At 41.5% G+C, this 60948-nt stretch overlaps 7 protein-coding genes across 7 annotated transcripts; 5 read left to right on the top strand and 2 right to left on the bottom strand.

The window, feature by feature from the left end:
- Positions 1-6830: 6830 nt before the first annotated feature.
- On the top strand, positions 6831-9612 carry LOC106719443 (transmembrane protein 147). Its single transcript, XM_014513783.2, has 4 exons — positions 6831-7070; positions 7150-7288; positions 7915-8037; positions 9194-9612. Exons 1-4 carry the CDS (start codon positions 6994-6996, stop codon positions 9539-9541), a joined length of 687 nt encoding a protein of 228 aa, XP_014369269.1. The 5' UTR covers positions 6831-6993; the 3' UTR covers positions 9542-9612.
- A 1709-nt stretch (positions 9613-11321) lies between these two features.
- Positions 11322-15142, top strand: LOC123720927. The gene is made up of 6 exons (XM_045678679.1): positions 11322-12005; positions 12214-12392; positions 13305-13383; positions 14362-14515; positions 14631-14820; positions 14917-15142. Exons 1-6 carry the CDS (start codon positions 11688-11690, stop codon positions 15140-15142), a joined length of 1146 nt encoding a protein of 381 aa, XP_045534635.1. The 5' UTR covers positions 11322-11687.
- On the top strand, positions 14985-16141 carry LOC106719371. The gene is made up of 2 exons (XM_045678678.1): positions 14985-15777; positions 15892-16141. Exons 1-2 carry the CDS (start codon positions 15629-15631, stop codon positions 16139-16141), a joined length of 399 nt encoding a protein of 132 aa, XP_045534634.1. The 5' UTR covers positions 14985-15628.
- Positions 16142-18861: 2720 nt separating this feature from the next.
- On the top strand, positions 18862-41427 carry LOC106719372. The gene is made up of 7 exons (XM_014513708.2): positions 18862-19631; positions 19927-19993; positions 28598-28648; positions 34240-34334; positions 38368-38571; positions 38724-38912; positions 41333-41427. Exons 1-7 carry the CDS (start codon positions 19566-19568, stop codon positions 41408-41410), a joined length of 750 nt encoding a protein of 249 aa, XP_014369194.2. The 5' UTR covers positions 18862-19565; the 3' UTR covers positions 41411-41427.
- An 8400-nt stretch (positions 41428-49827) lies between these two features.
- Positions 49828-55915, bottom strand: LOC106719373 (protein lethal(2)denticleless). Its single transcript, XM_014513709.2, has 4 exons — positions 55802-55915; positions 55543-55721; positions 51970-52081; positions 49828-51894 (listed from the first exon to the last, which is right to left on the bottom strand). Exons 1-4 carry the CDS (start codon positions 55842-55844, stop codon positions 50192-50194), a joined length of 2037 nt encoding a protein of 678 aa, XP_014369195.2. The 5' UTR covers positions 55845-55915; the 3' UTR covers positions 49828-50191.
- Positions 52459-54064, bottom strand: LOC106719524 (arrestin domain-containing protein 17-like). Its single transcript, XM_014513880.2, has one exon. It carries the CDS (start codon positions 53608-53610, stop codon positions 52603-52605), a length of 1008 nt encoding a protein of 335 aa, XP_014369366.2. The 5' UTR covers positions 53611-54064; the 3' UTR covers positions 52459-52602.
- Positions 55916-56424: 509 nt separating the features above from the next.
- On the top strand, positions 56425-59075 carry LOC106719421 (transcriptional regulator ATRX homolog). The gene is made up of 2 exons (XM_014513759.2): positions 56425-56561; positions 56913-59075. The coding sequence occupies exon 2, from the start codon at positions 56917-56919 to the stop codon at positions 58672-58674; it is 1758 nt and encodes a 585-aa protein (XP_014369245.2). The 5' UTR covers positions 56425-56561; positions 56913-56916; the 3' UTR covers positions 58675-59075.
- The last annotated feature ends 1873 nt before the right edge of the window (positions 59076-60948 follow it).

Below are 60948 nucleotides of genomic sequence, written 5' to 3'. Positions count from 1 at the left end.
TGTGCGCGCAACAACTAGTATCCATTTACAACGCGCCCTCGCGTCCGCGGCACAAATCGACACACACCTCCGCAAATCGTAATCCTCTTAGAAAACATTTCCAATTTAAAAAGAATTTCGTCTTTTATCCCTCCGAGTGGAGCATGCGTAAAAAATAAAAGGAAAACTCTACGACACGCGAATATATGTCCGTATACAGGCCGCCGCCGCCGGGCGCCCTCGCCGCCGCCGCTCTCCCTGAGAAAGCATCTATTGAACCTCCACTCAGACCGTGTTAGCTATCTATTTAGTATAAAAAGGGTCGAGAATTTCTTAAGATCCTTTTTTATCCGGAGGTGGGCAGCCACCCTCTGCCGCCGAGCCGCCCCGCGCCCCACACCCCACGCCCTATCAGTACATAATAAAACATTCCACGTCCTCGTACATGCTAAGCCTACCCGTCCCGCCCGTCGACTTATCGCGGGCGCGATCCCTCAACTTAGGCAAATTGTGGTCGCCTCAATTAATGCATTGTTTGATTATAACATACATTATTTACAAGGCAATCTTACAAATTACCTCTAATTCATTTGTGCTTTCATTATTTTCCTAAGCATTTTTTTTAACATAAGCTTTTTCGATTCAACATATTTTACGATTATTTCTAGAACGTCTAAACGGATCTTGCTAAAATTTGGAATACATATATGTAGAACATAGTCTGGTAAAACATGTAGGCATAAATAAAGCTTTTTTTACTTCAGCGTGGACGGAGTCACGGGCGACAGCTAGTGATACTCTAAAGTCGAAGTCTCCTTCCTTCAGTTAAAGTAGAAGAAATAATGTACAATTAAGTATATACATTATACAAGTTTTGTTTATCTGTAAGTGAAATTACATGTTACCTGAAACCTATTGTAATAGTATCTAAAAGTGATGTATGAACACATGTACTTTTGTTGATGAACCAAATAAATAAATTAAAAAAAAATAAAAATAAAGTACAAGTAAGTTAACAATTATTAACAATTGTTCATCGTTCAAAAATTATTGTTTCAAAGTTTCTTGATTTTTGATTCAGTTCTCTGTTTGACTGCATCATATAATTATTGAAAAGCACTTAATCTTTTACATACTAACAACTTTCAAACAAAACATAGGCGATTAAATTTATTTAAAAAACTAGTTGTAGGGATGTTACTTGATTGTGCGGTGTTTTCATTACTTTTAAGGGAACAAGGGTCGTTTGATTGGCGAGTGGAAAGCGCGTGCCCCCGCACAGAGATCAGCTCGAATATTGAGAGGGCGAGGGAGATGGAGCCGAGCTAAAATCGGATCACACGTACGGGCGCGGCTGCGGCTCGGCGCGGCGGGCGCGGGCCTGCACTCGCGTTATTCACTGAAATCAACTTATCCAGGCAAATTCAATTTCAATAGCCCTAAGTAAACTTTTATCGGTATCAATTCCCGCTGTGATCGCTAACGGCAATTCGAAGTTGTATCGTTTCTACCGACTACTTGACGTAGTCATTTTGCATATTTATAGAAATCGGAAGTTAATTATTATTTTTACTTCATTGCGCTAATTATATGAAGTTATTACACTTTTAAATCTCCGTTGAGAGTTATTTATAAAAGCTCGCAGTTTGCTGCAAATCGAAAAAAAAAAACCAACTAGGACGATTGATTGGTATGGCGATCGGCCCAACGGGAACCACCCATAAAAGGCTGTAAAGTGACTGAAAATTATGCATATATAGGTACTTGAATATACATTTTGCTCCAGAGTTCATCTCAAATTTAGATTTGGAATAAGGACTTCGGCAAACAGTTTAAGACGTGAGCCTAGCACATTTGTGACAATCGCTTTCGTATCGTCATTGTTAATTGTGTCAAAATTAGTATGAGATTTTTGGTATACTTTACGCCCAATAACAGTACAGGGGCGCAGCACAAATTTAAACACAAATTTGGTCGATAATGATACGATGGTGATTGTCGCAAATGTTCGTGCTAGGCCCACTGATGTATACATATACATTGATGTATATAGATCGGTACACACAAAATTCATTTTCATCTGCGTGTAAAAGAACGGATTTGGCAAAATTCTAAGACATATCTCAATAGCCGAATAAGATATAGAAAAAATAGCAATCCTCGTAAGTCCGGGTCGTCTGGGGAACGGTTAACCCACGTTACCCGCCGCCATTCCCGGCGGACGATTGCGAATTTCCACAAAGAAAATAGCAATCAAAATTTGATTTACCGCCACCCGCGGCCATACATCAAACCACTCTAATCCGTGAAGAGAGAGAAAGCCTAAATCTAAGGGGATACGGCGGCGCTGTCGAATTGAAAATCCTAGTGGCACGAGCCGCCTTTAATATTTATGGTCGAATAAAACTACACGCGATACTATGAATAAATACGGAGCGTGGTACTTTGCCCGGCTCGGCTGACGCCCGCCGGGCAAATAGTCACTTCTTGTCTAGTCCTTCCTTTGCGTACGATATTCATATTTATTTGATATACTGTTCTTCCACAGCAATGTAGACGAAAAATAAGTAAAGTAAATTAATGAATTAAGTAAAGAAAATCATTAATTTTATTTATAAGAAATATTATTACCTACAGAAACTACAAGTTAGAGGTGAGCCACCCTCGGCTCCTCGCCCCCTCTCCCGACACGGCGGCAACTATCATTGCAAAATATGTATTATAAGGCCGGCCGCCACTCAATATTCAGTGGCATATAAAACCGAATTGGACTTTTTGATCAACCACCAAATATTCAGTGAGGCCGCCGTCTTACCTATAAATATATAATGAATTTCGACAGCAGGGAGCTTCGCTATCGGCTCGCAGCCACCGGCACACTACACTGGCAGTCGCACTTACATTTTTTTACTTAGCATTTCGACATTATTGTCTTTCGTTGCTAATTATTTGATATATTTTGTAGATCCTTTGGTGGTGGATCCATAGGTCCTCATGATGAAGTCCATGTTCATATTGCACTTAAGCCGTAGCATCAAGTTATTTCAAAAGTATCAAATCAAATGAGAAACGATTTATATCGTTGATCAAAGACAATGTAAAGACGAATGTTCACTGTTGATTAAAAACTTCACACGACAAATGATATCGGTGATATTGAAACAGTACTACTGTTTATTATATCTGTTAAACTGACTATAAGTATCAAATCTAATCAAAATATTAAATCTATTAATTTTCTAGGAAGTATGTATGTTAAGAATATATGGCAATACAATGATTTCTAGTAATAAACAAAACTGTAATCTCCCTACGAATTCGAATAGCAACTTTGCATCGTGATCGATCGGCGGAGGGTCGGTCAGGGAGGTCCGTGAGGAATGTGACATTAGGGAGTTTGCATGGGGTCACCGTAAGCCGTTTCCGATAAGACCGGCGCGCGGCGGCGGCGTCTCGGACGCGCGCTGCACGCGCCCTGAATAATGCATCGCCGCCTCCCACACCCCAAATTGAAATCATTTTTCTATAACTTCGTAATGACTGCCAGCTCTGCGAAATCTAACGCCAATCCTACTTCTTAAAAAACAACACGTAATCTACTTCCAAATCAATTTAGTTGTGTATTATTTACAAAATATGTATTAATCGGAAAATAGTACACAATTTATAGTATATAAGAAAGGAAATCAAGATCCGGATGGCAGACTTGATTTGATGAGCGAGCAATTGGCGAAGAAGTTATTGGGTGTGTTGTAGTATGGACTCGTCACTCGTAGTCAATGGTAAAGTGTGTTGCTATATATTTAATTCTTTAAGATTCGTTTTATATCAATTTCGTATCATAATGGGTAGCATTAGTAGTTAGTTAGTACCCGTATAATTCCAACTTGATAGGGATATGTGTATTAAGAAATTAATAATATTATGTAAATTCCTGGATTAATAAAATTGATATATCGTTGAAATGTTACTAAAATCTTACAAACTGGTATTGTTTAGTTGTAAGTTTACGATCGGGGCGGGAATTTGTACTGTAATCGTGTCGAGCGGCCGGCACCTGCACCGCCCGCAATCGATTAGGGCGCGCAAAAAGCCCTCACGCCGTCGCCAGATTGAGATCTCTTCTGGGCGCGCGTCTCCACATGATAAATAATGGCTCCCTACTTTTTACACGTCGAGGGTGTCACGCAAAAAAATGAATAAGGAAATTTACCTAATGGCTGCGATTCTTTATAGTCCATCTCCTTTGTCAGAGAACAATACTCTAATGGAGGGATGACGTGCGTCCTCGACGTCGCGGACTCGTCCCATTGTCTCGGCTTTCATATGCTACGTTGTAATGCAATGTGCTTTTCACATAGGGCATAGTCACTAGGTAATCTTATCTATACTTCATGGTGGGTTCTAGTACTACAACTGTACCTGTAACTGTTCCTCTTTGCAATATTGAGGTCAAAGGTTGCAGCGGTTGCGCATGTATGGTTTACCTACCGTGAACTTTTTCTTAAGAAACACATGTTAAAGAGTACTACAAGACGACTATATTGCGTTTTTGTATATAAACTAGCTGTCGCCCGCGTAAAAAACGTAAAAAGTGAAAAGCCTATGTGTTCTTCCAGACTATGTTCTACATCGGTGACAAATTTCATCAAGAACCGTCGAGCTGTTCCGGAGATACCTTCAAACAAACATCCATCTATCCACCTGAACTTTCGCATTTATATTACCAGTATTGGTAAGATATTAGTAAGATAAGATATGTTCGGCGGTAAGGACCCTTCAATCGATTTGACTTTTATTTAGTAAATTGCATAGCACTTTTATTTTAAAAACAAAGTTATTTTTTCATTGCTATTCTTCCACGACATAGAAAAATCTTGAAGAACACATAGGGTACTTATGTTTTTTTTTTAAATCAGCGCGAACGTAGTAGTCGCTAGTATATCATAAAAATCTAAATTAAATTTGCAAATTAAAAGTTTTTATTATTTGCAAATTCTGGAGTAGATCAAAGACTATTAAACCGATTTAATGGTTTTTCAAGTAAGTTACCGATTTTCGAATTGTATATAGGTATAATTAAAGCCAGTATGGATTGTTTTATGTGTATTGTCTACAAATTATTATTGCAACTTTACAAACAATTTCATCACAATCCAAATTCTACAATGCTTATTTAATTAAACAACAACAACAAAACTCACACCCATAACCCAGAGGGGTAGGCAGAAACATATTTACAAAATTATTTAATTAATAAACTTAATTTTTTAATATAATAAAAAATACAAAATGCAGTCTTCAAAATACTTTAAAACAAAGTCAGGATAAAACAATGGATATAAATATATTTTTTACCTCCAGAACTGTGTCTAAATTTATCATATTATTTCATTATAAAGCCATGACAATACATTATTAAGCTGTTTACAATCTGAAAATAAAACAAAAGTTCCTTATAACTGACAAATTCTCGTACTCACCGATAGGATAACATCCAACAAATTGCAATCGAATTTTGCTCCGACATCACTTATGCACCATTTAAATTTTTGCACAATGTACAAAAAGATTTGTGACACCATTATCCAAAATAATCCATCTGTTAGCAACATTTGTTTGAATAAAACAGACAGGTTACTGCAGTGAAATAGCAAAGGGCACTGCCGCAGTCGGAGATGTTGGCTCCCACCGAGCAGAGAACGGGCTTTCTCCGGACGAATAAAATCAAAAACTCACAGCAACCTGCCCTGCTATTGGATAACAAACCCCATACCCTTTTGCGCCTGTGCTAAAAAACGAAAGGGTTAGAAAAGTCACCCTTTTTTTAAACACCCCAATGTTTTGCATCCCTTTCTTTGACTTGAAGACCCTTTTAAAAACATGTTAACCATGTTTATGACAAAATATTTTTAATATAGCAGGATATAAATAAAACCACACTTTTTCTTATTTTATTTTACTACGAAATCATTCAATTAAAAGTAGTAAAGAACTTTAATTACCAGTCTATTCTAATTGTTGTAAAAATTAATTGCTTTGTATAATTTACATAAACTTATCACCACAGTTGTTTAAGGTAATGTTGACAATTTGTGATTAAGGGTATTAATTAGGTATTAAAGATTTCTTGTCTATCAGACTTACAGAATTACATGTTAGGAATGGTTATGTTCACATAAACATAACAATATCTCATGAATGTTAAATATTTGACACCTGTTAATTCTATTTATATTGAACGATATAAACAACTAATACAATTATAAATATAAATTTATACTCAATTAAGATTAAGAAACTAATGAATAATAAATTCTCCCGCGCTAAATTGACATTCATTTGTATTTGATGGATATGTCAAAACAAATATCAAAAATGTTCCGTTATACGCATTTCAATTGTACGGCAAATTCATTTTACTTTAGTAAACTAATATTTTAATGTTACAAAAAAAAAATTAAGCTAAAAAGCTATAAATCTTAAATCAACACAATCATAATTAGATTAAGCAAAATGAACCTTTTTCGAACCGAACTAGATTATTTAAGACGCTAATCGAAAAAACTCAAAGTTTTTTACATTGATTGACAACATAAATCGGTACATATTCCTCGTGAGTTCTAAATAATTTGCAAATTTCCATTCCAATTATTTTTTGTTCCCGCAATTTCTTCTCAAATATTTGAAGTTGAAAGAATCTGTTAAGCCGAAATAGTATTTTTTATCTGCAGCATAATGTCTTGACTGTCTGACTTTCTACGAAAGCGAAAGACTAGGCGGTATGGTCGAAAGACAATAACCTGCGCCATGGGCGAAAAGAAAAAAAAACTAAATTGACAGTATGACAGTGCTTATCAACCAACCATCAAGTGGCTGCCGATGTGAATTGTATAATTACTTTTAACTAACGTGAAGCCTTTAATAATCAATGTCAGATTCATAAATTAGATTAGTACTTAATACTACACATTAGTTTTAAATTTGGTTGTACAATAGCAAGAAACAGCCATTATGACACTTTATCATTTTGGAAACTGTCTCGCATTGGTGTATGCCCCATATCATATGGCTTACAAGTTTTCGGGAATGTAAGTTCTTATTAATTAAGTTAATGTTTGGAAATGTACTATAATATCAGAACTTATAAAAGATGTGATTTTATTTCAGATCAGAATATGCTACGTTTTCAAAATGTGTATATGCTGGGGGTTTGTACATATTCACACAATTGTGTAAAATGTTACTGCTCGCCACATTCTTTCCAGATTCTGATAGTCAAGTGAATGGAGAATACGATGTTTTTCTTGTAAGTATAAAGATTACACTCTCACTCATTATATAGCACATAGATCTTATTGTTTGCCATAGGATGATATACATATTATGATGATGAGGAGGTATCCATTATCTGAACATGAGGAAAGAATTGATTCACTGAACAAATACAGATAAAATATGTTGATTAATTTAATATTAGTACTTTGAAAAAAAAAGAATAAATATGTTGTTTTTACTAACAGCCCATTGTACCAAATTTGAAACTATTGTTGAAGATCCAAACTCCTATAATAATCAACCGTTTTGTATGAAAATAGCTTCATGCACTTTTGCCACACATTAATGTTAACATTTTTCTTAGGAAATCACAAATATTTATTATGCTAGAACCTAAAACTAAAAGCATTAAAAAATTTAATATAAAAACCAAAATGTATCATTAAAAGTAGTCACTAGGCAAGGTTCCGAAGATACTGGCAGCTTTCTCCCGTTGAATAGCTAGACTAATTCTTTGTCCGAGGTAGCTGCCAGCTCTTCGGTGTTGTGTCCTGTGATGTTAACAATGTTAAATTTAACATTCAAGTCACAAAACTATTACTCTGGGTACAAGATTATGATTTCACATATTAATATAATGATAAACATTTTTTTCAGGAGATCCTCAAAGCTACAGTAGACTTTGCAGACTTGATAGGGCTGTATTTTGCTCTGAACTCAGTGCCCGGCAAAGGTCATGCAAAGATCCTGACGGCTGCAATTGGTTGGGCGAGTGCAGAGGTGAGATATAATTATGCTTTCACATATACAAATGTACAACACTTCACATGCAATATATGTACTAGTTGTAGAAAAAAATAAACTTCTATAATTAGTAGTAGTGATGCAACGGATGTCTGTTTCCGTTTCCGCAAGTGCGGAAGTTCCGCGTGCTTTTCAACATCCGTTTCTGCTTCTGTTTCCGCAACTTTTATAACGGAGATAAAACGGAACTTTACGACGGCTGAGAGATCCAAATGCGCGGCGCGAGACGCGTAGTTCGTGCGCGGCCTTTCGGCACTTGTCTCATTTGTTTGTTTACGTACTTTTTCGTGAATTTAAGCGCGTAATATTTTCTGCTGCTGTTTGAAACAATCAGTTTCTCTTGCTGGAGTAAACTGTCTAGTTGTTGTCCATATAAAATTTGACAACTGGCAAAATGTGACTATTTCACACTTACGAGTTATTAAATGTACTTTTGAATAAGTGATAACCATGTTATATATCATCATCATTATATAGTTAGAAATATATTTGTCGTTTGTCAACACGAGTGGTTTGGCGAACTTTAATTTGTAAAGAGTGTAATTTTGTTTCCTGAAAAAAAAAAAAAAAACGCGTATTTTAACTTATTGCAGCGCAGTAAAAATACATACATTGAAGGCTAAAGGACACCGATATCCAATTCCTTAATAAATTAAAAACGAATACAAACTGTTTTTACCGAAAAAAATATTTTTGTAAATATGTTTTTTATTATTATTTACACTTCTGTTTCCGCATCCGTTTCCGTTTCCGTTTCTGCTAAAATTTATTTTTGACATCTGTTTCCGTTTCTGGTTCCGGTAAGACACTTCCGTTGCATCACTAATTAGTAGTTAAGAATTGGGATTGTCTGTGAAATGTAAACATACTGGACGAGCCATATCTTCAACAAATAAAAACTAGAGTAAATATCCCTACCCACCCTTTTCTTAAAGGAAAGTATAGGAACTACGAGTAAGTGTATTTGAAGGAGGAGAGGACACATTGTAAAGGGTAATATATCTTCATTCTGTGCAACCCCTCCTCTGTCAATTAAAGGTAGGCAACGCATCTGCTAATGCAGATGTCAGTGAACTATGGAGGCCGAATACTTGTTTAATTTATAATTAAGAGTGTTGGTGTTTTGTGCGAGGCGGTGGTGAGCCGCAGCTTGCTGCTGTGGGTGGGCGCTCGGGGCGCGGAGTTCGACTGGCGCTACGTGCGGTCGTGTGCGGAGGCGAACGTGGCGCTGCTGCAGCACGCGGCGAGCGCGGCGCTGGTGTGGTTGTGGTCCCGCAGCGACTTGCCGCGGGCGCAGGCCCCGCTGGTGCTGTGGCTGCTGGCGCTGACGCCGTACCGGCCGCTGCTGGAGGACGCCGTGGCGGCCGTGCTGTCGCTGAGCGCGTGGTCCCTGCTGGCGGTGCGCGCGCTGCACGCCTCCGCCCTCGCACTCACTGCCTTGGCTATGTACGCTATTTTGTCGCAACAAATCGGTATATAAATTATATACATGAGAAATGTAGTGTATGGAACTCTTATTTATGTATTTGAATGCATGTGATAAAATTTGTATTTGCATTTAAATTATATGTTTCATTACGAATCACCCTCATAGAAATACTTCTATATTGCTTCATAATTTATATGTCTTGGATAAATTTGCTTTACTTTTTAAAAAACAGGAGGCCAACAAAGAGTGGTTTAATTTTTTATTGTTGTTATTTTTCGAACTTCGACATTTATCAAACCATTGTCTTTTTTTTGGAATGTGAACATTCGCAATATGGTATATTTGTTTAAGTGACATTGAATTGAACCTTTCATTCTGAACATATACTGCTGCTATAGAGGGCTCCTTGAATTTGTATGTCATTGAATTTAAACGATCTTGTATATAGCTTATGGTGACAAATATACCTCTGCTTACACTAAAGCCACCCTTACACTATACCTACTAAAGCTTCCGGGTTTAGAATAAAGTTAGGTAAATGGGGGCGCAATGTGAGCACTCGCTGCTCCACACCAAGGACTTAGGAATACAGTCGCTGTGAGGTGATGGGTGCCACAAAAAGGTGAAATTATAACCGTATGAATTAACAGTTCTACAAGACAGAGACTATATTCTGTGTTTAGGCCATAACAAGCATATCTGGTCCAAGAGAGAGGCGCTGCTATCTCGGGTAGTTCTATCAGAAAAAATTTATAACCTAATTGAACATAGCATGGTCTAAAATAAAAAAAACAGGACGTGACAGTTTCAGTACGAAAAGGACCTCGTGACACTATTTCACATTGATAGAATGGCGCTAGTGAGCTAGCATAATTTAGTTTGACTTATGCCCACCAGTGGACTGAGCACGAATTTTTGTAACTGGCCATCGTATCGTTATCGACAAAATTTTGTGCGGCGCCTATCGGACGAATGCACCAAAAATCTCATTCTGACATAATTGATCTAACTTTGACATAATTGACGATACGTAGTCACATATATTCGTGATCGGCCCACAGGTCAGATTTAGTTTGACAATTCAATTTCTTTTATAATGGCGGTCCTTTTTGATTTCGCCTAAATCCAGTTTATAAAGCTTCAAATTCAGGTTGCAACTTATGCAAATCAAATGCTTGGACTTGCAATACGGAAGACTTTCGAAAGAAGTTAGGAAATTTTTTCTCACTAGTAACCCTTTTACCTTGTAGGCGCGCGTACCCGCGTACCCTCTGTCAATGTCCAAAAACTACATTAAAATCCTTGAACCAGTGAGAGAGGCGTTGCTATCGCAGTTGGTTTTGTCTACATCTGTGTCAAATTTCACCAAGATCCGTTCAGCCGTTCTAGAGTTACCTTCTAACAAACATCCATCCATTTAATCTTTCGCATTTATAAAATAAGTGGGATATATTAAAAACCTACTGAGACATAGATAATGACATAAAAGAAAAAAAATGAAAGTGCTTGAAAGTAACAAACAGTACAAAGAGTTTCTTGTCTTTGAAAAGAGGGCGCTAGTGAGGTATCCTAATTTAGTTTTACCTAAGCCCATCGGTTCAAATAGCCTTATGGTTCTTGTGTATCCGGCTCTGTCTATAGGTGTCTTGTTATTATATCATTTTTATGCCTATGTAGATTTTACATATTTTCTGACAGAATTAACCGCGATTAAGTTGGAAATCGTTTTATTACAGGTTAACTTAATCACACGTCACTATTCTTTGGCCATAAAAATTGACATTTTTAATCTTTATTTTTCTGTATTGTTTTTGAAGTATTTACCTATTTATTTTTTTCGACAAGGTCAGATTTAGCTTAGTTTCGTTCATATTCTAGTTAATGTTATTATTGTCATATGGTTACAACATTACATACATGAATCTCTTTATCCATTGTAAGCGATACAACCGACAAATTTACATTTACTTATTTGGAATTCTGAAGCGCCAGTGTTCGTGAAATTCTTTTCAATTTAGCTTGATATTTTATTGAGTGGCGGAATTTCAGGATTACGAATTATTTGTTATTGAAATAACAATATTACGAGTTTTCCTGTTTATGCTGATAACCATATCGTTCTGTATAGTTTGATAAAATTTAATGTTCAGTTATGGCAGTAAACTGTTCATGCTAACTGAGAACGTAAAAAGTCGGTATGTTGTTCGTACTGTATTTAGTGTGCATTCTTTTAATTTGCGTGAATGCTGAACATACAGTAAGATGCAACAACGAAACAAATCCAAGTATCAATTCTGTAACTTTGGTGCCTTCTCCCGACCATGTTGGAGGTCGATACGTGATGGAGTGGTGCACGGCAGCAGGCGCGAACATAACTGCCTGGGAGTTCTACATCAATTACAATATATCGATGAATCCCAATCAATGTAAACATTATAATTTTATACACGATTCAAAGTTTGCGTATCACTCTCACTTGGAGGAAAATACTAATATAAATTTAAATTGTTCTCATGTAAGTATAAATGATCTGTTGGTTTTTTTCAATGTTTCTTAATTGTATATATACAAGAGGCCTATCATTAAGCAGTTAATTTCTTTTACACCCTCAATGTATAGTACCTTATAATAACCAAATGTAATAATAATTGATTTGTTTTCACATGCTATGAAATAGTTTTTTGGTGTAATTTTGTCATAATTAATTGTAAATTAATTCACAGGTCTGCTTTTCAACATCAATTGATCTAATATTTAAAGCATGCTACCATATTAAGAATCAAGTAATTAAAGGAAGGGTCAAAATGCAGAGCTATGATCAGTTGATTTACATAACAAATAATTTCACAAACAGTACTGTTCTGAAAAATAGCGCACCCGCAGCCACATCATACAATTCTGAGTGAGTATTGAATGATATTTGTTATTTGTTGTCCAATTAGGAACTGTACATTTGTAGAACATCATTTTTGGACCTCAACTCTAGTGTTATTAAAAATCAACTCTTATTAGCCTGTGAATATTTGAAAATAAGTTGATCGCATAATAGATTTTTTTATTTTATCAATGTAAATAAACCACTTAGTCAACAATTATTTAGAGCAGAGGTCACTAAACTTCTTTTGATCATAGACTTCCATGTAATTTATTGAAATCTCCATCAAACTCATAAAGGTTCTTTCCTAAGAAAGAAGATTTGCATATTAACATTAAATAAAATATTAAAGACTGTGCTTTTACATTTATTTTATGATTTTAAACATTTATTAAAGTTAGTTATGATATTTGATGTCTATTTGATTGTCTCCATTTTGTGCTTTAAATTTTACAGTTTTAATTATTGAAATTAAAAATAATAAAACATACTCAATTAGATATTTGTGACTTGTATATTAAGAACTGTTTTTTCTTTGAACTCAATTCACCCTCTGGCTCTGATCGACCACTGATTTTGTCAAATAGCCCTCCGGGTGTATAGACCACTTTGGCAACCTGAGATTTAAACAGTCAGGTAGCAAATTTCAAAGTATATGTAATGATTCAAACTTTTGGAAGACTTTATCATTAACTAATATAGAAAATGGCTATAACATTCACATACATTTATCCAGTGTCGGCACCGACAAATTTCGAGCCCATCGGGGCCATGTCAAACTAGTCGGTGCCGACACTGGATAAATGTATGTGAATGTTTTAGCCATTTTCTATATTAGTATATGTGCTGAATACAAATTCACATTCTAATTACTTTATAATACAAAATGTGATTGTATTAGAAGAACATTGTAATAATTTGTTTGTTCATATATTGCAGTGAGTATGTGTCGGTGCAGTGGTTCACGGGCTCCGTGCCCGCTGCTAAATTCACCATGAACTTGAACAGTGTCACAGAGGTAACAAACACACACTCATTATGTACATCAGTTTAACAATAAGTTTTTCATAAACTGACGTAATTTACATGAATGGAATAGATGTTAAGTGACAATATGTGGCTCGAGTTTATGATGACACTGAATGTAAAAAACTTGCATTGCCATCAGGACTAAAGGGAAGTAGATCTAATTTATGTTACAAGATATGTACAGTTGAACCTGGATAAGTGAGAGTTCAAGGGATCGTCATATTTTTGTGGCTTATAGAAATTTCTCTGTAACCCGAGTTTCCCGCTCCTGGAGATCGTCCGTTGGGATGGTAACAATTACTCTGGTTAGATATTTGCTTATCCAATTTCCAATATTACATTCTTACATATGAAATTGACGTTTTGTAGTACCGGCCACCTTAATCTGTAATATATCCACTTTTTATTAAAAAATTCCAAGGTCAATTTATTTATTTGATTTTTTTCCTCAATAATTTTTTTGGCGTCGCGTCGCTATCTCGTATAGTGGGAAATTTGAAATAACGCGTTGTTTATAAGTACGAGTTTTATCGTTGCATCAGTGCTGCAGAAATAACTCAAGGTATTAACCGTGTGTCGGGAGATGGTGTCTCAAAAGAAAACACGTTCAGGAAATTGCGACCTTCAGATCGAGTCCCGAGTATGGCCGGATGCCAAATAACATAATGCAGCTAAACTATAGGAGATGCCATTGGTATGTCTGCGACATCTGCCGTACTCCCCGCAACTTCTTATAGAAAAAAAAATCATCTTTGATGTGGCTGTCGGAACAGCTTCAGATAGTGTAATGATTCTTGTAGTTATGTTTTTTTTTAGTAAATTGATCAATGATTTACCTATAAGATGATAAAACGTAAAAAAACCGACTTTATATTATTTTCATTCAAAAGGTTAATTTGATATGTAAGAAAGTAATATAAACAAAGTTAGATGAGCGAGGTAATAGTAGTGATGACACGTGTGTCAGAGCGGTGCTGACGTGACACAGAACTGCACCAGTGCGGTGTACACGGTGACGTGTCTGCTGCGCGTGCCGCCCGGCTCATACTCCCTCATGTTCACGCACGAGGAGCCCTGGACATACGGCCGCATCGCCGTAGACAAGATCAGCAAAGATTTCAGTGAGTCGCTTCACAACAAACAGCTTTGTTGTATGGACAAATTTGTAGCTTCTTTTTTTAAAATTGATTCTTTACTTCGAAACAATATGAATACAAACGTCGCCGATGATTGCAGACCGCACGGCGGCGGAGGCGGAGGTGGAGGTGGGCGTGGGCGCGGGCGTGTGGGGCGTGTGGGGCGCGTGGGGTACGTGGGTCGCGTGCGGCGCGCTGGCGCTGTGCGTGCCGGCCGCGCTGCTGCTGCACCGCGCGTGCGCCCGCTCGCCGCCGCACACAAAGCGCGACGAGGCGGAGGCGGGCGCGGCGCTGGCGGCGGGGGGTGCGGGGGGTGCGGGGGGCGGGGTGCGCGTGCTGCTGCTGTACGCGCGGGACTGCGCCGCGCTGGTGTCGGTGGCGCGCAGACTGGGGGCGCTGCTGCAGGAGGTGGCGGGGGAGGGGGGAGTGTACGACGTGTACGCGGCGGAGGTGAGCGCGCAGGCGGCGCGGGCGCCGGCGGAGTGGCTGCGCGCAGTGCTGTGCCGGGAGGAGGTGCGGGTGGTGGTGCTGCAGACGCCGGCGGCCGCCTGTCTGTACGCGGCGCAGCTGCGCCAGCGCGGGTACACTCTCGCACGTGAGTACGCACTATAGTGTGGGGAGAATTACACGCTCTCACATTACATTATTAACTTCTCAAAAGATAGGTAAAAACTTGATCCGGGACACCGGTAGAGTTAAAACTGTCACTGTCTGTGTATGGGGCGACCGGATAAATTAAACATTTAGTCATTTGAGAAAAATTACGGAACTAATTTCTCGTAATGACAACGACGATTTCTGTGCGCTCAAAGTACGAGTATATTATCGCAGTCGACGTGTAATTTTTGACTTCATGATTACTCGATTTATTTATATGATGAAAGATAATTTATAACCGCAAAGGAAAATGGTAGATCTAAAATACTGGAATTAATTTTAAAGCGACTAGTTCGCTAGATGTATGATGTATGTAAGTGAACGGTGTTGCGATGTCATCGAAGATTGGAGCACCCACGAGTATACTCGTAATAGAAGTAATCAGGCGGTAGCGAAGGGAAGGGGATGGGGAAGGGGAGAGAGATGTGAGCGGTGTGTGCGATGTGCGCAGTTGAGCAGCCGTTGCTGGGCAGGGGCGCTGCGCCGCGGCGGCCGCACTGCGCAGACGCGCTGCTGCAGCTGGCGCTGCGGCTGATGTGCGAGTCTGCGCACGCGCATCGCTTCCCCTACAGAAAGTACTACGTGGCGGAGTGAGTGTACACACTGACTGACATTCATACAACAGCAGCTCTACATAAAACGATGTCACATGACAGAGTGAGAGCAGCTCCTCACCGACACCACGACCAACTATCTCGTTGCAGAATATCAGGTCTGGAGGCCAACGTGGTGCCGCTGGTGACGCCGCAGCGCCGCTACCTGCTGCCCGCCGCCACCGCCCTGCTGCTGCGCGACCTGGCCGCCAGCGCGCCCGGCGCACCCCCCGCACCCCCCGAGCCCCCCGAGCAGAGGCTGGCGGAGCCGCTGGCGCAGTTCTCGCGTGCGGTGGAGGAGCTGCAGGAGTACGTGCGCGAGAACCCCGACTACCTCAACGACGAACTCATCTTCCTCTGACTTGACAGTGTTGAAGTGTACACAGCGATGTCACACGTCACCGTGTCACCGTGTCACCGTGTCACCGTGTCACTGTGTCACTATGGGTATGTTCCGATATGCGCTGCGAGCACTGCACAGTGCTATCTGACTGCCAGTATACTGCCGCAGTACCCTAGGGAAATATATGACGTCATAAATCGCCGCCATATTCTGCTGTGAGCACAGGCGCTGGCGTTTTCGAGGTAAGGTACTCGCAGTACTTTGATCACGTGATCAGTCAAAACCACTCGAGTGCCTAACGTCTTATAAACAAAGCTACAGTTTAATCAGAAAATTTTAAAGTTCTGTAATTAGTTTGGATTAATAAATAAAACAATAAAACTATGGAAGAATTGCAAAAATTAACCTTATTAGACTGTGTTGATAATGAAAAACATATTCTTTTTTATGAAAAAGTACTCACTTTTCTTATATTATAAATTCAATTTACAATTAATATTAATTAAAATATTTTTAATTTGACAGTACTCCAAAACAGTTTTTTTAATGTACTAGAAAACTTGAATACACTCATTTGAATGCTGCGTCAAAAAATGTGGCTGACAGTATACGGGATTGCGTTCCGTTTTAAATCGTAACCAGTATAACTGGCTATAAAGGAACAGCTTCACAGTATACTGAATTGACGTCACACTGTACAGTGGTCGCAGTGCATATCGGAACATACCCTATGTCACTATGTCAGTGCAGTACACGAGTTCACAATTACACTATTTTTTGTAGTTTATGAAAACAGCATTTATTTTTATTGACTTGTAAAGTTTTCAGTTCAGAAAGACTTTGAATGAAGCGGACTTGATCTATGTAAGAGCGAAGTGTACAAGTGTACAAGTGTACAAGTGTACAAGTGTGAATGTGAAGTAAGAACTAACTAACTAACGGTTCAAAACTGTTATAAATATGAAGTAAAAAAACCAGATGACACCGATTGTGCTTTAATGTATGTGCCTTCTTGTTTATATATAAATGTTGTATATAATGTTATATATCTGTAGATGTAAGAATGTATCATCCGCCGAGATATTTATACATTTTATCACTTTAATGTTGTCTTGTTACAACAAGTACATATACACTTTAGTAATTATACATTTTATAGCAAACTAGTTTTTGATAAAGGAACGTTTACATACTTGTTAAGTTATACATATCTTTGTATGTCATCAAGTGGTGTCATTGTGTGTTGTATGCCACTGTCCTACTGTCACATTCAAATTTTAAATTGTTTTTATATTACATTATTGAATTGTGACTATATAATGTTTAGCACAACAATATAGTATTAGAAGACATACTTGTAAATGTTATGAACGTCGCCGCAAGTGGGGGGAGGTAAATGCTCCCCCCCCCTCATAGATAATCTAAAAATCTAAAATAGTTGTGCCTCAAAAATCTCTTGGAATAAAAAAAATGTCTACTGTACGGCGACGCTCACGAATTTTTTGTGAATTTTTTATTGTACGCTTTAGGTTAATTCGAATGTTATAAATTGTTAGCAGCCATTAGAAATGGAAATAAATGTTAGGATTTATTCATTTCGGCGTTCACTGCGAGAGGACGCTCGTTAGCAGTGCGCCGGGCGACCGCCGGGTGGACGCCGGGTGGACGCCGAGTGGACGCCGGGTGGACGCCGCGAGGTATACGCGTGTACATCGCGTGGCATACAATGAGCTCACACTCGCTGTTTGTATTTACTGTTGTACGTATTTCATGTTTTATATTAAATGTTGATTTTGTTGTAACCTGTACATGTCTACTCCTACCACCTTACAGGGTAAACGAGATGGCCTCATCGCAATCTTTCACTTGAAAACGGACAAAGAATAGACCATTTATATGTACTTCCGTATCCTTGTCCCCTCTTCCCATTCCCGCACCTTGACAACGGGTAATGACTGTGACTGTGACAGTTGCAGATGTTGAAGAAAGTTATTTGGATATAAAAGCTTTAAAATAATATCATAACGATATAGTGAAAAAAGTTTTCAAGGTCGCATATTATAATCTCTTGTTCGAATAGAATCAAAATACATAGACTCTTGTTTATTGGCCAATGGTTTCTTTTGAAACTTAACAATATACAAACTATCGAATACAATAAAGTACATGTGAGAAGCGGAGACGCTTGTAGCTCGTTCAGCAGCAGACGAGGTCCTCCAGAAGCTCCACGTGGACGTCCAGTGACAACTAGTCGACACATAAGTCAACGGATGGTTGGTATTGCAAGAGGATGTAAATTTGATAGTATGTCATTAGTGATTAGTACGAAATTGGACCTTTTTTACAAAATGTAAAGATTATTATCTGGTCCTTCGATGCCTCCATGAAACTCAGTCTCTAAAATATTACTCTAACATAGTAAAAAATATATTTGTTTTGCCAAATCAGTCAACTGTTTATGTTTGTTCCCATTTTTATAAACTAAATCTCGATCTGTAAGTTCATTGAAAAATAAAACCTACTAAATAGGAATCATGATTAGAAAGATGTTCAAGACTAATATGACTTATGATCTGTTTAAATCACCTTTATTTGTAAATTCTACGTGAGGTTTGAGAAGCACATAATTTAAAATTATTTAGCATTAAACCTTAAAGGAGTGGAAAAAGATTTTGTTTTTCTTTTCGTTTAAAACAAAGACATATTTAAACTACGATTTGCCAATGTTGGGATCGTTGACGACAACTTGCAACAACACAACACCAAGCTACGAACTTGCAACATGCGCAACTTTTATCAGCGGCACATTATCAGGCGTGCGTTATGTAACCGAGGTGTGCTGCGCCGCCGTCCCTCTCGCACTCGCAGCGAGGCTCGCCCAGAGAGAGCGGGACGTGCGATGTTGCATTAAATTCGATCTTATTCTGTAATGTTTTGTCCAATCGCAGCCGATCTTTGCATGTTCCGGTTCTTTGTCATCAATGGATCGCCGGCCGAGTCTATTTCGAGTGCCACTCGAAAAGCTTTTACTCTATATTTGGGCTATCTCGAGTTCCGCAAATAACTTAAATAGACGTCCACGGATATGATCGTTCTGTGCGTCGACAAATTTCGGTCGAACGAGTAGTATTTGACGAGAACGCTCATAAGCCCTTTCGGCATTAATGGGTGGTGCCCACTTCAGCTGACTGCGTCGTACGCAAGGCTACTCCGACGAGACTAGTAGTAGTGCGGCGTGCGAGGCGAGCGGTCGGCCCTCGGATCGCGCGAGTGATATGCGGATATGCTATTCAGGCTTAAAATGTCTGTGGAACGTTCGCCGTAGGCGTGTTATAGTCCGTATCGCGTAATTTTCGTGGCAGTATCGCGAGTTGAGTGCGTGTCGAGTCGCGCGGCGCTGTGGCGGCCGCGGCGGTCCACCGGAGCGAGCCGAGGCTCAATAATGCTCAAATTTCTGACTCACAAGCTGCGAACACATTCTTTGAATGAGGAGAACGTTTCCGAGAAGGTGGGTGTTGGCGGCGAGCGGCGAGCGGCCGGCTGCGAGCCGCGAAGGTCACGCCGGCAAACCGCCACCAGAAAATGGCCGCCCGCTCCGCGAGAACAAAGGAGCGGAACGATCGCCGGATCTCGGCGCGCTATTCGATCTCGACGCTGTCCGAATTTGCCAAATATAATTTCCAAACTTGTAAAGAAAGCTTAATCGAGATCGATAGCTCGGGGCGATGAGTGCGGCGAAATAAAACCGGCAAGGTGCAGCGGTGATCGGCTCTCGAGTTGAGCTGGTCCGCTTGTTGTTGCAGGTGGAGGAGCGCGACTCCGGCACCGAATCGGACGACGAGGCGGAGCGCGCCGAGTGCGCCGACACCGGTGAGTGCTACTACTGCTTGTTACGCGCTGCGCCCGCCGGCACCCGGCGACCGGCACACACTATCAAATGACACACGAGCTTTTGCAACAATACAAGTCTCTACCGGTACTCTAGTAAAACAAAGCGGTGTCAGCATACACTGGTGCACGCACGATTGCGACTTATTAGAATCTTATTAGCATAGCCGACCCGAAGCGGCGCGGCGGCGGCGGCCCGGCGAAGGCTTGCCTATTGTCGACTTACGATAGTTGTTTATTTTCATCGGAACCGGTCTTTATCCAATATTACGGCTGCGCCTCGGTTATGTATTAAGTTTGTGTTTATTATGAGCCCGTTTCTTTGTTCCTACTGAGTGACCTTGACTCGCGACCTTGACCCTAACGTATCGTGGGTAGCGGCTGGTGGCCGGGCGCGGAATCGGAGGACCGGAACTCGGGACACGCAGAAGAATCTGGAAGCTGTGCGGCCTGTGCTGCTGTACCCAGCCGCAGCACCGTCGTTGTGTTAGCTCTCTTAGCGCATATCTCGTTACATGTGCTGATATGCGCTATATATGTGTGCTAATATGTACTGGCTTGATGTACCTAGTGGTGTTCTGGCTACTTCACTACTTCAGATGTCACCGATGTCGGACACTGGCACACCGGACTTTTTTTTTATTACGCTTACATTAAACTGAATTTTTACTATTATTCACGTTGCATACAATATTGACTAAACTCTTTTGACTTACATACATTTTGATTTTTGATCACTGTCTTCATGTCATTTTTGGTTAGGTAAAAGAACGGCGGAGAGTAATCCCGCCACGTCTGCTCTTTGTTACAGCCAGTCTAGCATATGTGGCCGCTGTAATTTGACTTATTCGAAGAGCAGAGCGGTGAAGGAATTTAGAATATAAAATTTTCAATAAATGTACATTAGTTATAAATAAACAACAAATGCGGTCGACTGCATTTGCAGAGGAGAATACGACACGAATTACATATCCCAGTTCGTCCCACCGCCTGGGCTACACCAGGTCACAATGGAACGGAAATACACATCCACGAAAGAGATCCTAATGACAGACGGCCTGTTTAAATCCAATTACTGGAACTCTTTTATGCCACATTTACATTATTCCAACCCAACGATCGATATCAGCACTACATTATAACTCTAGTGATATGAACCACACTGGAATGCACGCAGTGACCAGTTGTAATCCAGCGGTGATTTCGGTGGCTCGACTGGGATTATGTAAACAGGGCATTATTTTTAGCTACATGTTTTACAATTACATTTACTTAACAATTCTTAGCATTTGCACGTATTGTATGGCGATATCGATAATTGCAGTAACTAGAGGAGATTGGAGGAGCAGAAAAAATATGTTTTAAGTTTTGTCGATTGAGCGTGCACGGTCATCGACCGACGACGCTTGGTAGTGCAATAAATTAAAATGAATTTTCTGCGCTTGTGATAAAGAAATAATGATTAAATAATAGGTTAGTCAATATTTAAAGTGAAAATAAAATAGGTTTGTCATCATTGTTAAGCTCATCTCGTGACTCGTATATTAATCAAAATGTAGATTTGTAACTTAATGTACCTGTTATTTAAACGGCATCGTCAGTGCCTACCATGTGCTACGCTAGGATTTTTTTAAGTGGTTCCACAAACTACATTTAGGCGACGAAGGCGACGTATTTATTGTGAACTTTGGCAATTTTATTTTACTATCTGGATGCCGGATGAATGTTGATAGTACAGTGATTAGCGCAAAGCTGCTCCGCGAGGAGCGGTGCTGAGATGAAATTGAGCCATCGTTATAGCAAACTGGAGGGGGTAACACAATGGTGGCCTTCGTGGAAGGGCGGATATCCTGTGACCCCCTTGAGCGCTTCTGTCGACCGCCAAGGGGTTGCAGAAAGACCCATGTGTGTAAAACTGCGTAAGCGTTTCCTGTAAATGTCGCTGATATTCCTAGTCCTTAGAGAAGTAGGATTTAAATGTTTTTTCAAGTTATGCTGCTAGAGCATATAGCGTTACATTGTGAGAAGGTGTTCACAGGTATAACACTGCTGCGTCGCACTCATCACAGGATGGTCGTTCGCAAGCCCTGTTGAGTGTTTCACCTCGACTCCCCTTCCCACGGCTCAAACTTAAACTCAAGCTTAAATTTGTATGTGGCGCGGAGTCGCTGCGAGATTTGACCTTAGTTTCACGTTCTAACCATATGCCCATCGTTCCTAAACTGATCTACAGTTTTTCGACCGCAATGTGGTTTACAAATAATTTATTCCAGGAGCATATTACGACAGCAACTGTTACGAGCAAATTACACAGGACAACAAAATCAAACTTTTTTTTTGTTGCATGAAGTTTTTCTACTGTTGTTTACTAATTTGGGTGCGCTGATTTCAAATCTATCCTCAGATTTTTTGTAGCAGCTCTAGTTAGTGAGATACAGGTACCGGCTTGAATTTACATAAGTAGTCGGTAGTTTCTATCTATAGCGGTGTAACTTAACTAGTTCCTTTATAAATTTCATTATGTCTTCCTCAAGAAGGACGTGTTTAATAATCCTGATTGTTTTTGTGTTATTTGTGGAGAATATATGTTCCAAAAATTTCGTTTAAATGTGTCGGACTTTGTGAAAAAGGCATACTTCGACTACTTTTGGTTTCCATTGCCGTCAAACGCCAAACCTTGGATACCAAGTTTGGTATGCAAAAGTTGTGTTGAATCTTTGCGACTGTGGGGAAACAAAAAAAGACCCACTTTTAAGTACAAAGCTCCTATGATTTGGCGTGAACCATCCAACCATCATGATGACTGTTATTTCTGTTTAACGAAAATCATAGGAATAAACCACAAAAATTGCTCTAAGTGGATATATCCAAACTTAAAATCTGCCATACGAACAGTCTTGAGTATTAGGGACACATCAACATCACAGTATGCATATAAAACTGGGGTTGATAAAACAGTTAGTAAAGCTCTTAACAAAGATGGCGAATGTTTCAAATACATTGAAAAAGTGTTTCCAAAATTGAGTAGTGAGAAAATCAAAGGTGGTATTTTCGATGGCCCATAAATCAGGAAGTTGATAGATGATAAAAAATTTACTAACCATGTGACAGCTGTCGAGAAATGTGCATGGGAAGAGTTTGCTTGTGTAGTGAGAAATTTTTTGGGCAATAGGAAGTCTGACGGCTACATTCAGCACGTTGAACAGTTGCTGATACACTTCCAGCGGCTTGGATGCAACACGAGTATCAAGCTTCACTACTTTCACAGCCATCTTGACTATTTTCCTGAAGATTTCGGTGACCTGAGCGAGGAACAAGGAGAGCGCTTTCACCAGCATATTCGGAGAGATATCAGGGGTACTGGAATGAACATATGATGACTGATTGTTGTTGGAGCATTCAAAATAGTACTCATAATACATCTCACTCTAGAAAATCCAAAAAAAGGAAATTTTGTTCTGAATAAATATATTTAATGAATTTTTTATACTTAAACTATGTGCATTTTCAATGAAAAACCCTGTCACTTCGTAACTCCAAAACTAGAGCTGCTTCATAAAAACGGCATATATTTTTGAAATCAGCGTGGAAAAACTATTCAGATTCATGTAAAAAATCTCATGCAACAGACATGCTGTAATCCAGTGTTATTTATTTGGGGTTTTATAACAGAACCGACATGATATTCTTATTAATAAAGTTTCATATTGATTCGTTCAAAAACTCAATAAAAATTATGAATATGAAAATATTTAGTGGCGGACGGTAATAAAGATGTGGAGGGCTGCAGTCGGTGCGTGTGGCGTAAACGGGCCCATTGATTCGGAACGGCTTTGTTTATTCAGCTGGCTCGAGACTTGATATTGGGTAGAAAATATTTAAATTTTTTATAAATAAACCACCTAACCTATTATTAAAAGCAGCCTTTATGTATTAATCTTCAATTAACGTTCTTCCTGCGTATGGAACAGGATATTAAAAACTTGAATGCTATGATATAAAATACCGATGATGATAACAGTAATAATGGTGGCAAAATAATGAAACCAAAGACAATAGCACAAAAATAACTTGCAATTCGGCCTAAAGAATATAATGTATTTAATATTATTATCATCGTTAAAATAACAACGCTTTTTTATTTATTTTTTGTATTACTGTTTTTAACTTGAAGTGGCAACACTTTAGATTTACTTATATGAGCACCTCTCTGGATCCTACGGCTGCTAAAGCCCGCTACGTTAACAACACTATGCTAACAAACATAAACCAGTTGATTGGTGTTGCCTGTTTTTGTGTGTTTGCTTGTTTTGTTTGGTGTTCGCTGTTTACGGTTTTCCTACACAAATCAAAGGATGTTCGACAAACGTGGGGATGGTTGGTTGTGTTAGGTGTTTGTCACGTGTTTGATGATTGTGACCGGTTGTAGCAAACACCAAGCGTCTAGAGTGGCCATAAAACATCAAAATGACTGAAATAAGAAATTGCCGAATACAGAAATAATTAGCAAATTATTAAGACTTTAACATGTTGATAGTGTAGGCAGAATGATTTTTACAAAGACTCGCAATGCTTCTTTCTTTTGCAGAAATTAGTAATTGAAATGTACTATTCTTAATTAATCACATTACAAAAGTCTTGCAGTTTTAAAAATAAAACGTATCTTGCATTGGGCAGTAAGGACTGTAAACACGGCAATTAACTATTGGGGCTTATCTCAGCTGACTCCGGCCGCTCGCATCTCGCTTTTAGATAACCTATTCTTATTACTTATTTGGTTCACACGTCACTGTATTGAGTTACATACATATATGATCACATAAACTGATCTAGATTGAATATGGATAGCTAGAAAGGAAGACCGAAAAAGTATGGATAGATTGTGTGAAAGAGGATATGTGTTAGAAATAATTGAATTCAGATATGACAGCCGATGGAGATGTATGGAAGAGTATGTATACTGTGCCGTCCTTCCATTGAGACACGAGCCGGTTGATGATGTCTACACTCTAAAGAGTTACTCTGGTACTGTTCATACCTTAATGTGACAAACAAGTTATACTGAAACTTATGTAAAAACAACCGCATAGAATTTTGTTCATCTTTTAACTATTGACTTTATCGATCTGTAACAAGGGATCAAGATTTTTGAAGAAAAATATTAAAAAGTATGAATTTTGTGCCTGTGCCTGACTGGCCGCTACCATCCGCTGTCGCATAGATTGTAAACCTCTTGTTCTTCGTGATTCTCATTAGAGAAAGCAGTGCATGCACTCGTTTGTTCGGCCTTGGGGAGCGCGGCGCAGCGTCTGCCGGGAACCGCCCCGGGTCTTAGGGCAGCGTAGCGTAAAGCGCGTAGGCACAGTGAGAGCCGTACAGCACACGGTCGCCGCGCGGTCTGGCCGAGGGCCGCTATCTGACGCGCGGCTCACTCGCGAATTTTTCCACAACCGCTACGATAACAGCATTATAACACCAAAACAACTGGCCGGAGTTATTCCGACGCCGATAACAACAATAATAATATACAAGATAACGCGTCACTCATGATTGTAGACCTTGAGTTTCGGTGTACACAAAATTATTAGTAATTTTAACAACAATAAGAAAAAAACAACAGTACCGTGTAGGAATACCCGAAAGAACATCGCAACCCAAAACATATAAATACCGACAAATCTCACAAACTTTGTCGATGACGCTACCAAAACTTTCTCGAAAATTTTCATACTAGGCCTCATAGCTAATCTCGACGTTGTCTTGAACTGAATGTAAAAGTACTTCTGTAATTGCTCACCTATTCACATACATGAGAGATACATCTCAGAGATCTTTGTTTACCTCGGTTCCTCTCTCTCTCTCTCTTTAGTTATTTGAATCAACACCTCATCAAAATCAAAGCTTCGTTTGAGAGCCACACAAAACTTCAAAAATCATCAGCATTTCGGTACTCAAGGAAGCATAGCGATGGGAGCGACGGGACTTGAGCTTCACCAATCGCCTCGGCCATCAATTAAACATCGCGCACCAAAACTGGGCACGTTAATTGGCAGCGGTTTCTAGGAAGCAGCGCACTCGCATACCGATACCGTGGCGACGGCGTTCGCAGTCTCCATTCCGTACATCTTACAAGCGCTCGTTAGGTGACTGTCATCGTTACGTAAAGTTTGCGACAAAACATCCGAATATTGACGAGGCAACCTGGAGCTTGTGAATTGAATTTTTTTGTTTTCAGTGGCCATTCTGTGAATGAAGCCTCTGCCGTCCCGTGTCCCTATATGGTGCGACGCCGACGATCGCAAAAAGCACTCCCGCGCTCCCGCCGCCTCCCGCGCCGCTCCCCATCGACCCTTTCCCGCATAAAAACTGTCCGCGCCATTCTGTAGTAACTGTGATTATGTGAACCCGGAGGATTCTCTGAACTGGTTTTATGTATGTGTGCGCTGTACTCCGAGTCGCCGCGCCTGCTCCTGTCCTGAGTGTCACTTCTCTTCAGCCTTTTATGGTTAATTGAGTAGCTCATACCAGTTTTTGCAGCTAAATTCTTTTTGATTCTTTTCTATTTCATCTTCTCAGACTTTACTAATTTTCTCTTTAATTTTCTAAATCGCTGTTTGTTAAGTTTAATGTTTAATTAACATCGAAGTAGCTGTCGCCCACGTATTGGTGCGCGGATTTCAAAACAAAGATGATGCTCTTCTTCCATGCCAAATTTCATCGAGATCTGTTGTGCCATTGTGAAGATACCTTCTAACAAACATCCATCCATCCATCTAAACTTTCGCATTTATAATATTAGTAAGAAGTAAGATTGTCCAATTATTTATGTAAATAACGACTTGCGGTATAAGAGCAAACCGGCGTGTTCTCCTGGTGGTTTGCTCCGCACCTTGATAACTATTTTGTATTACGATAAGTCCACGCCGGCGCGGGCACACGTTTTCAATATTATTGTTATGTCCTCAATGTTTTTTTGATTACGTCGATTACATATATAGTAATACTACATCTAGGATTTTTTTTAATTTGACGATATTATACCGTAAAAATTTAAGATTGTGCGCAACCCAGGCCGAGGGCTAGTTCAAATAACAATAAATATTTATATATTTAGCAGATGCATTGTTATGACAAACCTTTGTGGATAGTTAGACACATGTTATACAAACACACAGCAATCGGCACAGGAAATAGCCGGCCCCGTTGCCAACACGACGCCTTCATGATGCAAGCCCGCGTCGTTCGCCTCTTGTGCTGTGACCCACATCTCTTTACATATATCATTCGATTTCTGTAAGTCCTTCTTAGATTTTGATACGGTTTCCCTACAATTATCACAATCGCTTCGGTTACTCATTTCTCATTTGACGACAACATAAGCCGGATAAGATCCATACAATTGCGACTGTAAACTCCTGCGCTTCTCGATTACTCACCTTCGCCTCTAAGGATTTGTGACTTACTTCTGCGGACTGTTGACCAAATAATAATGCTTAATTACTTATATTAATTAAGAGTAGTGTCAAAGATCATAGAAATAAAAGTGGGTGCGGAGATAGAGCGCAGGTCGGGTGCGAGCAAAAGCGCGTACGTGGCGCAGGTCGTCGACCCGTCGGCGAATGCTGCGGGAGGGTACGGGGGGAGCCCGGCGACCCGGTCACGGCCTCGCCGGCGTCGCACTCCCGCCAACTTGCACTTTTACATGTTGCCCGCAGCCTGCAGCCCGCAGCCCGCTGTGTCGCGGTGCAAATCTTAGAATCAGTCGCTTTACTTTGATTTGAACGTCTAACGTCACTACACAGCATCATTCGTCGAAAGATATCAAAGACGGAACTGTTCGTTGCAAGTCTGTTGCAGCTCATCTACTAAAAGAGGTAGCTCTCTCTGCATTGCATTTCAATCCGTCTTATAATTTAAGCTAATCTCAGAAGTCAGAAGTTTTTCAAAACTTTTTGAAATATGTACCTTCACTTCCAATTACTAGGGAAGGTAATAAGGTTAGTCGACAGTCACGACGACACTGCGAAATTTGAGTATGACAAGCATTTTATTTATAACGCGATGGACTCGTTGCGTATTGCGCTAGGCCTATATCTAATTTATAGCATCACAAACTGCAATAATATTAAACAAATGAGCGCCTCTGCCGCTGGAGCCGTGTGCAGCAACGGAGCACTTTTTGCCTCGGAGGCGCGGAGTTTACCGGCTGATTGCATTGATAGCGACCGCCATTGTGTCCCCTCGTTCCCACTCAAAGTTCCACCCGCCGCGCCGCCGCGCCGCTTCAAATAAATAGATAATGTGATAATTTGAAAAAATTAAAGTAGGATTAATGGTGTATTATAGCTGTTGCCTCTTGTGCACGTCACGCAAACCAGTTAATTATACGGCTGGGGCGAAAACAATCATCATTTTTATTTAATATCTTTGTTAAGTAAATAGTAGCATCATTATAATGATTGTACTGCTGGACCATGTCGGACCTTCTCCAAGGACTTACATCTTATGCGGTTTTCTAACTAAAAAGAGTTTAAGATTAACTATGTGTTTAAATATTATACTAACATTTGCTATGTTTTGTTGCAGGCGACTTGTGCTCCGACGTGGTGATGAAGTGGAGTGATGTCACCGACCTCAGTGAGTGCCTCTGTCTGCTCTCATCTGCCCTCGTACATTTCATACGTGTCTATATCTTCTTAACAGTTAGAAAGATACCTTTATATTAACCTTAATGGGTATAGATTAAAACTGAATCGACTACACTTACGTAAATTTCTAGTTCGCACCGACTAGTTTCGGGCGTGGGGTACACTTAATGGAATGTTGCGTTACGAGGCGCACGGAGAAAGACGCGGGACGCTACGTGCGAGTACGCGCCGTGTGCTGGCGTACTCACTACAGGAGATGTTGCCCTGGATAGATCTCTGCGATCATAACGTAGATATATTTTTATTCTTTACACAGATAATAAATATTAGCTAGTATGTAGTTATTTTCGTACTCGGGTACTTAAATAGAAAGATATTTCTAATTTGACTATTTCTTTCGCTTCATCTGACGCGAATAAACACAGTGAGACAGGCGGCGACGCACAGTGCGCCCTCAGTAACTTTGCGCGAAGTGTGGCAGCTGGCAGCAGACCACGTCACTCACTCGGCAGAGACACGATGTGACGCTCAGCCGCTCAGCTGATGGATTGTGTCCAAACGCGACGCGACGTAAACTCTATTATGATATAATGTTAAGGGTAAAGGACACGCATTATGCCACATTTGCATTTCCTAAAATGTCCAATATGATTTTTTCATAAATTTATTTTTTAAATAAATAATCTTCAAACGTCCCGTAATTCTGTTCTATTTATTTATAAATAGAGCTATAGCTGAGCAATTTCTATTTTCGTTTCTAAAATTGGGTGAAATTCGCGGGATTTTTTTTTTGTATGAACGGAATCACTATAATATGTAATTAAGTATTCTTTATCCATGTGTCGTTGTTTTGTTTTTTATTTCCATTGAAAAATATTTCAACATTAAAATAATATAAACTAACAATAAATATTATGTGGAATTAAATCTTGTTTCAATCAAGTTTTGACATGTCGGTCGTGGTGCACCGTCTGGGGACAAGCTCCGTCGCGTTGCTCAGATATTCTATTCCGGTCGACACAAATGTATTTGGTTTGCATTCAAAACGATTACAGAGTGTTTGTTAACAACAACTTTCTGCTACAAATATACCTGCAGTTAATTGCAACTGTTAAAGCAATTAAAACCGATAGCGTTGTGTCGGACAACTGCGAGCTGCGTCGTTGTCAGCTTGTACACAACCCCACTTTCAGAGCTCGGAGACTCGAAACCCTTACTCGTGGTAACTAGGTTCAGTGGACTTCACACATACTACGTCTGTCATAGACGCGGTCTCAAAATCTCTTTGGTGCCAACTTATAAAGATAATGTAAAATGAATTTTATGAAAACGTAGTCACGACCATCGATGTTGACAAACAAAGTCAAATTACGAAGAAACAGTTTGTTTATGAGCGTGACTAGTCTTACGGCGCGGCGGTAGGCAGCCGGCAGGCAGATTGCGGCGTTGCCGATGCGCGCGCGCCGAATTTCTGATTACATCATGGCGCAAAAAGCACTTTGCATTGTGTATGGGTAGAGGGAAGGGGAGCGCTGACGATGAGTGAGAGGAGGAGAGGGGTAGGAGGGGAGGAGGCGACCTTGGCCTTGCGCGCGGCCGAGGTGAGTACTGCCCGCCGCGCACTCCTCGCGATCGTACTCGGCCACGTTGTCCGCATCGACAATTACTATTCGATAACTTTTTGGGGAATACGAAATTAAATGGACATGAAACCTTATTAATGAACAATAACAAATAATAAAATATTACGTGCAGAATACAGCATATCATATGTGTTTATGATATAAAATGAACGCCGGCGACGCATGTGAAATGAAACGTCATTTGGTCTCTGCCATAATGCATGAAAATGGCGGCGCGACGTTGAATTGCGTCGGCGCGAACGACAGCCACGTCGAGTGATCGTCTACCAGAGCAACTCACTGAACACCTTTCCTTCCACCGTGATTTCTGTACTGTACCAACAAACTGGTTAATAAACTGATGTAGGAATATGAATGGTTGTGGTCGGGAACAGGTTTGATTTCCTGTTTTTTCGACGCGCCTACGATGCTTTACTTCCATGGGAAGCGACGGTCTTTTCCAATTTCCACTGCTTAACATTTACTATAACCTTTAAAAAGAATTACAGAATCACTGAATACGTGCGGTTCATGAGAGCTGTCACTGCTGATTTCATTATGTTCGTGTGCGACTCATTTACTTAACTATTCAGTACCTTTATGTATAAATAAATATATACTAAGTTGAATGTTGATAACTAAGTAATACATAACGGATCTGATCGGTACTTTATAACGAGTGATATAATAGTAAGGCGTTGTAGGTATACCAGAGAACTGCATTGCCGGCTACATTTCAACTATTAATTGACAGCTAAAAGATTCTTAATAACGTTTTCTTTGAAAGTTCACTTACAAAAATGTTTTAGATTGTTAAAAAAATATGTTTTTGTGTATGTCCATCAGATGCTAATACGTGTTGTGGCTTCAGTGAGATGTAACGCTCCACGACTACGTGGGCGACAGTAACAACAAGTCCGCGTGGGCGAGGCAGCGATTGAAACTTGTGTGTCTATGTAAATATAGTGAACAAGCGTAACGCAGGCGTGGCGGTTGTGACCCTGAACCGTCTCATGGTCGCACAATACTGCCATCTGCTGGTCCACGCCTTGCGCGATCAATTAATCACGTACTCCATCCAATAATATTCCAAATGTGTGTACAATGAATGGTAGCAAAGCAGAGTAACTGTAGTAGTAATGCGACGCCGAAGAGAGATATAACGCTTTTTACTACTAATACTATTATGGAAGTATTCCTGTTATGGAAGCTACAAGAATACACTGCAGAGGAAAGTTCTATTTGTAATATGTAAAGATGTTTTTTGCGCGTATATGAATCGTGTCTGTTACGATTTTTGATATACTGTAATAATCTGAGCTCTGAAAAAAGTATCTCGGATGAATTGGAATAAATTACACGGTAGAGATATAGATAACCGGATCATCCGCTTGTCGACATTAATGTATTGTCACTTCACATTTCGTGACTCGCCCCGCCTCATCGGTCATCGGCGTATTGAATCTTGATCAAAGTCTCGCAACCTTATCGTTTAGGCTTTAGACACGTGAGTTTACTTGAATTTGTACCTAATTCAATTGGAATAGAGAGTGAGTGTGAGACCTGCCGTACACCGGAAAAGTTGTGATAGGATCTCGGCGGCAGGCGTAGTGGTCTAACTGCCGCCGCCGCCGCTGCCGTCCCACCGCGCGCCGTGTTCCTTAAGAAAGAAATGCTAGTGGCGATACGCAAAGAAACGACCGCCAAATTATAAGTTTGTAGTCGAAGTGACTTAGTGATCCCACAATCGACTCTACTGTATACATTTAATCGTTGTTGGTACAGTTATGTGCAAATTATAATTTGCTTGCATTTTAGAAATTAGATTAGTACGAGCGAAACATCTCAGATCGATTTGCATGCCTTCCTCCGCCAAATCCATCTTTCCTTCCCAAGAAAAAAGTGGGAAGGAGAAGAAGACCAAAATTATAATAATTAACTATATAAAAACAAAATATAATAAATATATTAATTAAAAACGGAATTACTTCCAAATCACGCCTGTCTTCTATGTGATCGTCGTATTTGATTACTCGAGCTAGCCCAGTCGTGCAACAGATTATGTTCAGAATATGACATTGTGTTTTATTATTAAAATTATCGGATAGTGGTGTCTTAAAAGTACGAAATATTTAAATTAAAAACAACGATGAGTAAAGTCAAACAAGTTCTCCGCCGCGCCTGCATCATGTGAACAACACAAATTACATTGGTGGTGGCGGGTCGCGGGTCGCGGGAACAACTATCTCATGTCTGACATAACTTTATCTACCAGCGTGTCAATGTAAAGTTTGTGTATCCGTAACAATAAATAAAAAAGGCCGGTTGGACTTTCAGATATTTTTTATATGAAAATATTTCTTAGCAAAAAAGGGAACCAAGGGAAAACTCAGAGTGCGAAAAATACTCTAGTATACCTTCCGACTTCCGTTCGTACAACTTCGGCAACATCAGCGAAGCCTTTACATACGAAGGCAGTTGACAGAAATCACTTTTACGGAAATGAAAGGAGTTATGTATTTAATATTACGACTTGAACATCGGAGCCGATCTCTCGCTCCGACTTTCCAAGTGAAATAGCACTCGAGTTATTTAAATATATATTTTAAGTTAGCTAAAGTTTATAGAGACGAAGCTATCGGCGCGGCATGGCGGCGAAGGCGCTGAAAACCGCGCGCCGTAGAAAAATATCTGTTGAACCTTCGCGGGGCAACGACCGCCGGCGACCCAATTCGTGCCCGCGCCCCGCCCCGCCCCGCCCCGCGGCTCTGTGCACCGTGTTGCACTTTGCACACACGTAAATATGTGCAACGTATGCATCGCGGTGCGTGCAGCGACCACTCGCCTCTCCACGACTTAAGATGCTTTGGTGGTTGTTGGCAGCCGTCGGATACTCGGCCAGGTGACTATAGTTACGACTGTAGTCTCGGTTCAAACATAACGACATCGGCACACATTGTCCTTTTCCGCCAAAATTCAAAAATTTAGCTTTTATTAGCCTCTTGAATTATTATTTCAGTCTTCTTTATTGTGCCTGATTCTAGTTACGCGCCGCCGGGACGTTATTCGTTTTCTTTTAACCTTGGAGATCTCATTTGGGAATCTGGTTTCAGCATTTTATTATTGTTTACCAGTAATATTGGACTTATTGGCAGTGTGCAACATAAAACATGTGTTTCTATCTATGAATATATCTTGTCAGATAAATGTGTCGTATGTAAATATAGATTTAAAATGTGCGTGTTGAAATATTGACGATAGAACGTATATTGAGGCGAGGGTTTCGCATTCATGCGTTTGCTGCCACTGCTGCGCTCAGCACCGTCAAAGTTTACAAATTAGTAAATTGATCAACATTGTACACTGCAATAACTCTACATGGCTACTGGTTTATATTTTTTTTGTATCAATTTCCATAATTTAATCCGGAACCCATCGCCGGCCTCGACTACCCTCGTTATTTTATTCGTACGTGTAAAGTCTGTTGCAGTTGTAGCCTAAGTTCAACAATCGAATTGTTTACTGATATGTTTACATAAATCTGCATAATTAGTAATTTGTAAATGAGGTGATTGGGAACATAAACATGTCGGCAGTGAGTAGTCGGCGGATGAATCACTTTGTCGGCTAACACATTTAGTGTCGGTGTTTGTTTGCGCGACTGCGGCGCCGCGCTGCCTGCCCGCCGCGCTCCGCAAGTTCAAGACCATTCCCTCGCCTAACCCCGCCCCGCCCCACCCCACGGCTCATCCTCGCCCATCCGCTGCATCGCTAATTTTATTAATGCGCTATGCGTTTTCAGACGACCTATCGTAAAACCATTACAGCCGCAACCGAAGCGAGTTGACTCTACGAACTTCTTTTATATGATGGACGAAAGCAAAAGGGGGATCGAAGGAATGTGGCACGTCACAGCGGCAACTAATGATTGACTCAATTGTGCTTGTTGCGGTTGCAGGCCTAGGCGACGGTGTCGCAGCGGCGGTGCGGGCGTGCGGCGCGCCGGATCCCGACCAGCTCTACGACCACCACTCCTCGGAGGAGGAGCTCGAGGTGAGTCTCATAGCCACAACTCTCACATCCAGACCACCTAACTACCGAAATATCACATTGTCGTATGCAATTGACCATTCTAGTGTTTTTTGTGATACATCTAAACATCGTACACGAGTTTCCGTAAAAAAGTATTTCTTTTTTCTTTGCGTTTTAACAAAGTTATTGCAATTTAAAAATGAGCCTCTAAACTCGCTACCGAACACGAGCCGATGGCTGCGTGGCTTTTGTACTAGTAAAGGTATAAATAAATTGATTCTGACGTCACGTAGTCAAAGAGCTAACTAAAAGTAGACAACATATGTGCTGTACTGTATACTGTAATATTTGCTAATTTGCAAAGAAAATATTAAAAAAAGTTTTATGCAATAATTCAATTTTTTATTTTTATTATTTATTATTATAATAATTTGTTAATATTCTTTTAATCATTGCAACTAAGGAACTACAGACAGACAGATACACAAAGAGATAAAAAATTTAAAATTCGGTTTTTTGTTGTAAGCGCCAAGATTTTCATGTTACATACATACACGCACGACAATTTTATTTATCCATATAGATGCAGTAACAAAACTACTTAAAGACAGAGGGGGATTATTAAAATTTTGTATGTCCGGTCTACAGATATATTATTTGAAATGTCTTTATCAAACGAAATAACGAAAACAGCCGATTTTTAAATTCATTGAATTTTTTTTTTCTCCAACGGCCCTCAAATTATTTTAAGGTAGTTCCTTTGAGACAGTAAAAATCAAAGATATTTTTGTAATGAGGTAATATATAATGAACAATAACATATTTCGCTCGTTTAAAAACATTTTTCATACCTACTTTGACTGACGGAGGTCTTGCAGTCGAATTTTGTCGCGAGTACCCGTCCTTCTTATACATTGTTATGACTCAAGCGGCACGCAGTCTACTGGCTGCTGCGCCTTCTTGTGACATGCATCAGCTAATTATTCTCACGCAGATCCTTAAATAAAATCCACGAACCGCCATCCACGAACTCATCTATATTGAACCCTTTGCTCGAGATGAACAAAACCGTGCAATAACCATATCTTCTTTGTTTATACTTTGTTAAGTAGGCACAATGAAAGTACAATTTATTGTATCAGAGATGATGTTTCAAAAGGAACAAGTCAGTTTCTTAAGGTCGAATTCGAAACCAAAGAACCTACCTGTTGTACTTTATATTTACTTTTATTTAACTATACCTACTATAATGTTGTCGATACGCGAAAAATTCCTTAGTAAAATGACATTTCGGCGTCTAATTAGCGGAACATGCGTGTTCATAGCGAGACAAAGATATTTTGTGAATAATAACGCTAACGAGTCGAGAGAAGCCGCGCGGCGCAGCCGGGGGGCGAAGCGCAGTCTACAAACTCCGAAATGTACTCGCTACTTACAAATTCAAGTTACAGGCTAACCCGCTTAAAGCGCTTTATAACTAAACATTGACACCTTGAACCAAAACGCCAAGGATATAGAGTCGATATTGGCGTAGGTTCTGTTTTGTTCTGCCCTCTGGTTATATCGGAGTACAGTAACCATGTAATCGTTCGAGAGATCATTTTATATTGACAAGCAATAAAGCAACGCCAGCGGTAGGACGCGGGCGTTAGCTGATACTCTGTGCGCTCGATTTCTAATTGCTGCTGTATTTTGAGCAGCGAATAGTGAGCAGTAAGCAACGAGCAGCTAGTAGTGAGCAGTGAGCAGTGGCGACGTGACGTGGTAGTGAAGACAGCGCGCACGACGCGGGGTTGGCAGAGGAGAGCGCGGCGCTCTCGCCCGATTACCTCGGAAGACATACTCTCGACTCTCGGCTTTTTTGCATGACAACAAGGTCCAAAGTCGCGCGCCCTCCATCTCCCGGTAGATGAGCTTTCGAAGCTTTTTTCAGCTGTAATTAGGGCGAGTAATTTTGGATGCGAGTAATTAAATTATACGATTCGGCGGAGGATATTTTTTGAAAAGATTTTAAAAATGTTTAATTTGATTGAAAGAGGCTTCAGGGGTAGTTTTTCATCAATTATTTGAGATTAAATTTTTAAAAAGAATGAGCAATTTGTTTGCTCATTTAATCCAGTAACCGAACATACGTAAATGTAATCGCTGGTGCACCGTATGTGTGTGTCTGAGTGTGGGTACAGGCATCATCTGTCGACATAGGCAGCTGAAGTATTCGGTGTTCCAACACACCAACACATCCCTACAACATCGCCCATCTGTCATACTCTCATAATTGTAATCTTGATGTTTCTGCGTTCACAAACTGTTAAGGGAAATGGTTAAAATTAGATTAAACAGCAGTCGGCAAAGATGAGAATATAGCAAGTATTTTCCTAATGGAGCATCTCGTAATGTATCGTCGGCGTGGCACACTCGCCGGGTATTGTTCCGCCGGCGCGGACTGACGCGGAGGGCGGGCGGCGCGGTAGGGTGTAAGTAATGCCCGTCTCTTTGTCCTTCAGTGGAGCGTGAAATCTGCCGCCCTCTTGCCGACCGCGCGACCGTCCGCCGCCGGCGTGCACCAATCTTGCAAATTAATAAAGTTCCTATAGCATCCCGTGCTTGCTACGCCATTCCTACTTTCATAATCTTTCGTAATGATAAAAAAGAAATAAAAACTGTTTGATCGGTGCGGCGAAGGCGAGATGCAATGAGGTAGGCGAGAGGCAGGGCACGCCGCCGGAGGCCGGGGGCCGCTTTGTTCCCTCTCCCGCTCGTCTTCCAGTACTCCGTAATATAAGTAATTCGGGTGACTTAAGCAGACCAGGGTTGTCCGCATTATAGCAATACATATTTGTTTGCCAACAATAAAAGTGTTATAATCCAAACGGCAGTGTATCACACAATGTTGAGAATATCTACTACTTATGTATATGTTTTTGGGGACTAAATATATTATCTGTTCTGTTAATTATATTTTAAGACTAACAGTTTATGATTATTGTGCTTATTAAAATGATGTTTAAATATTAAACCTAATGTTTTAAATGTAAAGTAGCAATTTGTCTTTCTTATGTCCTTCTTTTGTCGGCGACAGCCCTGCTCCGACCGGAGAAGGTACAGCTAAAGACATCCAAGTTTTTTCCTTTGCTCGTGCTTCCATAATAAATGAACGGACGCCGCAGAGTTAGGCATTTTCGACGCAGTTTTTTTTCCTCTCAGCGGTCGGGATAGGTGGGGGGAGGAGTGTGGGGCGGAGGCAGGCTCCATCCATTAATTCAAGCGTGTAATGATGCGACGCTTTGACGGAAGGGAATTGCAAGTTGTGCAATTACACGCTGAAATATTTAGCGTGGATGCGGCGCGGGGGTTCGCGCGGGGCGGAGTAGGATGCCGCGTTTGTGTTGTCGCAGCGACCCATTCAAGTCCTACGTTAGGGATGGCGATCGTATTCATCATTTGGCATTTGATCAACAAAGGACTTCTGAGTTGGATATTTGTACAAGTCTCGTACGTTGGTATACATATATGTAGAAGTGACTGAGAGTTGACTTCTCTAGTCGCTTCCTCTTACTCTGTATATTATTCTTCTTTTGTGACTAGCTGGGCCTCACGGGATCTTTTACAACTCATCTCTGTAGCGTAACGTAACTGTAGATACGTTTTACCCTTTTATAGGCCGATAACACAACTCCAGATAGGTAATACTTGGGTAGTATAGTTTTTACATATCCGACACCTTTCAATGTTCTCTTACGAATGTGGTAATATTTAAATATGGTGTGAATGAGAGACTCGGTCGACGGCAGCCCTACGAGCGAGTCCCCCGCGTTTTTGCGCGGTCGCCGTTAGCGCGGCTTCCTGCGCGGCCGCCGGACGTCGCGGCTTGCTACTTGCGCCGCTGGTCGCCGCCGTCGCCGCTGGCAAGTTTTTGCTGGCGGCGTGCCGGCGGCTGTGGGGAGAGGGGGAGAGCGCGGCGCCGCCGGTGGTACCTTCCTTCCTCGGTCATCAATAGTTTTAAATCTATTCATTCAATTTAATTATTTGAAATGCAATTTAATCGTACGGGCAGGTAATAAACGGCGGACCGAGCGGCACTGGCGCCGGCGCCGGCGTGGCGGAGGGCGGGGGCGCGACTCGGCCCGAGGGGCGCCGGCGCGGGGCCTCCTCGCCGGCGGGCGCGGCGCCTGAAAAGCGGCGCTGGGCGGCGCAGCCCTACCTGGACGCGGACGACCCGGCCGCCAGGGCACCTTCCTCCGACGATGACGATACAAAGGTACTCCAACCCGCCGGCTTTTAGTAGAGGTTTTATCAACTGGCTCGAGAACAAGCAAAATGCTATGGTTAATGTTGAAATGTGCCTACCTACTATTTAAGAACACTCAAGACCCGGTGTAGGATTTAAACGGATCGGTAACACTGTTCCAGGTGGAGACTCCGGTGCGCTTCCGCACCTCGCCCCCGCTGGAGGCGCTGAAGCCGCGGCGGGCGGGGGGTGCGGGGGGTGCGGGGGGTGCGGGGGGCGGCGAGGGCTGCGCGTCGCCCCGCCGGCGCCGCGTGGCGCTGCCCCCGCCCCGCAGACATCGCCCCGCGCTGGACTTTGACAAGATGCAGCAGGTACTGAAATGTTATATCATGAGTGGCGTAGTCATCCGACTTCTTGAAATTGACATGAGATATAAGTGAGTTATGTTATCATTAGTCGACGTCTTTTATAATTAATGTGTATATTGGTACAAACAGCCAAAGATTATAAAACCGATAAACACATAGACGCGGTCGCGCCGTGGCAGCGAGCGCGTACCGATTTAAATATATGTTGTAAAAAAAAACAAGAATGCAACACAACCAGTCCGCGGCTGCGGGCGCTCGCTTAGAACATTAATATTGCAAGGAATTTGTACAGTCTGCAAGGAATCCGACTCACTCGTAGATTTACATAGCTCAATGTAATTAGATTAGTGCGGCCTCCGCCGGCGCTCTCCCACCTCGCCTCGCCTCGCCTCGCCTCGCCTCGCCTCGCCTCGCCGCGTGTGCGCTCCCGCCGAGCGGCTCGAGCCCGTCCTGTAAGGGTGACTAGGTCCTAGTCAACAACGCTGGCTCAGTGCGTGTCGGTTGACTTTACATATATCTTTGAATTTTCTCGAAGATATGTGCAGATGTATTAGGATTTTTTACTTCATCGTAACAACTGATAAATGTACGAGTACTTGTGGAATAGAGAAATACAGCACGGGGATCGAACCCGGATCCTGTACATTATAATCGCTGCGCCACCTACGCTCTTTTATTTCTACATTCGTGCCACTGTTCATTTAATGTAACGAATTTTGTACATCGCTATCTGACATTTACGATGTCTTCCATAAATGTTAGAAATTTAAAGTGCAATTTCCGGCCACCGCGTGTCTCGTCGTCCGCCGCCTAATTTACAATCAGCTTGTTAATAAAGTGGCGATGTCTGTTATCGTCGCACGACACTATCAGCAGGATTACACGCGGATGAGTCGCAGATAAACCCGAGTCAACGAACTGACGACTTCCTGACAATATCTTGCACTCGATATAACCTCGATGTGAACATTACATCCTAATATTAAGCTATGTCCTTTTGGTTTCTAGAAAATAATAAACTATTACATGCTATATTATATTACAATAGAAATATGTGCCTGTATTTCTTGGGCATTTTAGGAATTATCACTAGAACTTATCGACATCGACATGATGTATCGAGCGACCGCGCGACCCTAGCGACCCTAGCGACGTGACTGCACATGTGTGTGCACAATTAGCGCACATCCGCGCACCTCGCTGCAAATGTACGCTACAAAACTATATTTACTGAATACACTTCAGTTCTCCTCATGAAATCCCATGCAATGCTAGAGGGGCGACAAGTGTTCGCCATTCTTCATTCGCCACTCAAAGGAGGCTTTCTCTGTAAAGGATATGGTTCATAACCCGTCCACATATGTTTGAATATTTTATATTCACAATTAAATTTCGAGCCGTTTTTAAATGTACTCAAAGTTAAATCAGTAACAGCATATAAATATTAATCGTGAAAATATGAAGTTTGTTGGTGTGGAGCGTGGCGCGTGTAGCGGGGAGCATGTCCGTCGTACACGGCCGCGACGCGCTGAATGAGGCGGCGGGCGGCGGGCGGCGGGAGTCATTGAGCGCGGCTGAATGAGCGCGTCTGTTGCGCGCGCAACTCTGTACTGAACTGGAACTATGTTGTGTCGCCGACTTAAGCCGCGTTCACATTTGCCTGACGTGTTGTGTCGTGATGCGTCAGAAAGGTATCGGTCTCATACAATTAATATGGTTGCGTGCACACTTCTCTGACGCAGTGTGTCGTGATGGCTTGTGTCGTGTCGCGTCAGTAGCGATCCCGGTCCGCGTCAGTTGGGTGAGGTGCGGGGGACGGCGCAGCGACACGACACAGCGGGTCGGACTAGTGTGCACGCGCACGTGTCGTGTTGTGACGCGTCAGAAGGTATGGACGACGAGCTGATCGAGTACGTACGACAATATAAAGCGATTTATGATACAAAATGTAAACAATATAAGGATCAATCTATTAAAACTAAACTATCTTTTTGTATATACTGGATGTATCCAATATCTTCTTCTCTTTTTTTGTTTTATTAGAAGTGTTGCCAGTGCCAATAACTGCATATCTTCTTCATAATCTGAATCCGAATCGGATGATTCATGAAAAAACATTGCAAATGTGTAAACTCTCCGAGAGCTATAACGGAACTGATTAAAAATGCGTCATAACGCGTCACATAGATGTGAACAGTAGCCATCACGACAGAAAGCATCACGACACGACACGTCAGGCAAATGTGAATGCGGCTTTATACACAAGGCGACGCCGACTGTTTTCACCTTTAGTGCACATACACGAGCTCGAGATTGTAAAAAAGTACAATTAATTTAAATTATTCAACAAATACGCTTCAAATATGTTCAGTGAATATTAGAGCAGCTGTGACAGTGAGCACTAACAGTGATGTGGTGTGCAGCTGAAGGTGGGCGGCGGCGTGCGGTCGTGGCGCGCTGTGGGCGCGGCGCACGGCGAGCTCTCCGTCTTCTGCTGGTGATGGCCGCCGCACGCGCATGTACGTACATACACACACACTGCACACATTCTTCTAACTAATTGTTAATAAAACATACAACAACAAAATTAAATTCCTATGGTCAAAAAGTTAGTAACGAACAATTTTCATTGATAAAAAGTTACCAACCATCGCATCGTTGAAATAATTATAAACATTGACTCTGCACACAAGTTTGGCGACTGTAATATACTTAATCTAATGCTATGATTTAGAGTATAGACATACAGACGATGTATTATACGGATATGTATGTAACAGAACTTCGTCTCCATCTCCGCAAGTTGTAACGGAGGTTTAGGTAGGTAGGTTAACGTCCACTCGTTTGAGTTGAACTCGGTGAAGATGAAACGAAAAGTTAAGTCTTCGGGAGACAATATCACTTAGAACTGTCGCCAGGATTTGCCCAATAACGTTTGTAATCATTAATGTCAATAATGCGAAACCTTATTAATACTAGCTTTAGTCAGTCGTGAGTTTAAGAAAGTAAATATTAATAAAAGTAATGTCGGTATTTTTTTTAAATATTTCAGAACGTCCACTGCGAGGAGCGCCCCGCATTGCCGCATTGCCGCATTGCCGCATTGCCGCATTGCCACATTGCCGCATTGCCGCATTGCCGCATTGCCGCATTGCCACATTGCTGTCGGCGACCACTCCTGTGATTATCTTCGTGTGAGTCGCGTCAAGTCGCGTCAAGTCGCGTCAAGTCGCGTCAAGTAGCGGCAGAGTGGCGCCGCCATGATGTTGCCACACGTATATCTCTCGAGCTCTCGACGACTTCACATGGCGTCTGAGAAGACTTCGTGCTCTCGTAATGTTATACACGAAACGAGGCCGAAAGTCAAGATTCGAGAAGTCTTGGCCGGAGACAGGTCGGGGCACATCGGGACACATCGGGGCACATCGGGGCACATCGGGGCACATCGGGGCACATCGGGGCACATCGTGACACATCGTACATAACGTTTTATATAAAAAAGCAGCCTAGAATAACTTGGTGACGAGTATAACGGGCCTCGTGAACGGGGAGCGATCCAGCGCTTCTATAACATTATTGTAACTGGACTATTTGCAGCGTCTATGTATAGTTTGTATGTGCGTGTGATCGCTCCAGTGTTCCAGTCCAGTTCCTCTCCACTCAATGATCAAAGTACAAAGTGTATGTGCGTCGCGCGACTAGGTTTTTGATGTCTTTACTCGTTTTTGTAACTGGTGTGCGAGTGCGGGGGGTGCGGGGGGCGCCGGGGGGTGCGGGGGGCGCCGGGGGGTGCGGGGGGTCGCCCGGCGGCGGATCATTTCGAGTGATGCGGAATTCTTTGCGCTATTTAGTACGTAGGAAAAGAACGAGCGCAGGAATTATGGATCTTTTTTTAATTGTTAATAAAGTTATATTAAATGAATTAGTTTTTGGCCCTTTACGATCTCTTTGTGAATAAAGTGCGGTTAAAATGGTCTTCAATAGGGCCCTTCGTACACAAAGCTACATAAATCTTCGATACAATCTCATAGGTCTTTTGTGTACAAGGCTGTGGAAATCTCCGATACTTGCATCATGAGTATCTATCTCTTATCGTGCGCTTTGTGTGCACAACATCGTATCGTCAACGCGAGTCGTCTACTCGGACAACAAGAGACTACACGACTGACACGAACTTCACGATATAAATTTTCTTCGCCGACTTTTGTCACAACGATATTGACAAAAATGTAGCGAGCGATCGGCGTTAGTCGGCGACGTGTGCCTGTGTATGAATCTCTGTAACATTTTATTGGAAAAATCGCCGGGTATTTTGCGTACGAAGGGCGTAAGGGCCAAGGTGACGACGCGACTTGTAGGTAACATGAATCATTGAAATCGACGACTAGTTTGTTAAGGTGCACCTTTCACTAACATAATATATATAAATGTACTAAAAGACATTACAAAAAATAACGCCTTTAATTAGAAAAAAAAAATATGTTAGTATTCATAGTAGAATTTTTCAATTCAAATCAAAAAAATTAACAGATCTATGTAAATTATCGGAGCCGACGCGCGGCCGCGGCTAACGGAGAAATCCGCATCACGCGAAACCGCACTCATATTTGAGTTACGATTTTTGATCTGGAATCGCGGCCGCTGGGTGTTTGTGTTCGCGGGAACATTTACATAGTTATGTACAAGTTTTATAAATCCAGTTAGTTATCGCACACATCCAACGTCGCGAAATTCATTTGTGTACTTGTGAGATTACATCGGTCCATTGAGTGTGCGGGGCGGGGGCGGCCCCAAACCTCCCTCCTCGCTTTTATCGAGAACTCGTTGTAGTTTATGTTCAAATGCGAGGGAATCAAAGAAATGAACGCATAGAAGTATCGTTTCAACGTAGATAGCAATGTTATTGTCCTCGAGACCTCGAAGAAGGCTCTTTAGGAACATCTTAAACTTCAGTACAAGCTTTTTATTGTCAACGTGTTGCCAGCGACTTCGTCCGCGCGGAATAAAAAAAATGTAGTAACGTAGTCTACGTTAGTCAGTGACAATGAAAGTGTGAAATCGGTCTTATAGTGTTCGATTTTATTTGTTACATACATAAATACAAATCTTTCCTCGTTATAATATTAGTGTAGATATCGGTGTTAGAGAACGTTTTGAAGAGATGATATTGCTTCTATATTGTTAAAAGACATGTAGAAGTTTGTAGATCTCTCTGTCTCAGCCCCCCCCCCCTCCCCCCGGCCCCCCGCTCAGCCGCAATCTCGTCTGTAGATTTAGCAGGGCTAAACTTCTGTTATTCTTGTTGTGTTATAAAATGAACATAAAATATGAAGAAAAAAAATATATAAAAAATGTGTGTGTGAATGAACTCAGTGAACTCAAAGACATTTAACAAATTTTCAAATTAATACGATAAATGTAAGGACTTTTTTTAAGATGAAAACGTCGCTTGATAAAGATTGTATGTACATAGCGTAAGTGGTAGCTGTAAGGTGGTTAGATGTAGTAGGTATAACAAATTGTACGGCGGCCGCTTGTCCGATCCTCTCCCTCCTTCTCCTCTCCTCCCCTCTCCTCTCTCCTCCCCTCTCCTCTATCTCCTTCATTTACTGACACCGTACATTATTGACGCTAGTTCGTGGCCGCGAGTTGACTGCGACCCTCTGTCTTCGTACGAGGATAAATTTATAAGCGATCGATAATTATTTTAATGTATTTTAAGTATCGATTGTTTAGTTTTGAAGCCGACATCAAGACGGCGACAGCTCGCGGCCATGATGCAACTCAGTGGTGATATTTTACAAGATAATTTATATTATGTTTTATACATTGAATTAACAAGCGTAATAAAGAGTGAGCAATGGCACATCAAACTGTATCGTTTTATTCCACCACCATTATAAACACCTCAACATCTCAAGTCATTTCGACCATTGTTCTGTGGCTGCTTTATCAAAAAGCTATGAAATGTTCCTCGCACATGTTGTGTTCGGTACAGATGTACTATAGCTCGTCATTGTTTGAATTTCGCGGTTGACCAATACGGGTTTTATGTTGGTAGGTCGACTCATTTTTATTCTCCCGCACAAGCGGGTAGTTAGAAATCCCTCTCCGCTACGGACGGGCGCGGGGCCTGCGGGGGGCTTGTGCGGGGAAGGGTGAGTCGACAGAGCGCATCGAGTCAGCATAAAAAGTGGTCGGCAGTTGGATAGCTCATCGGACGTGTCTTATATTTAGCGTACAGGGTCGCTAAGTTTACGGTTCCGCGTTCGGTTCGGTAAAGGACGCGTCTATAGGGCGCTTACGGGAAGCGGTGCATCGGGTGCATCAGGAGTGCAGCATTGCTGGCGCCTTTAGACTGTATGACAGTGACTTACTTGACTCGACTGACACCGACAGAGTGACCAGGCACCTGCAGGCGGTGAACGGGGCATCGAGTAGGTAAGTGCCACTTCATATAATTACAATATTTACGCCAGGCCTTGTGATACGTAGTTTAAGGCAGGTTGTGCCGCGGGACCCGAACCCGTCGTGTACGGCACAATTCGATGGTAGCAGAGCGTGGTTTGTGAGCGTGGAATTGTGCCGTACACGACGGGTTCGGGTCCCGCGGCACAACCTGCCTTAAACTACGTATCACAAGGCCTGGCGTAAATATTGTAATTATATGAAGTGGCACTTACCTACTCGATGCCCCGTTCACCGCCTGCAGGTGCCTGGTCACTCTGTCGGTGTCAGTCGAGTCAAGTAAGTCACTGTCATACAGTCTAAAGGCGCCAGCAATGCTGCACTCCTGATGCACCCGATGCACCGCTTCCCGTAAGCGCCCTATAGACGCGTCCTTTACCGAACCGAACGCGGAACCGTAAACTTAGCGACCCTGTACGCTAAATATAAGACACGTCCGATGAGCTATCCAACTGCCGACCACTTTTTATGCTGACTCGATGCGCTCTGTCGACTCACCCTTCCCCGCACAAGCCCCCCGCAGGCCCCGCGCCCGTCCGTAGCGGAGAGGGATTTCTAACTACCCGCTTGTGCGGGAGAATAAAAATGAGTCGACCTACCAACATAAAACCCGTATTGGTCAACCGCGAAATTCAAACAATGACGAGCTATAGTACATCTGTACCGAACAGTCCCCCGCCCCAGCCAGACGATATCTGGCTGCGTCTAAAACCGTAATTCGAAACCCAAAATTAAACGAGCTGGGGGAGAGTTGCCACTGCTCGCTTTACCACCAAGTGGCCTAATAAAATCTATGTGACCATCCAATTCGCTTTACCTGTTCCGCGAATAAATCCGTAATCCGTACCCGGTCGATCCGCGACCGTAAATGTTCCACCGACCGTATTTAAACAATGCATCCCTATGAACCCGAGTCCAAAACCGCGCGCGTGGTTACCTGTTTACTCCGAAGAGAACCGACGCGAACCTGAGCGGTGGACAGTGAAACCGTACTAAGCGATGAGATGCATTGCGATGGATAAGTGGAACGAATTATCGTTCCTGTGAAGATTTATTTATATGTGGTGTGGAGGGAAAGCTACCCTGATCACTTATCACCTGATGATCCGATCGATACGGTCGGCGACGCTCCAACCGAGGCCAGTCCAAGAAGTGGAGTGGCGAGCGAGCGCCGGCCGCACCAGGCTCCTGTGCCGCAGCTTGAGGGGCGCTACAAGAATCACGCGGCCCCCCGCCCGTGCTCACTGGTGAACCCTGTACACGTTGCCGTCCGTGGTTTGCCCTAAGCCGTGGTGGAGACCTAACATCACGGCGACCTGATGTCCGCTGCATAGCTCCAGACCACTGTTCCTCCGTATTTTTATTATGAACAGGGGAAGTTACATGCCCCGGAGTGGTTGGCGAGTGCGAGCCGTTGCGGTTTCCACACAGCAGGAGATGATGCCTACCTCCACACTGACCGCACGCACGAGTTGACTGGCAGTGCGAGACAAGGTGGTCCCCCAAGCAGCAATAACACCAAAACCGTTGGCGAGCAATACCGCGCCGAGCTTGCCAACGTAGTTCCCGGAACTTGGGGCAACCCGTAACACCGTGTCCTGTATCCCGACAATAACTGCAGTGAATGTCCTGTGCCTGTCTTACCGCTGCGTTAAACATCCGCGGCCTACTATGCGCCCAAACCGGTGGACGGTGTTCTTTACCCGCGGGCCTCGCTCTAGGAGCAACTACGAGAGGCTCTGGAGGAGGAGGAGGGACATTCTCTGTTCGACGACACTCATCCTCCAGGAATAAAATTAGGTTGTCAAAGCTGGGAAGATGAGTGGCGGAGTCCCCGCCGTATTCCAGTTCAAATCTATGTTGTAAATCGTATGGTAATTTGGAAAGAATTATGTGCAATAATAAAAACGACCACGTGGACACAGGTAAATCCAAACCCTTGAGACCGTTGACCGCTATTAACAAAGGATTTAGAAGTCGTGTGCGCAACGACTGCGTAACCGAAATCCTAGGTAGGCCTAGAATAGCAGCAACATGACTATCTGCTAATCGCCGAACATTCTGATACCTACGATTGAGTAAGTCCCGGGCGATATCATAATTACCGTCAACAAGACCTAAATGTTGGACAAGGCCCTTGGCCTCTCCCGTTAACGACGCCAACAAATAGGCAAGCTTCTGAGCAGGGGTCAAATCCCTACGACTGTGAACAATGCTTTCAAATAAATTGTTAAAAGCAACCCACTGTTCCAAGTCACCGTTAAATTGTGGCAAATCGAGCAGCGGCAATCTACTCATGAGCGCTGGTGACGCCTCCGACTCCGCAGCAACGCGCGCGTCAGCAGCGCTTGACCCCTTAAGGCAACCAACAGCCTGAATAATTTGATCAGCCAGGTCGTCGGCCTGATCAATGTCAGCATTAATCTTAGCCATGGCATCCGCTTCTAAGCCTAACTCTAGAATGCCACGGTACGCCGCATATAGATCCGCCATTTGATCGTCTAGAACCTGATATCTAGCCATAAGGGCCTGCGCACGGTCCTGCCTAGAAATATTCAAAACCGCTGAGCCGAGCCATCTCAGCACACCTGTTATCCTAGCGGTATATTTGCCGGCCATGATTAATAAAATGAAATTTCAAAAAAAAAAAAAAAAAATAAAATCGAAGGTAGAAAATTATCGATGCTTCCAGAAACCGCTTACTACAAATGGTCGTTAAAGGAAAAACAATCTAAATGGTGGGTAGATAATTCTCGCCTTAACCAAATGTATGAAACCCGTTACAAAGAATTACCTAATAAAAAAAAATAAAAAAAACAATAAAAAACAACCGTAATGAAAACCGACCAACTTAAATTATCGACGGTAACATAAAAACTACCAAAAGAAAAAAAATACTAAATTGAATTATTAACCGTAACATGAAAAAAAAAACAAATTAAAAAATCACCAAATTGAATTATACACCGTAACATAAACTACAAAAAAAACCGTTACGTAAAAAAGCCCTAATTTAAATATACTAGAAAAAACCGTGAAATTACTCAATTAAATATAAAACTACTGTGAAAGAACTCTAAATGAAGTAATCTAAACTATACGAAATCAATAAACGGAACCCTAATGGCCGATTAATATTACGTAGCAATCGTACAATAAAGAATTATCATAAACGACCTGATTAAAAACCTACCTAATTGTACGACGTAATATATTGTAATATTCCGTTGTATTCCGTTATATTCCGCGCGAGAAGGACGCTACAATATTTCGCCAAGCAATGTAAATACGTACCCGAAAAACACGTAACCCGAATATAACCACGCGGTTATAACCTACGTGTTAACCGAACCACGCTCTGCTACCATCGAATTGTGCCGTACACGACGGGTTCGGGTCCCGCGGCACAACCTGCCTTAAACTACGTATCACAAGGCCTGGCGTAAATATTGTAATTATATGAAGTGGCACTTACCTACTCGATGCCCCGTTCACCGCCTGCAGGTGCCTGGTCACTCTGTCGGTGTCAGTCGAGTCAAGTAAGTCACTGTCATACAGTCTAAAGGCGCCAGCAATGCTGCACTCCTGATGCACCCGATGCACCGCTTCCCGTAAGCGCCCTATAGACGCGTCCTTTACCGAACCGAACGCGGAACCGTAAACTTAGCGACCCTGTACGCTAAATATAAGACACGTCCGATGAGCTATCCAACTGCCGACCACTTTTTATGCTGACTCGATGCGCTCTGTCGACTCACCCTTCCCCGCACAAGCCCCCCGCAGGCCCCGCGCCCGTCCGTAGCGGAGAGGGATTTCTAACTACCCGCTTGTGCGGGAGAATAAAAATGAGTCGACCTACCAACATAAAACCCGTATTGGTCAACCGCGAAATTCAAACAATGACGAGCTATAGTACATCTGTACCGAACATGTTGTCATGGAAACTTAGATACTGTTGTTATTTATTGAAAAACATACAAAGAGGATTTATTATAATTACAACACTAGATGTCGCCCGCGACTCCGTCCGCGCGGAATTAAAAAACCTATGTGTTCCGCCAGATTATGTTTCGTATCCATACCAAATTTCATCCAGATTTGTTGAGACGTTGTTGAGATACATTCAAACAAACATACATCTACACATTCACATTTATTATATTAGTTAGATTAAATAAACATCGCCTCACTCACGTGGACTTGTCTTCGGTCGGCTATCGGCAGGTAGATAATTGTTGCTAAGATAACTGCGGAAACAAAGCAGATACGCGACATGTGACAGGTGACAACATGCCGCACTGACGTCATAACTTGTCATGATAACAATGAAACAGCGGCGACAGGTTTGTACGACATTTATTACTTTTATACAATACATTACATTTTATTGAAAAGTGACAATTACGAAAGTCATAATTATTTAACACATTCACTGCGTACATTAAAGTTATAGTAAATTCATTGCAACTGAAAGATACATGATTCTGAAACACAATCATTGTAATTTGTGAACACAATAATGGTTCTTCAAAAAATTGACACTCGGTGTGATACCACCTCGGCCTCGGCCTCGGCCTCGCAACTTCTAAAATGAAATTCTTCTCCTCTCTTGTGCTAATATAAATTAGAAACTATTTCTCTTAAAACACTAATTCAGTCCAATCACAATAGTAATTAATTTATCTTAATTAGATAAATGCAAGTCTGCAGCAGTCGCGGTGATGTTTGATTGCGGGCGAGTCTCTCTCTCTCTCTCTCTCTCTCTCACTCTCTATCTCTCACTCTCACTCTCTATCTCTCACTACGACATGTATTTACGAGCTTTGTTTGGAGCCACTTTTGACATTTCTGAGCGCGTTGTCAACATTGAAATATGTAAACAATGTCCTGGCGCCGCCCGACTTTGTCTTGGGGGTTTTGTCGGCGTTGGAGTTCCTGCGGGCGGGCGCGGGGGGTGCGGTGGGTGCTGCGGGGGGCGCGGAGTCGCCGGCGGGGGGTGCGGGGGGCGCGTCGGGCGGGTCCGCTCGGCCCCGCTTCTCGCGTGCGATGCGCGTGAGCCAGTCTGTGGTGACGCGCCTCTTCTTGGCGGGTGACATGAGACGCAGATGCGGCGCCTCGCCGCTCGCGACGAAGTCCGGCAAGTTCTTGGTGGGCGTCGTGAACGTTATGATCCTCAGCTTGGCCGGCGACGTGCGCTCGGCGAAGCGCCGCGGCGGAGACGTACACTCGTGCGTGTCCGACATCTCGGGACTCGGCACACGGCTCCGCTTCGCTTGGTAATTCTTCGTCGGAGTCATGAACGAGGTTCCTGGCGCGGGGGGCAGGTAGCTCCAGTGGGGCTCGAGAGGGTCCCCGGCGCGGGGGGTCGGGGACGACTCCCGATCCCCGGCGTCCGGCCGCGCGGAGGCGTCCAGCCTCAGCCGCTTCACTAGCACCTCGGCCTCGTCGGTTTCGGAGCGTTTGGAGCCGTTCATGAGATCGGTGAGACACCTCTTGGTCCTCCTGGGGAGGTCGGCGGGCGGCCTGTGGGGGCGCTTGGCGGCGGAGGAGGAGGAGCCGGGCGTGGCGACGTGTTTCCGTTTGAGGGAGCTGGGCGTGCGGTCTCCGGGCCCCCACTTGGGCAGCGTGGCGAGGTCGGTGCGGGGGACGAGCTCCGCGCGACCCCCGAGGTCGGGGCGGTCGGGGGGGAACTCGGGGAGGAACTCGGGGCCGATGCGCCAGATCTTGTGGCGGGCGTCGTCGCTGCAGGTGACGATCTTGGTGTCGCCGCGCTGGCACCAGGCGGCGCAGGTGACCTCGGCGCGATGTCCGGCCAACTTGACGACGGGCTCGGAGCACTTGACGTTCCAGATGTAGGCGTGCGTGTCGCTGCTGCCGCTGACGAGATAGAGGCCGTCGGGGCTGAGGCCGGCCTTGATGTAGAAGGTGCCGTTCTCGTGGCCGCTGTAGCGCTGCTCGGGCACTGCGCTGTAGGTGGCCACGTTGAAGCAGTAGATGACGTTGTCCATGCAGCTGGCGTAGAGCCGCACGCGGGACTCGTCGATCACCAGGTTGGTGTATCCGTTCTTGGCGGAGTTGCCGCAGTAAGGTATGGAGTGCTTGGGCAGCGGCTCCCTCTTGTAGATGTTGTAGTTCTTGCGGAGGTCCCACACCTTGATGTTGCCGTCGCACTCTCCGCAGGAGAGCAGCGTGAGGTCGTCCTGGAAGACGAGACCGGTGATGCTGATGGCGCGGTTCGTGTCCAGCCGGTTTCGTTTCCCGTGGGAGCCGGGAGTCTTAGGAGTGAAACTGGAATGACAGTTCATGAGACAGTTGTCCGGTTTCAGTATGACGTTGGGTTGATTGTTGGTGCGAATGTCCCATAACAATATATGACCGTCTCTGGCGCCGGTGGCGAACACTGAAGGGGTTCCCGGAGGGAAAACTGCAGTTTTGACAGATCTCGTGTGATTCGAAAAAACTAGGACTCTTTTCGGTGCTCCTTCCGCTAGATCCCAAAGGCTTGCTGTGTGATCTCCTGCAAAAAATGTTATTATTTATAATCAAATGTTAGGTTTCAAGTATGAATGAGTGAGGGCGCGAGTCCACGTACCGGACACGGTGACGAAGCTCATGTGCGAGGGCGCCCAGGCGAGGTCGAAGACGGCGTTGTTGTGGCACTGAAAGCCGTCCAGGCAGCTCGCCGCCCGCGTGCTCGACGTGTCCTGGTGACACGACATCTCAGTCTTACTGATGCAATTAAGACAAGAGAAAACATAGGGGAAGTCGTATCAAAAATTATCTTTTTCAATTTTCCAAATTATAAACGCAAGCGCGCTACTAGACGATAGACTAATTATTCTTATCAAAGTTTCTACTTTTTAGCAATAAATACTGACGTCTACAAAATATTTCACATGCATATACTGAAGAGGATTTTGTAGATAAATAATGACGAAATCATCGCTGTATCAATGCCGATATCGACTTAATGAAATTCCTGAGACTTCAGAAAATTTCAGTTTTCAAAAAAAATTCTGTTTGCTAATTACATTTTATCAAATGTAACGTCATAGTTTATGATCCGCCAAGACGAAGTAGAGTCGTTACGATAATGAAGAGATGGGTGTTCTAATAGTAGAAATAAATACACATAATTAATAATAAATTAGATTTTAATCATTTAATGGCACATTATTGATGTCTATGTCATAAATATGTCACCGTAAGGTTTAGGTTAATTTGCCTATTCCTTGTGATCCTTATCGTCGTCGGGCATCACCTCCCAGTAGGAGGGCGGCGGGGTGGCTGCACACCCGCGACCGCCCTGCCCCACCTGCTCCACCTGCCCCACCTGCAGCGGCATCAGGAGCACGCAGTTAAAGTGCGGGAAGGGCAGCTCCACGGTCATCTGCACGAAATAGTCCCTAGCCACGATGCCGGAGAAATCGAGGGACCTGATGTCAGCGGGCACGTCTAGCAGCAGCCTCATAGCCTGACTCTCGCCGCACGCTACCGAGCCCGTCTTGCACTCCGCGTGCGGCACGTCCCGCGACACATTCACAGTTTTCGCTTTTGTCGTGAACTTGAGAACTTCTACGATCTTAGTTTCGACGGCCTTCACCGTTGTGTTGGAGTCGTTCTTAACTTCATATTCGAGCTCCAGCTTGTCCCCGGGAGCGACGACAGACTTGGCTACGCCGGCTTTCATGGTGATCGTGTTGCTCTTGCGAGAAAATAGTTGCGATAGTTTTTTCTGCTTTCCGTATATAATGGGATCCAGAGGAAGTCTCGGAGTGATGCCGGACTCGACTTCGATCTCTTTCTTGTACATCTTAGCGAACTTCAAAAAGCCCGGTCTTTTGAACTTAATGCGTATATGATATTGGATGTTGCAACTAATGGCGTACTGTATGTTACTGCTCGAGTGCCGAAACGTCGGCGGTATGTTTTCAGGTAATTCGAAGTTGAAAGGAATATCATATGAGCCCGTGGGGATGACATTCATGTCAGATTCCGTCACTACGTTTTTGAGGTCCAGGTAATCCTCGCTGCTGCAGTGAGTGAACTCTTTGCTTTTGTCATTATGTTTCTCCTTTATTCTCAAAATTCCTTTTCCTTTTAGAGAAACATATATTTCAGTGAAAGTGGTCTCTACATCAAGTGCATATCTTATAACTCCATGAACTTTACCTCCGGCTACGAATACCCCGTTATGGGATTTGTGTAAGTTTATTTCGCAAAATATACCCATTTCTGGAAAGCGAACTTTGTTTGAACTTCCCTGCTTGAATCCTTTAGTATATATGCTTCTCTTATGTACTCACGACGGTCGCTTGTTTCTGTCGACTCTGTTTTGATCTGCACGCAGTTGCACAGTTGTATGCAGTACTGTGTTTAGTTTTTTTACGATCACTATATGTCACAGATCACATAACTAAAACACACGAATGTAATAATAAGGGTAAATTGGATGGAACCACATAAGTTATTTCTTAAGGAACTGAATACATCAAGAGTAGAGCGGTCAAGAACATCTCCTACACACAAGTGTATTCCTCAATGTGCAAACTCCAATTGTATATGTGAGAGGCGTGGTTCCCACTGATATATATATACCTAACGCACACAGACACAGTGCTCAAGAGGTTTTAGATGGTGAGTTAGTTAATATCCAATCTTATCTATGTACATTTGTGTGTGTTTATTTATTTCACAACAAATATTAATGTATACAAAATGACATCATATTTTTCAATAATTTTGACAAAAGATTATCATATTTTTCTAGATAGAGACGTAAATAAAGTCTTTTTCAATTATATGCCTTAAACAAACAATGATTAGAGGTGTTAAACTCTAATGATTCGGGCAGCTGATAACAATATTATCAATGTTCCAAATGCTGATAAATGCTAAAACAATCACATACATATGTCCAATGTTGGCACAGACTAGTTTTGAGCCCATTGGGGTCCCTTCACCAGGGTTAGTGGGACTGGTATTATTTCGCAGATGCGGACCGTCACTCACTCATATTCTATTAGTTAAAGATAATTTCTCACAAAAGTTTGAATAATTTAATATCTGATAAATCTGATTAATGATTAGGTAAAATAATTTGGTTTATTCTAAATCATTTTAATCAACAACTTATATTCTGAAAGACTAAATCTTTACTTTTCTGTTGAATAAAGGTTCATTACAAACTAAACTGATGACTATTCTTCTTAACATATATACTTAAATCATGTCCGTCTGTAATAAATTAATGATTTCAGCCTAAGAAAGATAATTGTTCAGATAGGTTTGTCGTAATTTCTCATTTCTACTGAATTTTACAATAAAACTGTAATACATTAAATTAGATAAAGAAGTATATATGTGGAGTAAAACATGAAGGTATCATGTCAAAGTGTTCAATGTCGTGATTTGATTGTGTCTAGGGAATTTACAAAAATAAGTAATTAAAAATAAAGGTGTTAATATTAATAAATATTTCATTGTTTGTTCTGAATAATACTAAACTACTGAACCAATATAAAAAAATTCTATACAAAGCTTTTCTCTCAGTGAACATAAAAAAACTTATTAACAATCAGTTGTAAACTTCAAAACACATTTGTATAACAAGTTCAAGAGGCCAATATATCTCTTCTCCTGGCTCCCTTTTTTGGTAATAATGATATGGTAGGATGAAAAGTGGATTTGGTGGATACCTAAGATCTGTGCATCATCTATGTATTTTTTTTATTTGTCATTGTTGTGTGTTATTTACTGTTATTATAAAATATGTTATCATGTAAACTATAATGTAAAGTGAGTATAGTGTCAAATTGGTTGTATACTGTAAGGATGCTAAATACGACACATCTGCATATTACGATATCTGTGGGCAGTAGTCACATCTTTATTTTAGCTTGTATATCAAGCTATTTCACATTCCAGCTTGCATGTTCTCCACCTTTTATCATTGAAAAAATCTAAATAGATGATGTATTCTGGACCAAGCTAAAAGCACTGATGTCACTATCAAGACAACTTAATAATATTGTAAGCAAAGGCTCTGCTGCAAAAACAAAGGGCAACGAGGGCGACGGGGGCCAAGCACCGCCCATTAACATACTAATGCACTTATAGAACATGCAGAGTCTAGCCGTTATATAGATTAACGTAAAAATAATACCTGAATAACAACTCTCCCATCTTCATTAGCAAGAGCAAGAATGTGTTCGTAACCGCCGGCTTCTGCGAATCGGCATGCGAAAATAGGTGGGTCTTGTTCCGCACTCAACGCACCGTAAAACGACTCCTCGTAGTTCACAACCAGGCGCTTAAGTATATTATCGTAGTTGAAACGGCAAACTATAATAAAAAAAACAAACCTTTCTTCTACAATGTTCCACATAAATATGCTTTACCCTTAAATTATTGTAAACACTTACATATGCCAAGCTGACGATCTATTATGTTCTGCACGTCGTTCATACTGTTTTTTTTAGAAACTCATTGCAATAAACATACAAATTATTATTTGGTTACTGCAGGTTAATGTTATTTAGGAATTTAGGAAACATAAAAAGCCAATTTTACCCGCAAAAATTAGAAATGACATTGACAACAACTAACACCAAAGAGTAAATAAACAGCAGGCTAGCGAAACTTCGAACAAAATTATTTTGCTTATTTTGTATGGAACTTTGGCGGTGTTTTCATGGCAGAATTCCATCATCACTATAATTATTATTATTATTATTACTATTACTATTATTATAGCTTACTTATTTTTTTGTACACATACATAACGCACTCTAGTGCGTCAACAGAAAATGAATTGAATCTTTGTGTTGATCTGATTTAGGATTATTTAGTGTTAAAGTAAAGATGTTATAAATCAAAAATTTGTTGACTGTCGTTTGTTTACTTTATAAAAAAAATAGTAATTTATAAACTAAATCTAAATAAAAAAATAAGCGTTTTTTATTTACAGGAACTCGATCAAAATAGTAAAAAATTGGTACGTTATTTTAATAACAACGGCAACATTACTGCCTACTTTTCCTCTGCGGCGAGTTTACTACTAATTTTGATTTTGTATTGTATTCATGTATCGCTTAAACTTCATAAAAAGTATTTGTTAATTTACTTAAATGGATAAGTTTGTCAAGTGCAAATTGCATTATCGGTACCTGTATTTGCAATAAGGTAATTATTAAGACGTCGATTCGTCATTAGAAGTGTTGAATGGTTCGGCGTGGATTTATACGTAATTTTTAACGATGCTGTGTATATATTTTATAAGATATAAATCTGCAAAGATGTTATTTTCAGGGAAATTTAACCTTTTTAATGTTTAAATGATTAGAAAACGCAAACAATAACCGTGAAAATGTTTTCACATAACTGCCGTGGTTAGAGTTGTCAAACATCTAAAGATTTTACAATTTTTTTAAAGATTACATTTATTTTTAATAGATACTAACTTACCTTTTACTCTTGGAAACCTTTTAAAATATCGAAGTATAGTAAAATACAATGGTAATACAAACATTACAGGTGTATGGAATGTGAAAACGATGGATTTGGTGATTTCGAGGCAGCGGCCAATGGGGGTGTCGGCATCGAGCGGGAGCGACATGGTGGTGCGCGCGAACTGCAACTGGATGTCGCCGCTGCAGTGCCTACTGCACCTGATCAGAAGTCATTGCGTCTCGGCATGGAACCAGCTCAAGAAAACGGCTACTGGAAACTTAAGCCCTCTGACAATCCCTTTATGAACAACATGGAGGAGATCTCTTACTGGGTGCACACAAAACGTGCACCTTGCCTGTACACATATGACAAAACCAATAACAAGCCTAAAGAACAAGCACATTGCTCAAAGTATAACTCAAAAATTAAAGCAGTTAAAGAAGTGCCTTCTCCTAGGAAGAAAAATAAGAGAAAACTGGTGCTTATTGATCAAGACTCTGTCTCTACTGAGAAAGAACAAAGTGCATTCTATTTCACAACAGATACTCAGCTGCAAGTTGCCAAAACCAATGTCAAAGCAAGCTCTAATGGGTCAGATGAAGACTTTGTTGTGAAAAAATCGTCAACAGCGGTTAAGCCAAAAAGAATGAGACTACAGAAAAAAAACAAAATGGATTTTGAAAAAAAGAATAAAATGGTGACATCAACACCAAAAGTAACAGCTCTGAGGCGTAGTCTTAGGAAGTTGCAAAAATCCTTAAATGACAATCAACTGGATAGTACAATTAAGGTGATTAATAAAACATTACCTTTAGAACCTTTGCCAACCTCACAAATATCACCAGAAAATCAAGCACCTAAAATCCCAGAAGATGAGACTAAAACGATTGCCCATGATGTAACAATGGAGGAGCAACCCTCCAACAATTCTAATGAAAAATCAAAGGTTGGGGTACTTAATGGCAAATTAGAAGATGTCAGCGATGTGTCTGGTTTTACTGCTAATTATATACGTTCCACCAAAACGCATTTAACAAAGACTCCCAGGAATATGAGAAGTAAACTCAACAGAACTTTTATCAAGGAATCACAAGAGAGCCCTCAGAAACAAGAAAGCAAGACAGTTGTATGTGTAAATAAGTCTGTCAATACTGGGCCTCAGGATTCTGCCATCCTGAACTACAGCACAGACTCATCTCAGAATGTCATTAACTTGGTCACTTCGAAGCAGAATTCAAAAGTCACAAGAGTAAGTCGCTCAACCTCCTTGTTGAAATTTATGAATCCCAAGCAAACCGATAATAAGCAGGCTGAATGCAGTGACAAAGAAGTCAGCAATGTTAATGAAACAGTACACTCAAATGGCACCTCAAGGTATCCAAAGCGACAAAGGAATTGTAATCCTGAGGGCAAATCTCCTATCAAAGTTAATAATTCCAGAAGTGCTACGGATAGACGAAAGCGTATGTGTAAAAAGCAAAGTGAATTTACAAACTCTGATCGCAAAGAAAACTCAGAAGAAGAGATTGTATCCCGAACAAGAAGCGGTCGTAAGATAAACCAGAGAGCGGGACAAACCGATAACTCTGTTCTTGTTCTTAGCAACTCCACGGAACAATTAAGTTCAATGGCTGCGGTGAACGTGGCCGGAACCACGGAGTCACATATATTGGACAATTCAACCAAGAAAAAACGACAAAGTGGCAGATGTACTCAGTTAAAAAAGTCTGCAGGTGAAAATAGACAGTTATTAAAACGGGACTCTAGGGACAAGAGTGGGTTTACTGCGTGCTTCTCCGATAGTGATGATGACTTTGAATCAAAGCAGCGGAAGTTTTTCTGTTAGAGTGGAATGGTGTCCGTGCTAGCATTTGACTATTTTTCTGATATTGTCAATATAAAATGTTGTGTAGAAGCTAATTCAATTATACTTGCCACATTGTTATATATTTTATATATAGTTGGGCGTTATGCAATGCTTTAGCAGTGAAAGTGTAGCCAACAACTTGCTGGACACGAAGGCTCCATACACAGCGGTGGATGGCAAACATGTTGCAGAGATTTGCAAAGTTTCTGTAAAGTGAGAGGACATTGTTTTATTCTATATTCTTTATATAAATGCTGTGAGATCTTTGCTGGGCATCTAATAGGAATTTGATATGTCTCGCTTTAGTGTAAACACAAAATTTGCCATGTTTGTAAAATTAATACTCATGCAATATAACAATACATATAAAAACATAAAGTTAATATATAAAAATGTAAGTTTTGAAAGTTTTTAGTAAATAAATGCATATTGTAAAAAAATTTTGAGAATGAATCAAATCACTGGGGATATTTAGATAGGGTTTTGTATTTATTTCTAGAGTTACTGCGTTTGCGACAAAAATTAGCGCGTAGCATTTGCTTGTCACACAAATGAAATTTGTGATCTAAATTGTATTATAAAGTGCCATTCTAACTACAAATGTAACCAGCATATTGTATTTGTGACTAAATACTTAAGTTGTCTTAGTTGAGAGTTCAATGTGTTTATTGAATTCTAAAACTGTGTCTTACGGTTTTTGTATTAAATTTTAATGTATAATATTGCTTATAAAATTTCATAGTAAAGGTAATGTTATCTTTTTAATGTGTGATTTTATTTAGTTGACTTATCACAGGCACACTGTCTGCGGGTTCATTTATAATATTTAAATATAAATTAACTTGCTGTATTTGTTATTAATATTTGTCATGTTTCATTTCACCCTATAAACGACTATTTATTTGTGCATTAAAATTAAATTTTGTCCATTTTTGAATTGGGAGCACAAGATTTGTACAAGAATTAATGTTATATTTAAGCAGAAACTATATAACTCGAGCATGACAGTCAAACATAATCCAGAGAACAGCAGATTACTAGAGAATCACATGAGTTTGAAAATTCTTTTGTAAATTGTGGTACAAAAATGTGTTCAAATTGAATCGATTTTCATATGGAAATTTGGTAAATTACGTTAAAGCCTAGATACAATATAATTGGAAGAAGGACATTAAAAACTTTAAGAGACATCTATCTTAGAAAATCAAAAGTAACTACAATTGTGATCGACAAATTGCCCAAACATAATTGTGCTATCTAACAAAAGATGGCGTTGCATGATTTTTTTTAATGACTACTTTCCGTCAATAGGTGTCACCGCCTGATTTTAAAATTAATCTTATATGTACCTTTATGTGTATTTATTTTGCGTTTTAACTACCATATCAGTTTTGAGAATTAAAATAAAATAATAGAGTTAAAAAACAAACCATGAATTACCCGTAAACTTTCTAAGCTTATAAACAATAATATCGATTTGTATAATTATTTGATCATGTCAACTAATATTATTATTTTTCGTAACTACATTTTTTACTCCTGTCTATGTACATTCTCATCGAACACAATATACATTATATTAAAATACACGCGTTACAATTACAATTATTATTTCGTATGAGATATTTGCATTGCTGGGTGTTGCCAAAAGGTTTTTGATTTACAATTCAAAGTAAAGTACAATAAGTACACTAGAAATGTCAACAAGTCAATAAGATTATTCCAGTCGGGCGCGTCTGCAAAGTGGCAGAATGCACCTTGATGCCTTTGACTTCTCGCCGAATGCTGAGTGGCCGAGTGACGTGTGTGGGAACCTGTCATTGACGCGAGAACCCCTTTCCCACCAAAAGTGCAAAATGTTGGACAGATGACAGATGCAAGTTTTTCTAGTGAAAGCCATACAATTAGATTAAAATATTCGACTTAACTTTTAACTAGCAAATAGCAGGTAATAAAATTGAGTGGTTTAAATTACCTATGTTTTATTTTTAAATCAATAAGTCTTACGTTGCTAAAATTACCCTCAAATCGACACTTCGGAGGTAACGCGACGTCTCCGGCTTCAGTAAAAAGCGCTGCAACAATATTTGTTCAAGCTCCGTAACATTGACAGACGCCACCTTTGTGCGTATCGCGAGATATTTTTGTTTGTTAATATTTTTATTGTAACACGATATCCCCGCCCCGGTGCTTTAACTTATATTATTTTACGTTACTTTTCTGGAAAATTAAATCAAAACATACTTAATTAAT

This window comes from Papilio machaon, chromosome 7 (assembly GCF_912999745.1).
Source record: "Papilio machaon chromosome 7, ilPapMach1.1, whole genome shotgun sequence".
Taxonomy (NCBI): Eukaryota; Metazoa; Arthropoda; class Insecta; order Lepidoptera; family Papilionidae; genus Papilio; species Papilio machaon.
This window is presented reverse-complemented; position numbering and strand designations above follow the sequence as displayed.

What these genes read in the sequence shown, in the direction of transcription:
- LOC106719443 (XM_014513783.2), top strand. Translation starts at nt 6,994, where the DNA reads ATGACACTTTATCATTTTGGAAACTGTCTCGCATTGGTGTATGCCCCA. An exon ending in GCTTACAAGTTTTCGGGAAT is followed by an intron (nt 7,071 to 7,149) that starts GTAAGTTCTTAT and finishes ATTTTATTTCAG; the next exon opens with ATCAGAATATGCTACGTTTT. An exon ending in GAGAATACGATGTTTTTCTT is followed by an intron (nt 7,289 to 7,914) that starts GTAAGTATAAAG and finishes CATTTTTTTCAG; the next exon opens with GAGATCCTCAAAGCTACAGT.
- LOC123720927 (XM_045678679.1), top strand. Translation starts at nt 11,688, where the DNA reads ATGTTGTTCGTACTGTATTTAGTGTGCATTCTTTTAATTTGCGTGAAT. An exon ending in TAAATTTAAATTGTTCTCAT is followed by an intron (nt 12,006 to 12,213) that starts GTAAGTATAAAT and finishes ATTAATTCACAG; the next exon opens with GTCTGCTTTTCAACATCAAT. An exon ending in GCCACATCATACAATTCTGA is followed by an intron (nt 12,393 to 13,304) that starts GTGAGTATTGAA and finishes CATATATTGCAG; the next exon opens with TGAGTATGTGTCGGTGCAGT.
- LOC106719371 (XM_045678678.1), top strand. Translation starts at nt 15,629, where the DNA reads ATGTGCGCAGTTGAGCAGCCGTTGCTGGGCAGGGGCGCTGCGCCGCGG. An exon ending in AGAAAGTACTACGTGGCGGA is followed by an intron (nt 15,778 to 15,891) that starts GTGAGTGTACAC and finishes ATCTCGTTGCAG; the next exon opens with AATATCAGGTCTGGAGGCCA.
- LOC106719372 (XM_014513708.2), top strand. Translation starts at nt 19,566, where the DNA reads ATGCTCAAATTTCTGACTCACAAGCTGCGAACACATTCTTTGAATGAG. An exon ending in AGGAGAACGTTTCCGAGAAG is followed by an intron (nt 19,632 to 19,926) that starts GTGGGTGTTGGC and finishes TTGTTGTTGCAG; the next exon opens with GTGGAGGAGCGCGACTCCGG. An exon ending in ACTTTGACAAGATGCAGCAG is followed by an intron (nt 38,913 to 41,332) that starts GTACTGAAATGT and finishes TGTGGTGTGCAG; the next exon opens with CTGAAGGTGGGCGGCGGCGT.
- LOC106719524 (XM_014513880.2), bottom strand. Translation starts at nt 53,610, where the DNA reads ATGGGTATATTTTGCGAAATAAACTTACACAAATCCCATAACGGGGTA.
- LOC106719373 (XM_014513709.2), bottom strand. Translation starts at nt 55,844, where the DNA reads ATGAACGACGTGCAGAACATAATAGATCGTCAGCTTGGCATAT. An exon ending in ATGGGAGAGTTGTTATTCAG is followed by an intron (nt 52,082 to 55,542) that starts GTATTATTTTTA and finishes TCGTGTCACCAG; the next exon opens with GACACGTCGAGCACGCGGGC. An exon ending in GAGCTTCGTCACCGTGTCCG is followed by an intron (nt 51,895 to 51,969) that starts GTACGTGGACTC and finishes CATTTTTTGCAG; the next exon opens with GAGATCACACAGCAAGCCTT.
- LOC106719421 (XM_014513759.2), top strand. Translation starts at nt 56,917, where the DNA reads ATGGAATGTGAAAACGATGGATTTGGTGATTTCGAGGCAGCGGCCAAT.